At 43.5% G+C, this 69,703-nt stretch overlaps 5 protein-coding genes across 15 annotated transcripts in view; 2 read left to right on the forward strand and 3 right to left on the reverse strand.

Annotated features, from left to right (window-relative positions):
• Positions 1-5,824: 5,824 nt before the first annotated feature.
• On the reverse strand, positions 5,825-34,106 carry CDK20 (cyclin dependent kinase 20). 4 transcript variants are annotated; one of them, XM_081317935.1, is made up of 11 exons: positions 34,008-34,106; positions 33,086-33,208; positions 15,316-15,393; positions 14,189-14,278; positions 13,941-14,054; positions 11,001-11,189; positions 10,749-10,870; positions 10,352-10,414; positions 9,108-9,231; positions 8,832-8,987; positions 5,825-6,627 (listed from the first exon to the last, which is right to left on the reverse strand). In XM_081317935.1, the coding sequence occupies exons 4-11, from the start codon at positions 14,261-14,263 to the stop codon at positions 6,439-6,441; spliced, it is 1,032 nt and encodes a 343-aa protein (XP_081174061.1). In that variant the 5' UTR covers positions 14,264-14,278; positions 15,316-15,393; positions 33,086-33,208; positions 34,008-34,106; the 3' UTR covers positions 5,825-6,438. The 4 variants fall into 4 exon arrangements, with proteins under 4 accessions (XP_081174061.1, XP_081174062.1, XP_081174059.1 ...); XM_081317936.1 differs by lacking the exons at positions 33,086-33,208; positions 34,008-34,106 and adding an exon at positions 31,707-33,048; XM_081317933.1 differs by lacking the exons at positions 33,086-33,208; positions 34,008-34,106 and adding an exon at positions 16,986-17,637.
• A 190-nt stretch (positions 34,107-34,296) lies between these two features.
• Positions 34,297-42,366, forward strand: LOC308662300 (chemokine-like protein TAFA-1). 2 transcript variants are annotated; one of them, XR_014025161.1, is made up of 5 exons: positions 34,297-34,551; positions 35,062-35,202; positions 35,826-35,950; positions 36,146-36,219; positions 42,132-42,366. XR_014025161.1 is itself a non-coding variant. In XM_081317938.1 (4 exons), exons 1-4 carry the CDS (start codon positions 34,407-34,409, stop codon positions 36,161-36,163), a joined length of 429 nt encoding a protein of 142 aa, XP_081174064.1. In that variant the 5' UTR covers positions 34,297-34,406; the 3' UTR covers positions 36,164-36,271. The 2 variants fall into 2 exon arrangements, 1 of the variants encoding a protein (XP_081174064.1); XM_081317938.1 differs by lacking the exon at positions 42,132-42,366 and having other exon boundaries at positions 36,146-36,271.
• TIMM17B (translocase of inner mitochondrial membrane 17B) lies at positions 36,545-46,599 on the reverse strand. The gene is made up of 6 exons (XM_081317937.1): positions 46,518-46,599; positions 43,747-43,846; positions 42,707-42,770; positions 39,026-39,154; positions 38,818-38,928; positions 36,545-37,796 (listed from the first exon to the last, which is right to left on the reverse strand). Exons 1-6 carry the CDS (start codon positions 46,541-46,543, stop codon positions 37,708-37,710), a joined length of 519 nt encoding a protein of 172 aa, XP_081174063.1. The 5' UTR covers positions 46,544-46,599; the 3' UTR covers positions 36,545-37,707.
• Positions 46,600-47,110: 511 nt separating this feature from the next.
• PQBP1 (polyglutamine binding protein 1) lies at positions 47,111-56,340 on the forward strand. 7 transcript variants are annotated; one of them, XM_081316948.1, is made up of 7 exons: positions 47,111-47,200; positions 48,735-48,845; positions 49,067-49,178; positions 52,466-52,575; positions 53,924-54,034; positions 54,184-54,244; positions 54,934-56,340. In XM_081316948.1, the coding sequence occupies exons 2-7, from the start codon at positions 48,779-48,781 to the stop codon at positions 55,088-55,090; spliced, it is 618 nt and encodes a 205-aa protein (XP_081173074.1). In that variant the 5' UTR covers positions 47,111-47,200; positions 48,735-48,778; the 3' UTR covers positions 55,091-56,340. The 7 variants fall into 7 exon arrangements, 6 of the variants coding, with proteins under 6 accessions (XP_081173074.1, XP_081173075.1, XP_081173077.1 ...); XM_081316949.1 differs by having other exon boundaries at positions 47,140-47,262; positions 48,730-48,845; XM_081316951.1 differs by having other exon boundaries at positions 47,140-47,200; positions 48,730-48,845.
• A 5,197-nt stretch (positions 56,341-61,537) lies between these two features.
• SLC35A2 (solute carrier family 35 member A2) overlaps positions 61,538-69,703 on the reverse strand; it is a 16,465-nt gene continuing 8,299 nt past the window's right edge. The window contains exons 3-4 of the mRNA XM_081318821.1: positions 65,592-65,743; positions 61,538-64,456 (exon numbers count right to left, since the gene is read on the reverse strand). Of these exons, the coding sequence (XP_081174947.1) occupies positions 63,713-64,456; positions 65,592-65,743 (896 nt within the window). The 3' untranslated portion in view covers positions 61,538-63,712. The remainder of the gene's footprint in view (positions 64,457-65,591; positions 65,744-69,703) is intronic.

A 69,703-nucleotide genomic window follows, 5' to 3' on the forward strand; every position in this document is an offset into this window, starting at 1 on the left:
CATTCTTGAAAAGAGTGGAGATGCCAAATTCAGATGAGGTGTCCAAGCAACTCTCTGAATGTTGGCTTATCTCTGGAGCCACAGGAGAAGAGCATCACGAAGGCCAGTTCTGCACAACCCGTTTGCACAACAGGTACTCTAATCCCAACACTGAGACAGAATGTAACCAGGGCTACAATTATAATTTTAAGGCACTTAAAGGACAGGCCCCATTATCCACAGCATTAGCAATTTCACCAATTTCACCATGATGGATGAAATTATCTTTTATTCAGTCAACAATTTGCACAAAAATGTTTCATAAATTTTTTGTGTTCACTTTTTTGATTTACTCCCCACAATAGCTACCCATTGAAATAGGCTGGAATGAGAGTGACCAGTCAAAATTCATCTGGTATTTTTCCACGGCCAAGAATGGACTTAAAAGTTAGGACTTCGTAGGCCTGCTTCAGTAGTCTAGTTACTATATCGTTATATAAGATTCAAGCGATCCATTGATGGCCACTTCTCTTTAAGAGAGGGGTGGTCTTAAAATTGGTATCAGAAACTGGGAGATTGTGAGTTCTAGTCTCACTTTAAGCATCAAGCTGGCTGGAGGACCTGGAGCCTAGACTCTTGTTCAACCTGGATGCAGGCGATGGCAAACCACTTCTAAAATCTTGCCAAGGAACCTGCAAGGATTTGTCCAGACTAGCCCACCAAGGACGAGAGTCCAAAATCTCTTTTTCCTGGTGGGAGTGTCAATCAGGCAAAACTAAGAAAGAACAGATGGTTTCCTAAAAATGGCAGCCACAGATCTATTGAAAGAACTTGTTACTGGAGGCTTAGTAAGAGGGATTGGCAGAAACTCAATCCTGCGGATGATGAGATGCTATTTTGGAAATTCAAAAGAAATCTTTGCTAAGGCTGTTTGGGGACAAAATATTTATTTCGTGGTTTCAATGTCCCTTCCCTATCTTCACCTCAAAACCCTATTCAATGCATGAGAATATCTGGAGATGGAGATTAATGGAGTCTTACTTTTAAAAGAAAGTGATGGGGTGGGATTTTGGCAGAGCTAGTCTAGAGCATTACAGAGCATGATATGAGGAAATTGGGCATATTTATCTCTCTCTCTCTCTCTCTATCCAGGCACTTTGTAGAAAAATACCAGCTCTGGATGTTTCTGCCATCTCAGATGAGGTAGGAAGCTTCCAAAGAGAAGACTTTTTTCAATGGTGGCATATTTCTCTCGTCTGAAATTCTTAGCTAGCACAACTTCATGTGTGTCTATAGAGATTCTCACTCGTCCAGGTCATGGTTATCCCAAAGGTGTTTTTTTCCAAAAAGCAACTGGACTTTCTTGGGGGATTTTTTCCCTTTGAAAATGTTTCACTTCTCATCCAAGAAGCTTCTTTAGTTTAAAGAAAGGCTGGAAAGTTGCTTAAGAGGGCACATGTCACAGCCTTTCTTGTGTAAAAAGGCTATATACTCTGATGATACAGGTGAATGAGCTAATCCATGAGGCTGTTAAATGATCAAGTATACACACACACACACACACACACACGTGTGTGTGTGTGTGTGTGTGTGTGTGTGTGTGTGTGTGTGTAAATCCAACTCAAATGGGAGCAGAACTGTTGACCTACGCTTTTCACAAAATTGATATGGCTACTAAATTGCAACCTTTTAAAATTTATTTCATTTGTGGGATACCTCCCCGGTTCAGGCATTTCTTCATCCAAACCTAGTACCGAGAAAAAATATCTCCAGGACCAACACTTCCCCACCATCCACAACCTCCCCAATTACCTTGTTTGACCTTGTTTCAAGTCAGGTTTCAATTAAGAAACCTTAAAAGTAAGAGCTTCAGTCAGAAGTGCTCCACAGTGAGTATCACAATCGGTTTATCATCCGTATCTGGAAATGGAGCCGTATTGTTTTCTGATTGTATTTGGTTTGCCTTATCAGTTTAAGATTTTACAGTGCTGTCTACTATACAGCCAGTGGCAGGATTGGAAAATAGCATTATGAGGGACAGAGGTATATTTTTTTTATTTTTTTTATTTTTATTTTAATTCCATTTATATCCCGCCCTTCTCCGAAGACTCAGGGCGGCTTACAAGCTTAGCAGTAGCCTTCATTCTATGTATATGCCTGCTTATTAGGGCTTTCACACACCCCCAAGCGGCATTATTACAAAGTCAGCTTAATTGCCCCCAACAATCTGGGTCCTCATTTTACCTACCTCAGAAGGATGGAAGGCTGAGTCAACCTTGAGCCTGGTGGGATGCGAACCTGCACTAATTGCAGGCAGCTGGTGTTACTTAAGGAGGCATTAGCCCACTGCTCCACCAAGGCTCCTGTATTTGAGATATAGAGGGAATATTTGAGAATAGAGGGAATATTATGTTCCATATATTAGCCCTATGAAAGAGAATAATTCAATATTAATAATACATGTTAGTATTTGTAGAGCACCCTTTCTCTTCCTTTTAGTCTAGTGGTTTTAACCTCCCCACAACAGATGTTCCTTAGGAGGAGAGCACCTATTTTAAATTTCCAGAGGATGGTTCAGATGATCCTGGAATATGGACTTTACTCCTTCGAGTAAAATCTGATGTACAGCATATGCAGAGAGTTGTTTTTGAGATGGGGTATCTCTCTCTCCCACACTCTCTGGGCAAAGTTGAAGTATTAAGTCTCCCAATTCTGAAACAAGAAATGCCAGTAGAAGCAAAGCCCTTACGCAGAACTAATGAAAATGTAAAGCAAAGAAAAATTCTCCAAAAATGCTGCCTCTTTGCCCTTTAGGCACCCCAAGCTCCACCCATAGGCTGGAAACAGGCAACTAATCCATGATGCAGCAGGATAGACAAGTAGAGATAAAGCTATCTTGAGAGGCCAGACAGTGTGGTGAAAAGAAGCATCAGCCAGGATAATAACCAAGGAGTCCCAACGGAGTGTCAAGATCTTGGGGCCTGTCAGTTTACCCATCCTAGTCTATTCAACTCCACTCTCAGCAATAAAAAAGAATTTCCACCATGCCGATCCTAATCTGAAAGGGTTTTTCTGGTTCCTCACACAAGCTGTAAACTCTTTTCTATGAGACTACTGTATGTGGATACAACTGACATCACCAATATTCTTTAAAGAGGAAAAAACACTCCTCCTCCTCATGGTTGGGAAAACTTCATGGTAGTGAAGATATTGTTGAGACACTTCAGGGCAATTGCCATAATCTAAAAACAACTACTACACAAAGCACCAAGACTCAAATGTCTAGCTAGAGTAAGCCCAGGAACACTCAGTCCCATACTTTATCTAATCAATGATCCATAGCTAAATTGAGGACCGGATCATTCCCCATATATAGAGTATTTTTGAAAAAGAGAATAGAATGCATGGATGGAACTCTTTTATTGTGGAGTTCTTTGTAGCAATGGAGACCTACTGGGAATCTGATCATTACTGTGATGGAGTGTAGTAAGAAAGTGGATTCCCAACAGGGTGCATTGCAGAGGAATAAGAGTCAAGTCAGCCCAGATATTATAGGTGAAAGAGGGTGAAGGCAGCCCCTCCCTAATAGTTCACAGAATATATTCTAGATACAGATAGTAGAGTGCTCAATCTGGCAAGATTTTGCCTATAGGTGTGAAATAATAAAGACCTCATTTTGGAAGAATCAGCGTGTGTCTTTTTTGGTTTTGGGCCTGATAAGTTACTAAAGGTTCTGAGAGGCCCATAGAAAAACTTCTTATGAAGAGTACACATACTCAACTTACAACCGAGCCGCAAGTTTCTGTTTTTAAGCAAGGCAGATAAGTGAATTTTGTCCCGCTTTAAGACTTTTCAACAGTTTTTAAGCAAATTACTGCAGTTGTTAAGAGAATCATGTGATCATTAAATGGATTTGGCTTCCCCCATTGACTTTGCTGGTTGGTAGCCAGCTGGGGAAGGTTACAAATCATGATCACATGATCCCCAGGACAGTGCAACTGTCATAAATGTATGCCAGCGGCCAAGCGCCCGAATTTTGATCATGTGACCATGGGGATGCTGCAATGGTTTTAAGTGTGAGAACTGGTCATAAGTCAATTTTTTTCAGTGTTGTTGTAACATCAAACGAATGGTTGTAAGTCCAGGACTATCTGTATGGTTCTTCTCAGATGTGTGCCATCACTGCAATTATGATGCTTACTTTGCTTTTCTTCCTTCCTTTTATTAATTTTCATATCCCATTCTACAGTCAGACACAAAGCCCAACCAGATTTGTACAGAATCAACATCTCTGACAAATAGTTACTTTCACTAAGGGAAATTTATTTGCAAACTGCCAAAAATGATTGCTTTCTTAGATCAAATCATTAAACCGCATCCTTCGTGTAACTTGCATTATTTGTTTTCTGCCAAACATTTTGAAATAACGTTTGACGAAAGCTGGGTTTTCTCCCCCAGTAAAATTAGCTCCCTTAAGCTTTTGCAAGTGCAGCTGATAACTGAACAGCGGGAAAAAATGTTTGGAAACAATCTTAAAATCCTGGCCTGGTATCAAAAATGTGGGAAACAAAAAAGTTTGAACAGATAAAGGTGTCTGTTAAATGTCTGTTTTTTCTAGATCTTGCAAAATAAACAAATAAAAATCAAATAAATGAAATAAATAAAAAGTAGGTTTTGCTGATTCTGCAACTATTTATTTATTCTCTATATTATTTAGACTTCTTATGTAAGAACTGTTGCTTTGGGCTTTTAAAGGAATAAAACTTTAGTCAGTTTGAGGTCACAAGGCAGCCCAGCTGTTTCTTGGTAAAAATAACAATTCAATTTTTTTTTTAAAAAAAATCATACGGGAAAATGAAGACAAAAAAGTGTATTATGGGGGATAAGTTACTTCAATTGAGAGAGTGAAGGAGGATAAACTATTCAAATGGCCCTGGTTTAACAACTACATTTGCTTTTTAGCTGAGGCTAACTTTATACACAAACACATAGCCCAGTTCATTAAACAGAGCAATTGCCATGAGCCGCACGTAAACTAGCGGTTGTTTCTGCAGTCACGCAAAATTCAAAAATGAGTGATCATTTTACTTTTTCTTTTTAGGTAGGTCAGGATTTTGCATCAGTGATTGTCAACCTGAGGGACTGTTATTCTTTCTCTTTCTACCACAGCAACTATTTATTTATTCTCTTCCTTTTCCTCTTCCCCACAAAACCCCTGCTTCATCAAGCATCAGAGTAAATCTAGGGAGGTGATTTCTAAATCAGGCCAGGTCTTAAGCACACGATCTGGGGTAGCGGCAGCAATCCTCAGGAGTATTCTTAATGGTCAAAGAGATCCCAACAAGCCACTCCCATGCTCCTCAGAGTTCATCCCCCAAATCTGTAACCCAATAAAGAGCCTAGGAATTTAGTTGATTGCTTACCTGTTTAATTATCAACTGTTATAACAGCCACTGCATAAGAAGGGAGATTACAAAAAAGAAAAAAGGAGAGAGAGAGAGGGAGGGAGGGAGGGAGGGAGGGAGGGAGGGAGGGAGGAAGGAAGGAAGGAAGGAAGGAAGGAAGGAAGGAAGGAAGGAAGGAAGGAAGGAAGGAAGGAAGGCTTGAGGTAAGGCCTCAAAACTCGGTACAGGCCCTACCCTGTTTCAGAGGAACAGAGACCTTGTTTCCCCTGAATCCATCTAGCCCTTGTTCTGTTATCCCAAGGGGAAAAAATATGGCCAGGAGGAATATTAGGACAATTCTATGTGTACGCAGAAGATGGTAGAGGACAGGAAGGCCTGGAGGAACGTTGTCCATAGGGTCGCGATGGGTCGGACACGACTTCACAACTAACAACAACAAAATGTGTACGCATTGTGTTTTTTTTCCTTTTGCTTAAAGTTTGTATTTTAACTTTGTGAATAAAAAATAAATAAATCATTGGGAGGGAAAAAGAATTATCAGGAGAGAATTTTGTCACATGCCTCACTGGATGGGTTTTGTGAGTCTTTGGAGAGAACTCTTTCTCTTGGTCCTTCTACCAGCGTGGCAGCTCAGCATGCTCTCGGCTCCCTCTTTTGTCATCTGCTGCCACCAAATCACTCAACAAACGGGTTCCCTTGAAAATAAAAGGGGATGAATGCAGGCTGTACACGCCTCCTCCCCAGTATTTTTGTGCAGCCCCAGAAACTGGGCCACCAAATATCTGCCGGAAAATACTTAATTCAGCCATCCAATAGGCCCGTGCATGGTGGAAAAAAGTCGAAACACCTTTCTGCTTTTGAAAGTCCTGGATTCTTTTCACCCATCTGGGTGATATCACTGGGTTTCAGCCTTGCGTTTACCCACACATAGAGCCAATAAACGCCCAGCTCCTTCCCACAAGGATTTGAAGTGCCTTGGGATGAAGAACCAAACTTGCTTCATGAGATGGTATAAAAGCCAGACTTGAAAGGAGAACAAGAGCCGAATCTCTTTTTATACATCAATCACATATGGTGCCACCAGTTCCAGATCTACAACTGACCCTTCCAGGGGCTGCTCCACATGGAAATCACGGTGGTGCTGGAGCCCCTGACGAATCTTTTTGCTCCCACGCTGGGGAACTGGTAATTCCGAGTGGTGGGCCGGCAGAGGGGACGTGAAAAAATAGGGATGCAGAAGTGCCTAAGGAACAAGAAAGAAAGAAATCATCTGGCTGGCTCTGACCAAATCCCATAGGGTCTCCCACTATGGCCACGTGGAGAATCCCGGGCACTCTCAGAAAGCCTCCCTCCATTTTTTTGTGGGGGGAGGGAGGGAATTAGATTACAGTTCACAGATATCCTACGGGTTGAGCATTATGGGAAGTAAAGGTAGTCCTTGAGTTACAATTGTAATGAAGCCTGCCCATCACAGTTGTATGGTTGCAAAGTGGGCCAGTCACGTGACTGACTCAATTTTACAACCTTTTTTTTTTTGCAGCAGTCATTAAACGAATGCTGCAATTGTGAAGTAAGTCCATGGTTCGCTCTGGGTCAAAAGTAAATGCCAATTTTCAGCAAAACCCTTGTAAAACTGCGGGACGCTGCAAAGGGCCATAAATGCAATCCAACTGCTAAGCAACCAGAGTGTGTTCCTATAATTTCGGGGGGCGGGGGGGCAGAGGGGAGGGGTCCGAGAGTTGGAACTTCGAATCTGGGTCATAAGTACCCTCTGAGTAGGTCCGTTGGAGCTTTGAACAGTTCCTAAGCAACTGGTCACAAATCAAGGACTACCCACGTCAGCTAAGGAAGGCTGCTAACAGCACAAAGGGAATACAGGTAGTCCTCGACTTACGGCCACAATTGAGCCCAAGATTTCCATAGTGAAGTGAGACATTTGTTAAGTGAATATTGCCCCATTTTACGATCTTTCTTGCCACAGTTGTTAAGCGAATCAATGCAGTTGGTAAGTTAGTATCCTGGCTTCCCCATTGACTTTGCTCGTCAGAAGGTCGCAAAAAATGATCACATGACCCTGGGACGCTGCAACGGTCATAAGTATGAGCCAGATGCCAAGCAACTGAATCTTCATCACACGATCATGGGGATGCTGCAAAGGTTGTAACTGTGAAAAACCATCTTGAGTCACTTTTTCCAGTGCGGTTGTAACTTTGAACGGTCACTCAGGTAAGTCGAGAACTACCTATATGGGCCACTCATGCTGGGTGAACAAGGTTTGAACAAGCTTTTCTACCATGCAATCCCTCCGCCTCATTCACAGAATTTCACATGAGGTGGGGAATGTAATCCCCTTCTTTAAATCTTCTCATGTTTTCCCAACTAGTGCTTAGTATTTTTTTTCTTTATTTATTTAAGGTGGAATAGTGTTGCCTTTGAATTAGTACCACAAGTTGCTGATCACCTAGAGAAGCATCTTTAGGGAAACAGACATTCGTAGCTGTGCAAAAGGTGGCAAGACAAATAATGTCCACTGCAAAATAGCAAAGTGGGTTGGAGCGCCCTCTTTTGGTGGTTACAGAATGAACTTGGCTTTCTTCTCAATGAGCAAAATTTCTCAAGAAATTTCACAAGTGAACTGCTCCTAGGCTGATTTTCAATAAGCATCCCAAATAAGGATATCGTCTTTGCCGCTCTTAGGGAATTCCTAGACATAGCCTAGATCAGGCTCAAGGGCTATGCAAAAAGGCTTGTTAAAACCATTGCTTATTTTCTCAAGCTTCCTTGTTACAAGCTAAGTCTGGGGTAGGGAGTGGAAGATGCCCACAGGTGAGAAAATCTAAAGGATTTCCATGGCAAGAGACAATCCAATCTCACATCCGGACTGTACTCTTGCTTTCATTTGTAGTTTTGCAGCTGACATTCACCTCCAGAGGCAATTTTACTAAAGCGGGGTCACAATTTCAATCTATCAAAATTTGGCACCCATAAAAATTCCGTGTCCACTACTTTCTCTGAAGTGTGAAAAATGTGTTTTGTTAAGAAAACAGCCTGGGTTACTGAGCAGGTCATTGGGTTTAGAGTTAGACAGTCACAACTGGCTCAAAGTAGTTAATCTACATGTAGTAGTTTCAAAGACTCGTACATACTGGTTTCTGCCAATACAGGTACTCTTTGACTTAAGACCGCAATTGAGCCCCCCAAAAATTATGTTGCTAAGTGAGAAATGAGCTAAGTGAGCGCTGCCCCATTTTACGATTTTTTTTCTTGCCACGTCTGTTAAGTGAATCTCTGCAGTTGTTACATGAGTGACACGGTGGTGAAGTGAATCTGGCTTGCCTGTTGACTTTGCTTGTCAGAAGGTTGCAATCCCATAAAGCTCCTTGCCTTGGTCTTTACAGGATGCTGCACCATACTGACAGCCTTGTGGCTCCCCCTCCCCCAACTTACCTGGGCTGCTTGCATACGTTGCTTGGAAGGATAGACCAGAAACTCTTTCAGGAGCTGTACTGCTTGTGGAGAAGCATCAGGCACCACCTGCTCCAAAGGGATGGGCTGCTTCTCTTTGAAGGAGATTTTGTTGTAATCAGGCAACTCTGTAATCTCCTGTCCCAGCAAAAGAACAACAAGGGTGGGACTTGGCTATTGGTTTCTTCACTTTTAAAGGTCCTTGCTCCGCCCCTGGGCCCTAATCCCTGTGGGCAAGCTAATGGTTGTGGGACTCACCGGCCAGGTCTTGTGATTAGGTGTGCCAAGCACCCGGAGGACACAACACAGCTGCTCAATGTCATTTTCTCCAGGGAAAAGGGGAGAATTGTTGAGAAGTTCTGCAAAGATGCAGCCAACTGCCCTGGTTAAAGCGAGAAAAAGAGATAGCTGCATCCAGGAATAAGGGGGAACATCCCTGCCATCCAAACATTCAATCCCTTCCCTAACCAGTTTCCTGCTTTTTAATGCAGTGGAAAATCTTTGATTCTTGATTTCAATACGGTTTTTCTCCATGCAAACCGTTTCAACATTCCATATTGGAGACTTAACATTTCTTTTGTGTTGGGTTGCATGCATTTTTGTTTTCCTCACTTGGGAAAGGCTTCCCTTTTCTGAAAGAATATTCCTTTTCTTCAAGTTTCCTTAATACTGTTGATTAATCGGGATGATGGTAATAACGCTTTTCCCGATCTAGGAAATACATTTAAAGCTAAATGTTGATTATTGTGTTTGCAATTCTGCCATCTTCGGCTTGGTGTCTTGCCGAAATCCTGCCATCAAAAACTAGGGAGGAGGAAGCAAGTGTGGGGGGGGGGGGGAATGGGCAATAAACATGTATGGGGATATGATGGGAGATAGGGAAGGGGGATGACAGCTTGACGAAGACCAGGAACCAAAGAACCAGTTTGTCCCAGTATTCAAGGCCAGACACCCTGAAAATGGAATGTGGATTGCCCCAAACATCTCGGGTGATTCTCAAAACACTTATATGTGGCTCTCCATTGGCTGAAGACAAACTGATCAAGGGGGGGGAGAGTTAGGATGAGGGGGGAAAATTTGTAACCTGTCGCGTGGGAATCTTAGTTCTAGCCTGACTTTACTGCAACCAGCAACCTTTAGTAAAAGAGCCTATCATTTCACCTAAATGGAGCCGAGGGTCTTCCTTTCCTAAGGGACCTGATTGGGGCAGGTCTGGCAGTGATTCTGAGTAATGTCCAAGCACTTTGGACAAATTAGATTACTTCTGAACTTTACTTCACCATTTGCTTTATAATTTCCTCTCTTAAAAAGTATAATTATGTTGGATTCCCTTGGCAATTTTCCACTTAACCATGCCTGTCAATTATACCTTATGGCACTGTGGTCAAGGCTTACAGTCAGTTCAACAACTGCATCTCTAACTCTCCATGTTTGCCCTCTTAAAACAGCTCAGAGATAGAACAATCCAGATTCATTAAATGAAAGAGCTCAAAGCTGCTCACCACAGGTCTACACCTTCATCATACTTTCGAGCACCATACAGCAATTCGGGAGCCCGATACCACCTAATTGGGAAGAGTACACAAATCGTATTATACACAACTTTGTCCGTCTCACACAATGAAACTTAACTCCAATCTCCACAATTTTCAAGCCTGGTGCCAATAAGGCTCCAGAGCCTTCTTAACATTTAGGACTGATTTCAAGAGTCTTGGAATAAGGTCTGAAGAGGGAAGCTGGGACCCCTCAGAACGTCACCGAACTATCTCGTCCAACTTCCACCACCACTGAACATGTTAGCTGTGGCTACTACGAGTTGAAGATGGAAGCATCTTCCAGTTTGGTTCTCTCTTCCCTGGCTAAATGGTCAATCCATGCCCCGTGCCCACGGGTATTTACCTGGTGGCCACCTGATGACTATACAGTCTCTCTCCATCACTGGTGAACACCCGGGCCAAGCCGAAATCAGCAATTTTCAATTGCCCCGTGGAACTGATCAGCAAATTAGCTGGTTTCAGATCCTGAAAGAATTGGAAAACATCTTAGAAGCTAAGGAAGAATGGGCTGCACAGCCTCAATGGGTCAAATAACAAGGTCTGACCTTCCTGGGAGAAGAAAGCCATCCTATGGTCAAACTTAACCAAGCCTCACCCGGTGCATGATAGAGTTGGCATGGCAGAAAGCCACGCCCTTGAGCAGCATCATCATGTAGCCTTTCACTTGGGCTTCAGTAAGTGGCTGTTCAGAGTTGCGGATCACCTCGGATAAATCAGACAGCATGTACTCAAATACCAGCACAAACCCTGTGCCATGAGGGAAAACATCTTTCAGTTGCACCACCTAAAAGAGAGAAGTTACACAAATTGGATTCAATATTGGGTGGCCTGTCCCACAACTGATAACATGAAGAGTTGCCTATCCATCCTCAGTGTAGTGAGTTAAGTGACCGAGTGTCTGAAACAGCACAAGCCATCTGAAGGTGTTTACAAAGCCTTAAGTTATATTATTCCCCCCATCCCCAAAACCTATCTTTATGCTGGACACATTTCACTGAACTTCTTCAAGCTGGTCAGTTAATAAGTAATGATTGCACTGTTATCATTTGGCAAAATTCTCTTTTTGCATTTTGCAATGGGTTGAGATAGGGAGGTTGCGGTGGAAACAGGCCAGTTAGTGCTGAAAACTGTTAACTTGAGGACAGAGGCAGGCATCTTACAAGGCGAACCAGAAATAGAAAAGGCAAAAGTACTGGTGAAAGATTAAAATGCTACAGACGGTATTGCTACCAATATTGGTTATGATCACTTTATTGATGTTCTGTTTATTCCCCCATACAGGTAGTCCTCGGCTTACAATTGTTCACTTAGTGACCATTCGAAGGTACAACAGTGCTAAAAAAAGTGACTTATGACCATTGTTCGCACGAACGTTGCAACTTCCCCATGGTCGAGTGATCAAAATTCAGATGCTTGGCAACTGACTCATATTTATGACGGTTGCAGCGTCCCGGGGTCATGTGATCCCCTTTCACAACCTGACGAGCAAAGTCAATGGGGAAGCCAGATTCATTTAACAACCGTGTTACCAATTTAGCAACTGCAGTGACTGACTTAACAACTGTGGCAAGAAAAGTTGTGAGATGGGGCAAAACTCACTTAACAATTGTCTTGCTTATCGTCAGAAATTTGGGGGTCAATTGTAGTTGTAAGTCGAGGACTGCCTGTTTCTTGTTTTGTTTTCAAGTTAGGAAAAAGCTCTGAACTATTTGCATAATTGTTAGATTATTGTCAGCATTCAAAACTACTTTCAATCAAAGTGTCCAGCAACATAAGATAAGCTTTATTGTCATTTTTTTTACTGTGGGCACAATGGCACACATCAAAAATGAAATTTAGTTGCCCACTCTCAAAGTAGAACACATACATGACACACACCTAACCATATTATATACACATATGTATGGACCCACACCCCTATATATACATAACAAATAAATATTAAATACTGTCCATCTTGAATATATAACGGAAGGAGGAAGCTTGAGTGTTCACAAGGTTAATGCTATATGGAATGAAACTATGGCTGAAATGAAAAACTGACATGCAGTCGGTCCCATTAAGAGGCAGTCTTCCAAACTTGCAAGGGCTCTTCCTCCTGGCCTTGATTATGCTTGAGCAATGCTAAACAACTCGCAACATACTCTTATTTGCACTGCACTGGACTGGCATGCGGTTGCCCTGAAAAATGCATGGATATGTGACAGCAGATCAACTTCAATGGTTTAAGATAGCTCATTGCATTGCCATGGTTTAATTATGGTTTATTGAGAAAGCCATTCACCCCATGACTACCTCTCATACACCTCCAGGCATCTTTCCAGACCTAGGTCACCCAATACAGTAGACACATCTCTGGCGCATACCCACATATCTTTCCTAACCAACACAGCACCTCTACCACACTCCTTACTAACCATTCTTCGCCTGCACCCCTCATGCACCTCTTTGCTCCTTCCCTCATCTAGTAGCAGCCACTGGCCTTTGCCTGCTGGCCTTTGACTTGCAACTTCCAGCTGGCTTCCCCACTGACTTTCTCCCTGCAAGATCCCCACAAGCAGAGTAAATAGAGAAGCCAGCAAAAATTTGAGGGATGGAGAAAAGGAAAAAAAAGTCAGAACTGAAGAATGGAAGGAAGATAATGACAGGGAGGGAGGGAGGAAGAAAGGACAGAAAGAAGGAAGCATAGAAGGAAGGTGGACGGTAGGAAGGAAGGAAGGATTTCAATGCTCCTTACCTACTTCCTACAAGGAAACTACATAGGGAAGCTGGCAGGAAATTCCTTCCATTCCCACTGCTTTTTTGCCCATCTGTGGTCATTCTGCTTCTCTGTTTAAGTAAGGAAATATCTCTGAAACAATGACCCAGTGGGGCATGGGTTATCCAGTCATTTAGATTAAAATATAGTAATTATTATAGGCCGTTTTTATCTGTTTCTGGAAGATCAAGGGAGTGACAGCAAGATGTTTCGGTGGAGGGGAAAGTTATGGCAAAGTTAAATGGCTCAGTTTACCTGTAATCTTTAATTATTTATTTATTTATTTATTTATTTATTTATTTATTTATTTATTTATTTATTAAATTTTTATACCGCCCTTCTCCCGAAGGACTCAGGGCGGTGTACAGGGCAATAAATATCAAAATGTAAATACAAAAGTTAAAAAAGAGATTAAAAAGAATTCAATAATTATGCCCAATATAATACAATAATAAAAGTGTGTTAAAACTTTATCTGAATTCCCAACACTCTCTCCCAGGTTATTATGCCTTAGTGCAGGGGTAGGCAACCTCGGCTCTTTTATGACTCGTGGACTTCAACTCCCAGAATTCCTGAGCCAGCATGGCATGGCTGGCTCAGGAATTCTGGGAGTTGAAGTCCACGAGTCATAAAAGAGCCGAGGTTGCCTACCCCTGCCTTAGTGCAATACATAAACCAGGCTAATTTGTTCTGAAATATAAGTTTACCGGAGGCCTAGCCTGAGATGGAATTCGAAGGAAGCTGGTCCATGAATCGTCATTTCCACAAGCTACTCACGTGCTGGTTTTCCTCAATCTCCTGCAAAGCCTTGATCTCCCTCAGGGCTTGGTTGGGGATCCCATCCTCCAGCTTGCGGAGAGCCACTTTCTTCAGGGCCACAGTCTCCCCAGTCTGCCAGGTAAGAGAGCAAAATAAAAATTGGAAGCGGATGTTCATCCTGAGAACTTGAGAGAGAGAAAAACAAAAACAAAAAAACCCCAAAGCTGGCTACATTGGCCTCAGAGATCATGAGGAAATCCACTTACTTCTATATTCTTGGCTTTGAAAACAATGCCGTGGGCTCCTTCTCCAATACGGCCAAGAATGCTGTACTGATCCATGGCACCTTCTCAAAACTGAAACAGAAATGACAGCTCATCTGTTCCAGCCTGGGATTCCTACAACACTTATTGAATAATGTGTGAGTTGTCTTTCCTTTTTTCTTTGCTAAAAGTATGTCTCACATTTCTGTCTCAAGCTACATTAAATTGCTAACCTAACCCCCTCGGAAGTAAATACAACTTCAAGCAATTATAATTAGCTTTAAAATCAATATAAAACTACAAACAGTTCAAAAGGCTCAGTATAAAAGAGCTATGTTTGAAGACAAGCTTTCAAAACAGCAAAAAAAGCAGGCTCGCCTCTCATCTTGCCAGCTGCAGTTTTCTATCGGTATGGACTTGTGCTATTTATTTTTTGAAACTGGATTAACTAATTTGGCTTCCAACAAGGGAAATGTAAGTCACTGAAGAAATGCGATTTACAAAAAAAAAACATGTAATAGTCTTAATAGAATCAAAATTTCTAAATGGGGAAGCCAGTTTCTTAAATCAATTTTAAAAACATTCTATGAGTTACATTTTTGATACTTATATTTAAATTAATTCACTGAAATCACTGGGCATGTTTGTTTATACAGTATACTCATTCAGTTTCGATGTCCATCTCAACAAGTGACTCTTGGCAGCAAACAAAATGAATCAAAACAAATTGCCATTATAATAAACACATTAAAATGCACACAGCAGTTGAGGATTAGGATTATAAAGCCATGGAAAATTGTTCCCCCAGCCACTAGGACAGCTGGGAGTTGAGTTCAACACATACAGTATATGTATTTGGGGTGGGAGCATAATGTTATCTTAGTAGTATATAGTGTTTTTTTTATGTAGCTGTTGTTAGACAGCCAGGGTAATATTGTATAAGATGAGTAGCCTTATAAATCTTTTTAGTATTAAAAATAAATCTGAACGCTCTCTGCCCCAGCACATATACAGAGTGGCAAGACTTTTAAAAAGTCAGAATTCCTACATCTTCTTCGTGGTGTAAAAGAGAATTTCAGGCAAACAAAAGTAAACTTCCAAAATGCATCACAGGATATTAACTAGATTACCTTGTGGATTTCTCCAATGTTGATTTCAAGATTCTTTCACAAGATATTATAGTATTGAGGAAGCAAAGTCAGGGTGTTCTTTTAATTCGTTTGCCAGAAAAATAAAACATGAAACAATCCAATTTATAAATTTCTCAATACATTTAAATAAGAATACAGGTAGTCCTTGACTTACAACAGTTCATTTAGTGACCAAAGTTACAACGATACTGAAAACAGTGACTTATGACCATTTTTCATGCCTATGACCACTGCAGCATCCCCATGGTCACATGATCAAAATTCAGACGCTTGGCAACTGACTCATATTTATGACGGTCGAAGTATCCCAGGTCCTGTGATCAACTTTTGTGACCTTCTGAAAAGCAAAATCAATAGGGAAGCCAGATTCACTTAACAACTGTGTTACTAATTTAAATAACTGCAGTGATTCACTTAACATATGTGAGAAGAATGGTTATAAAAAGGGGCAAAACTCACTTAACAAATGTCTTTTTTACCAACAGAAATTTTGGGCTCAATTGTCGTCGTAAGTTGAGGACTACCTGTACACTGACTACAAACCATATTATATGGGATGGGAGTTGAAGTTCAACATCAATCAGAATATAACAAGCAATAATTAATTCCTCAGTAATATGTGATGATAAGCTTGTTTTTATTAAAAGATTCAGTAACTGGGACCTGATTGTTCTGAAATACAAATCTGGCATATATTTTAGAAAGAGAAATATGCATAAAACCTATCCTAGATATATAAGGACCAATTTCCCCAGAAGTCTGAGTTGAAATATTAGGAAAGTTGCTTTAAAGATGATAAATATCAAATTCCTTTCTACATGCTGAGGTGATCCCATCATCCACCCCAACTTCTTCCCAATTTTTAATCCAAACCACGAACATAGGAATCAGTTTTAATCAGAAATTAAATCATCAATTTTAACATTTCTTCTGGATTAGACCATGACCTATTACTGGTCCCTGGACAGATTGCAAACGGGATTTCACAGCAGCACCGCTCTCTCACTTCTCGACTGCCCCCAAACATATTCAGTGGTATACTACTGTTGAATATGGAGGTTCCTTGCTTTGTAAAATATTTAACGTATTAATTTTTCGCAAATATACCTAGGATCTTTTCAGAGGCATCAACGTTTAAGATATGGCCAGCGTAATATATTAACCAACGGGATGGATTCTAACTCTATGCTGCTACCGTCTACCGTACTGCCCAACTAACTGGGCAATTCCTCAAGGTCTAACTGCACGAAAGAAATACATACTTTCTCGTTAAGGTGTACGCGCATACTTAATATGCGAAAGAGGTAAATTGCCTTTTCCCCCTCTCTTACTCTAAGGCAGGGGTCTTCAAACTTGGCCCTTTTATGACTTGTGGACTTCAACTCCCAGAATTCCTCAGCCAGCTTTGCTGGCTGAGGAATTCTGGGAGTTGAAGTCCACAAGTCATAAAAGGGCCAAGTTTGAAGACCCCTTGCTCTAAGGCACCAGTGCACCGCTTTTCCTAATGCAGAACACCTCGGTGGTTGCGCCTTTTCAAGAAAAGTACGGAATTTGTTCTCCTAACCTCCACCAAGCTTTTAAAGATAATGACTCTGTAACAAAACAAAACAAAACCGTCTTATGCAAAACCCTCATCGACCCCTCCTTACCTCATTAAAGTAACCACGCAAAAAACGGATACTCGCCCTCCAGGAAGATAGGTTACAGGACTCAGGCATCCAGCCCGCTTTCTCCGACCGGAGACCGCTCAGCCAAAAAGGATCCCCGCCGATCGCTTCCCAGCATGCCGCGCGCTCCCGCAAGTGGCACCCTTCGCGGCATTTCGACGAGAGTTCGGGTTCTCCGTTGCAGGGCTTCCCTCAACACCAGCAACTTTAAGATGCGTGGACTTCAACTCCCACAATTCCACGCTGCCTAGGGATTTCTGGGAGTTGAAGTCTACGCTGCTCTATTGCGAGAAGTAGTCTAACTTCACATATGAGTCTTTTTTTTAAAAGGTGTGAGCTCTTTTTTGGCCGCTTGGGGTTTTTTTTGCAACCTCTGCTTCAAAAAAAAATATCACCAAACAAACTCGTATTTATTTACATATTTCGGGCAAACAAATCCTGCAAGTTACGGCAAAACCGAGGACTTTTCTGTCTTGCTAGGAACTCAGGCTATCCTAATGAAAGATTCATAAACTCTCCTTAGAAGGGAGGAGTATAGAATCGCAAAAAACCCCTTCATTTGGCATATAATCCAACATTTATCTTGGTATTTTATATTTCTAAACCGCCCATCTCCAGCACAGAGGAGCTCTGATGCAGAGCTTCGCACATCCTCTGCCTGCTATGTTGTTGTTAAAAACGGGAATGTAATTTACACATCTCCACGAATCACAGTGTTTGGCCAAAACTCCAAAGTACGGGCGTATTGCTTAAGGTTAATCAATTTTGCTTCCTCGGAATAAAGACAGTATAATATCTATCGCTACATATTTGAGGTAAATAAAAGGTTGCCACGCCTTAAGGCTGTAGGATGTCGAACTGGGATCGATAAACTGCAATTCGCTCCACGTGATGAACACACTGCCACAAAAAGATGTGCTGAATAAGTATTTAGGTTGGTTGCGTACTTTCCCATCCTTGCTTCAAGCGTGCAGGAGTCTAATTGGAACCGGAAAAGATGGCTGTATGACTGAGGATTTTCAATTTACCTCTTTGCCAGGCAGTGGTTTTGTGGAGGCTTATAGAGAAGGCACTGCGTTGCCCAGCAACCCGACTCCAACGGTTCCTTAAGGTCCCCTTTCTGAAAGCAAGGTGCTGCGAAAGAAGTTTGTGCGTGAAAGCTTTTGAGTTCTCTAGAAGTTTGAATAGCATAGTAGACAAAACGAGCATTGGAGGAACAAGAATTAGAACATAGTACACAATAGTACTCATTCATTTGGGGACTTTTCTGTTTTTCCCCATTTAAACTGAACAGAAAACCTGGAAAACGTACGTCCTTCCCTTATGTAACTGATCCTAATACATATTAACAGCCTTCGGTGGATTTTGGAAATTTCCACTTTCCTTTCCTAACGATGGCCATTCAGATGTTGCTGAACTACAAGTCTGGTGGCTATCTTCTTGCCGGCTGAAGTACTGGGAGCAAGATCAAGTGAGCAATGCCTTCCCACCATCCACTGCCAGTAAAAGTGTAGTAGATTGTAATTTTCATCATGGGGAAATTGCTTCTTTGTTCTTTTGCTTTGTTTGAAAACCAGGATCACCGGAAGTGATTCACTTGCCACCTGCTGCCATTTCAGCTATGCAGAATTCCAGTTCTACAGATGGGATTTTACCCTCTTGGTTGCCTGAAGTTCTCTTGCAGAAGGACAGTGTTGGAAGCCCCCTAGAGCATACGTTTTCAAGCTTTGTCAGGCCATGAAGAGATTAAGGAATATTCCCAAACTGCATGCTTCTAACTCCATGGAAGAATATGATTCCTTTCAAAATCTAATACAATCCACTTTTCAGGTTTGATTTCCAAACTTGTAATATTTCTACATTGTTCCACTTCAAGCTTTGGTTTCTTAGATCTCACCCATCTCAATATTGCCCTCAACTACCATACCAATTTCAACTGCATTCCTGGAACCTTTATACTGATAAAACCTCAATGTGCTTCTTCCAGGGATGTAAGTGTTGGCTATCATGGGGAACAAGATGAAATCCTGAGGCATCTCAATACACCATAGCAAAGATTATGGTGGTGGAATTCCCTGAGGCATACTCTGGCCTCATCTTTCTACATCACTTAGTGTGTGTGTCTTCCATTCAGTGTTTACTCCTGGCAACTCTGAACAAGTCCCTGCAAATTTCTTGGTAAAATTTCTGAAGTGGTTTGCCCTTCCAAGGCGGCCTGTTTCCTAGGACTGAGAAAGACTGGTCCAAGGTCCCCCCAAGTGATTTTGTGCCTAAGATGGGACTAGAACCCACAATCTTCCAGTTTTCAGCCTGAGGCCTTAACCACAACCCCAGACTAGCTCTCTGTTTATCACAAAGTCCCATCCCAAACTACAGATGAGAAAGGGTATTGCAATATTAAAATTCATCAAGAGATTGAGGTGAACCAACCAAATACATTTCCACCTCCATCCCCTTTCATAAGACAGGTACAAAGGCAAATCAATTAAGAGTATAGTAACAGTAAATCAGTGCACAGAAGCGTAATAGTAGAACTATAAAGTCAATTACGTAATCCAGGCAAACTCTTTGCCCATTGCAAGTACCCAAAATATAACATCTCTATCCATTTCTGTTTAGATGCATCCAGTTTCATTTTCTCTCAAGGCCACTAGTTTTTCCATGGAACAATTATTACTGTTAGGAAGAGTACTTGAGGTTGAGGATTGACTAACTTATGTAGTGAAAATATTGCTTGCATAATTTGAAAAGTACATTTCTTTTGAGGCAGCCTAAAATTGTATTTGCCTTTTTAGTAGCCACAATGCATGGCTGATTTATATATAGTTTCTAATCAAATACTGTCTAACATCAGTATTAGGGAAACCAGGTATCCCTAATCCCCGTCTCTTACCTGTTTCCAAAGTGAAGATCTTTGCATTTATTTATTATTATTTATTTATTTATTATTTAGACATATACTGCCCTTCTCCCGTAGGACCCAGGGCGGTTCACAAGGCGATTAAAACAATATAACAAAACAAAAGTTAATAACAAATTAAAATAAATTAAATTATCCTTAATTAAAATCTAAAAACCTTAACTCTAATTAAAAAACCCAATTACAATAGGTTAAAAATTAAAGTTCTCAGTCCTGGCCGGAAAGCTCAAAGAGCCAGGTCTTCAGGTCCCGGCGGAACGAACGAAAATCTGGGGCAGTCCTGAGCTCTACGGGTAACTGGTTCCAAAGGGCAGGCGCGCCCACAGAGAAGGCCCTCCCCCTGGGTGTCGCCCTCCAGCAATCCTTTGCCGGCGGCACCCTGAGAAGGCCCTTCCTGTGGGAGCGCACAGGACGAAGGGAACTTGATGCCAGCAGCAGGTGTTCCCTCAGATATCCCGGACCCAAGCCATTTAGGGCTTTATAGGTCATCACCAGCACCTTGAATCTCACCCGGAGGGCAACCGGAAGCCAATGCAGCTCGCGGAGCAGAGGTGTTACATGGGAGTATCGGGGAGCCCCCATCACAACTCGCACGGCTGCATTCTGCACCAGTTGAAGCCTCCGAGTGGTTCTCAAGGGCAGCCCCATGTAGAGAGTGGTTACAGTAGTCTAACCGGGAGGTCATGAGCACATGAGTGACTGTGCGCAAGGCATCTCGGTCCAGATAGGGTCGCAACTGGCGCACCAGGCAAACCTGGGCAAAAGCCCCCCTGGTCACGGCTCCTATATGATCTTCAAAACTGAGCCGCGAATCCATTTGTTCCTGTTAAAATTCATTCTAGTGCAGGGGTGTCAAACTCAATTTCATTGAGGGCCGCATCAGCATTGCGGTTGCCCTCAGGGGGCCGAGTGGGCGTGGCCTGGGTGGGCATGGCCTACTGGGTGGGCGTGGCTAGAGTGGGTATGGCCTACTGGGTGGGCATGGCCAGCTCTACATCGTTCGCATCAAGGGTGCCTAGGGGGGCCTGGGCAGGAGTGGGACAGATCTGAGGGTCTCTGGCAGGAGGAGGGTCTCTGGGCCAGGGCCAGGGCCAAGGCAGTGGGGGCCGTTCCCTCACTGTTTCCAGGATGGCTTCGCAGGCCACATGAAACCACTTCGCGGGCCGGATCTGGCCCCCGGGCCTTGTGTTTGACATGTCTGTTCTAGTGTTTTCAGACCATTTACCTTACATATTGATATTATTTTTAATTTAGGATTTAGCTACACTACCCAGTGTTATGTCAGACCTGATGGGTGCTTCATATATCTCTACATCCAAAGATTACTGAAAATGCTGTAAAAGGCCAATTATCATTTAGCTGTATGGTGCTAGGTTTCTCAGTGCTGCTGAGAAACATTCCACAAGTAGTGCTGGAGTCCGAGGAGGTCATTGAAAGGCAAATCAAAGGCACCTTACACTCAGTCTATGTAAGTATCAGACCTATCTAGTTTGCTAAGCAGAACATATTAGGGCACTTTTACCCCTCTTATTGGAATCACTATTATTATTACTCTGCTGCTTTGCATATACACCCAGAGTATATACGTACATTGGAGACAAATTCCTTGTGTGTTTAATCACACTTGGCCAATAAAGTATTTTATTCTATTTGTAAAAAAAAATGTTGACATCAAGACAAATGTCTATATTTTACTTATCAGACTTATCTTGCATAGCTCAGGAAAGTGACCTATTCAAAACATGAAATATAATATTGGCAAATCTTCTCCATGACAAATTCATGCTGATTTCTAGTAGTTAGCAAACTATTTTCAAGCAGTTTAGTTTTAAAGTTTGCTTCCAAATCTCCCCAGTTATTGATGTCAGATTCGCTTACAGTGTGCCAAATTTTCCAGGGGGCACGGGGGAAATAGGAATGTTTGCCATCCTCTACTCAGTGAAAAAGAGTAGATTCTCCAGATTTTTCAAGGATAAAAATATTTGAGGAGCCATCTTGCCCCCTCATAGGATTGGTCCGTCCCACTTGCTCCAGCAGAAGAGACCTGCTTCAGATCTCAGCTGTCAAAGAATTTCAGCTGGTGGTCCAGGAGAAGAACCTTTTCTGTTGGCCCCTGCCCTAATCTTCTGCTGGAGATGAGGTGTGCCCCACGCTTTTGGCCTTCCAGAAGAGCTTTAAAACCTAGCTTTCCCGGCTGGACTGGCACCCTGATGGAGGTGCTCTGTGCTTGGGGTGGCTGACAGGATAGAGAGAAGATCCCCACCCCTATGTTGCCTGTCTTCTTGGTTTTTAGTTTCTATTTAATCTTTCTTAATTTTAATTATTTTATTGTCAATTTTGAAAATGAGCATGGCTGCGGCCATCTTCCTTATTCATTTTTGGTTGACACATTGAAAGGAGGGGGGATTACCAGGTGCTTCGCTAGTCAAAATGATCTTTTGTCTCATGGGAACCAAGGGCATCAGCTGGGCGTTGTGTAAAAAGCCCACCAAGATGTATTGGGGAACGTAGTTGCTTGCATAGCCCTAGGGGTGGGATTTCTTAACTTTGTATTGGGGAATTGTTACGTGTATCTCCAGACTTGGTTTCACTTTTGAGGTGCCGATACTTTGTAATTAATAAACATGTTCTTGCAAGCTCGGAGTTCTGCTTTATTTGTTTCTCTCTTGTGGGAACCATGACATTTATATTATCTTTTCATCATTTTGTAAGCATCCCAGAGTTGTTCAACAATGATATAAGCAGCATCTAAAATTAATAAACAAATTTAATAAACAGCCAGGCAGACAGTGAAATTTGGCCAGCTTTCTTCAATAGCTTTGATGCAATCTATCTGGCTCTGAAAATCTGAATTCAGTCAAGATCAATAGATATTCCCTTTTTCTGTCAAGCTCATGTTGAAATTGTTTTTAACTGAAATTGTCTAGTAAAGTCAACTCTTTTTCTCAGTCTGACTTAAGAGGAACTGACTACTGTAACTTTTTTTCTTCTCTTCTGCATTCTTCACTGAACAATTAATAGTTTCTTTTGTTTTTAAGCATCGCCTCCTATGCAGACCTTTAGCTATTCTGAGCTTTTGTTTCCCTGACACCATCTCTGTCTCTGGTGAAATTTCCTATTCTCAATGAAAAGGTAGTCTGGATGTGCCCAAGATAACAATATCCCTTTAATAATGTATTGATGGGGAAAATGTAACTTAAATTACAGACAAACCAGTTTACCCCTGTGGGCTTTTTGAAATCCCAGTATTAGTCTACTACTGGTTGCTACACTAGCAAAGTTCTACTTTCAATACAGTACAAGATAGCCATCACAAAACCTCATTAAGCAACAAAACAGCTAGTCTATTCATATCTGGCCTCATTAATATATTGTGTATTACACCAACACACACACTTTGTCATTATTCTCACTTCAGTGATACTGGGTCAATAGCAAACTTAGATTTGTCTAAGAGGACATTTTATCACATTTCACTCCTCACACCCTCATTTTCAACTGACACCAGAGCTTACATTGACAATTACGATTTCTACCACATATTAGTGAAGATGGTATTTAACAGAGGAGGAATTTATCATCAATGCAGAATGAGGTTGAGGAAGTGCACAGGTATAGTATAGGAAATGCACAGGTATAGTATAGGTGGTACCTTGCTCAATAGTAGCAACTGTGAGAGAGATCTCAGAGTCCTAGTGGACAATCACTTCAATATGAGCCAGCAGTGTGCTGCAGCTGCCAAAAAAGCCAACACAGTGCTGCATTAACAGAGGGATAGAATCAAGATCACGTGAAGTGTTAATACCACTTTACAATGCCTTGATAAGGCCACACTTGGGAGTACTGCATCCAGTTTTGGTCACCACGATGTAAAAAAGATGTTGAGACTCTAGAAAGAGTACAGAGGAGAGCAACAAAGATGATTAGGGGACTGGAGGCTAAAACATATAGGGAATAGTTGCTGGAATTGGGTATGTGTAGTTTAACAAAGAGAAGGGTGAGGGGTGACATGATAGCAGTGTTCCAGTATCTCAGGGGCTGCCACAAAGAAGAGGGAGTCAAGCTATTCTCCAAAGCACCTGAAAGCAGGACAAGAAGCAACGAATGGAAACTAGGCAAGGAGAGAAGCAACCTAGAACTAAGGAGAAACTTCCTGAGTTAGAACAATTAACCAGTGGAACAACCTGCCTCCAGAAGCGGTGAATGCTCCAACACTGGAAGTTTTTAAGAAGAGACTGGCCAGCCACTTGTCTGAAATGGTATAGGGTTTCCTGCCTGAGCAGGGGGTTGGACTAGATGACCTCCAAGGTCCCTTCCAACTTCTTCTTCTTCTTCTTCTTCTTCTTCTTCTTCTTCTTATTATTATTATTATTATTATTATTATTATTATTATTATAGAAGGGGGGAAAGCATAACTGTATTCATAAGTCCAGTTAGAGACCAGAGGGATTCAGATACATTTTTCTACATGAGAGAAAGGACAAATCAGCATTCCCTCATTTCACCACCTGCTAGTTGAATCTTACTACAGTATTGACAATAGCACAAGCAGACATGTACGTTGTCTGTCAACCTCATCTCAGTTACTGTCTGTGGCTAATGATGGAATTGGTCCTGGGAAAAAGAAAACAATGGGATTTACTAGGACCCATCACTCTCCACCATTAATCTCTGCAATCTCAATCATACATATGTTAATTGTCTTTCAGATCTGCAAATTACAATGGGTAACTAACACTGAAAAGGAATAAGAAGAAAATATGCTAGTACCAGTCATGTAGTCCCAGGGTGGCGAAATTAAGATAAAGGCACTGAAATATTGGAAATTTCAGCTGTAGATTAATATCTACCACAGTATAACCACACCTTATTCCTGTGCAATTTTCATACACTGGAATACTGTCACGACGTCCTCTGCCAGGAAACAAAAGCACTTCAAAAGGAACGGGTAACAAGGTTTATTTCTTCTCCAAAGCAAACCGCGGTAAAGTCAGCGTTGAGGCACCTAGCCTCAACGCTCTTTTATCATGTTACCACACCCTAACCCCACCCCTTCAAAGCAAACCGGCATCCGCCCGCCTCCCCATAAACACCCCACCCATCACCGTGCATAGCCACCACCCATCGTGTGCACTGCTGCAGCCCGTCAAAGCCCCTCCCAGGTGAGTTCTGTCCTTCCGCTCCCTCGCGCGCCCCAGTCCGTGCTGGTGTTGCGGGCGTCAAACTCCCCCCGAGTCCAGTAACAGAGGGTGGCGAAATAGGCACAGCCACACCCCCCTCCACAGTCTGCTGGAGCGTGTCCAACGGTTCAGCCCATTGCTGCTCGGGCGCCATCCGCAGTCCAGCGTCGGCCAGCTGCTCGGCGGGAGTGCAGCGGCGCGCTCCGTGAAGTCCGGGCAAAGCCACGCCCCCTACATGGGCGTCCAGGGTCCGGGAAAGGTGCTGCCCGGGCGCGCCGATCAGCTGGGAAGCGGCTGGCCGCTCAGCGGGGCTGCGGCGGCATGCTGTGGCGGCAGACGAAGCCACGCCCGTCGATCGATTGCCCGGGGCCCGACGATCCGGAGTGGGTGCGCCGATCAGCTGGGCGCCGGCCAGCTGATCGGCGGAGCCGCGGCGCGCTCCGCGGTGCTCGGGCGAAGCCACGCCCATCTTCCCAGCGTCCAGCTGTTCGGCGGAGCCGCAGCGCGCCTCACAACGATCCGGAGGGGGTGCGGAGATCAGCTGGACGCCAGCCAGCTGATCGGCGGAGCTGCGGCGCGCTCCGCAATGTTTGGACGAGGCCACGCCCATTGCGGCAGGTTCCGGGGCCCGACGGTGGCAATGTCGAGGCCCGAGCGGGCGGCGGACCGGCGGGGCTTGACAGTCGGCTCCCCCTACCACCTGCCCTCCTGCAAGAGAAGAACAGCAAGACAGTTCACCGTGAAGACAAGCCGCCGAGCCCCCAGTGCTACCCCCCGGTTTGGACGGATGTGTTCGGTGAAAGGCCGTGACCAGACGATCTGCCTGGACATCCCCTTTCCACACCCATGAAGCGTCTGCCAACGGGTATCCTTTCCATAACACGAGATACTGTATCTGGCCCCTCCGTACCCGAGAGTCCAGGATTGCCTGTATCTCGTACCGATCCCCGTGAACAGGCCCCGGAGCGATCCCACTCGTCCTCCCTGTTATCTCCGTAGCGGGCTTTAGTAGGCTACTATGGAAGACGGGGTGGATCTTCCCTAGGAATGTGGGCAATCGTAAACGGACAGTCACGGGGTTGATTACCTGAACTACCTGGAAAGGGCCAAGGAACCTGGGACCTAGCTTCTTGCTCGGTACCCGTAAGCGCAAATATTTGGTGGACAGATACACCCACTCCCCGACCTTAGGGGTGGCGAAAGGCTCCCTTTTCCTGTCTGCCTGGTCCTTCACCCGTGCCTGAGCTTTCACCATCGCCTCCTTAGCAGTTTTCCAGACGGCCCCCATGTGGTGCATCCACTCCTCAGGCCCGGTGGGTGTCGCCGACCCCTGCCCACACTCCGGAACAGGGACAAAATCATATCCCGCCACCACCCGGTATGGTGTCAAACCCGTGCTGCTATGCACGGCGTTATTGTGGGCGACTTCCGCAAACACCAGGAGGTCTGCCCAGTCCGTTTGCTGGAACGACACATAGCTCCTGAGGAACCTTTCCACCGTGGCGTTGGCCCTTTCAGCGGCCCCGTTAGTGCTTGGGTGGTACCCGGAGCTGAGGCCCTGGGAGGAGCCGATGTGCCGTAGAAACTCTCGCCAGAACTGTGCTGTAAACTGGACCCCGCGGTCCGAAATAATCCGTCGGGGAACCCCGTGCAGCCGATAGACGTGAGTCATAAACAGTCGTGCCAACCGTTTGGCGGACGGCAGCCCCTTGCAGGGGACGAAGTGCGCCTGTCTGGAGAAAAGGTCGATGACCGTCCAGATTACCGAGTATCCTCTGCTGTCCGGCAACCCGACAATGAAGTCCATGGCGATGTCTTGCCATGGTCGTACGGGGTCTGAAACCGTCTGTAGCAGACCCAACGGCTTCCCGACACGGGGTTTTGCTGTGGCGCATACGTGGCATCCCCGGACGTGGTGTTCCATGTCCGCCTTCATGCACGGCCACCAAAATTGACGGCGTGCTAAGTGTAACGTTTTCAGGAAGCCGAAGTGACCGGCCTGCTTGGCGTCGTGACAACGGCGCAAAATGGCGGGGCGTAGTGCCTGAGGCACATACAGCTTATCCCCGTGCCAGGCCAAGCCATCGCGCATAGTCAGAAGTCCGGGATGCTCCTTCAGCCAGGTGTCTGTTGCTAAGGCCTCGCCCATGGCTCGGGACAAATCGTCCCCCACGCTGCAGACTGCCTGGGTCGCGCTCGGGGATGCACTAGGCGGGATGAGTTCTTGTATAACCGCTTCTCGTTTGGTGTCGTATTGCGGCAGCCGTGAGAGTGCGTCAGCAAGGAAGTTCCGCCCCCCCGGTACGTACTTCAGGACGAAATTAAAGCGCCGAAAAAAGAGAGCCCATCTGACGTGCTTGGGCGCCAGTTTCCTCGGGGACTGCAGCACCTCCAGGTTCTTGTGGTCTGTCCAGACCTCGAAGGGATGGACAGCCCCCTCCAGAAGATGTCGCCATGTCTCCAAGGCCGCGCGCACGGCGAACGCCTCCTTCTCCCAAATCGCCCATGAGCGTTCCGCCGAAGACAGTTTTTTGGAAGAGTAGGCACAGGGTTGCAGCACGCCCTCCGTGTTCCGTTGCAACAGCGCAGCCCCTACCGCGACATCACTGGCGTCGACTTGGACCACATACGGACGGTCGGGGTCGGGATGTACCAACACCGGCTCCTTAGCAAACAGGGCCTTCAACGTCTCAAACGCCCGTTGACACGTGGTGGTCCATGCCAGCTTCAACCCTGGACGTGGTTTCTCCCCGGAGTTCCGCGTCCGCAACAGGTCCGTCAGCGGCAGGGCTGTTGCTGCAAAACCTGGAATAAACTGGTGGTAAAAGTTCGCGAACCCCAGGAAACTCTGAAGCTGTCGCCGCGTCCGCGGCGCCTGCCATTGCAGGACGGCTTCCACTTTGCGAGGGTCCATTTCTATGCCGCTCGCCGACACGCGATACCCCAGATAATCCAGCCTCGTCTTGTGGAACTCGCACTTAGTGAGCTTCACATAGAGGCGGGCAGCCAGCAGCTTCCGAAGCACCTGGCGCATGAGGGCAACGTGCTCTTCCATAGTCTTAGTGTATATCAGAATGTCATCCAGGTACACTAACACCCCGCAGTACAGGTGCTTGTGAAGCACCTGGTTTATCATCTGCATAAAAACGGCTGGGGCCCCCTGGAGTCCGAACGGCATGACACGGAACTGGAAACTGCCCAGCGGACAGTTAAACGCCGTTTTCCACTCATCCCCAGCTCTGATCCGCACCCGGTAATACGCCTCCCGCAGGTCTAGCTTCGTGAAGATGCGTCCTGTCGACAGGTGTGCCAGAAGATCTTTCATGAGTGGCAGCGGATACAGATGTTCAACGCAGACCGCGTCGACGCCTCGGAAGTCAACACACAAGCGAAGCGTGCCATCCTTCTTCTCCCGAAACAGTATCGGCGCTGCTATCTTGGATAGGGCAGGTTGGATGAACCCCCTCGCGAGGTCTTTGTCGACGTAACGACGTAGCTCCTGCATCTCGCGAGGTGTTAGCGCGTACATGCGCGGTTTCGGCAGTTTTACGCCCGGCTCCAGCTCGATGGCACAATCCGTTGTTCGGTGGGGTGGCAGAGCGTCGCACTCTTTTTCGTCGAAAACCCCTGCTAGGTCGGCGTACACCTGTGGGAAGCAGGCTTCCGCCACCCCCTCTGCCCCTTGGACCCGCTCACCACCAGGCCGCTGCGCGAATGCAGGGGTAAGGCGGCCCGTGCCGCCTCCAAGATCGGCTATAAGGTGTTTCCGGTGCGATCAGCCGGGGCACCGAGTGGCCACTTGCCCCTTGCCGGCACCTCGTCCCGCCGCAGCAACCCCCGCCGGAAAAGGCCCTACCGCACGGAAGTCGCTGGAGCGAACAAGAGCAGCTCACCAGCTGGCATCCCTGATGACCATCCCTGATGACCACTGCAGCGATCGGCACAGAACCACCCGTGGCCAACGACCCAGAGCCCTACGAGAGCCTGGAGGAGGAGGAGGACCCTATGGTGAGTGACCCAGTGGTGCCCTTCACAGTACCGGTCGTACTCGTCAACCCACGTTCGGGACGTAGGGAGGCTTGCCCAGCACTGATCGACACAGGCAGCACCCGGTGCCTTATCAGCCAAGTGGTGGTTGCTCGACTGGAACAACGCTGACTTACTGTCACGACGTCCTCTGCCAGGAAACAAAAGCACTTCAAAAGGAACGGGTAACAAGGTTTATTTCTTCTCCAAAGCAAACCGCGGTAAAGTCAGCGTTGAGGCACCTAGCCTCAACGCTCTTTTATCATGTTACCACACCCTAACCCCACCCCTTCAAAGCAAACCGGCATCCGCCCGCCTCCCCATAAACACCCCACCCATCACCGTGCATAGCCACCACCCATCGTGTGCACTGCTGCAGCCCGTCAAAGCCCCTCCCAGGTGAGTTCTGTCCTTCCGCTCCCTCGCGCGCCCCAGTCCGTGCTGGTGTTGCGGGCGTCAAACTCCCCCCGAGTCCAGTAACAGAGGGTGGCGAAATAGGCACAGCCACACCCCCCTCCACAGTCTGCTGGAGCGTGTCCAACGGTTCAGCCCATTGCTGCTCGGGCGCCATCCGCAGTCCAGCGTCGGCCAGCTGCTCGGCGGGAGTGCAGCGGCGCGCTCCGTGAAGTCCGGGCAAAGCCACGCCCCCTACATGGGCGTCCGGGGTCCGGGAAAGGTGCTGCCCGGGCGCGCCGATCAGCTGGGAAGCGGCTGGCCGCTCAGCGGGGCTGCGGCGGCATGCTGTGGCGGCAGACGAAGCCACGCCCGTCGATCGATTGCCCGGGGCCCGACGATCCGGAGTGGGTGCGCCGATCAGCTGGGCGCCGGCCAGCTGATCGGCGGAGCCGCGGCGCGCTCCGCGGTGCTCGGGCGAAGCCACGCCCATCTTCCCAGCGTCCAGCTGTTCGGCGGAGCCGCGGCGCGCCTCACAACGATCCGGAGGGGGTGCGGAGATCAGCTGGACGCCAGCCAGCTGATCGGCGGAGCTGCGGCGCGCTCCGCAATGTTTGGACAAGGCCACGCCCATTGCGGCAGGTTCCGGGGCCCGACGGTGGCAATGTCGAGGCCCGAGCGGGCGGCGGACCGGCGGGGCTTGACAAATACACTTTAAAAAAAAACATAGCCCCTCATTGAACAGCAATAAAATATGTGTCACCAATCCTAGGACAGCAAAATAAGCATGACCCACCCTTCCTTCCTTCCTTCCTTCCTTGTCAAAGAGTTACAGAAATCTCTAGCTGCATCCTCTGTGGCTCCAACTTTTTTAACACTTCATCCCAAAGTGAGAAGCAGTGAAGGCAAAGAGAGAGAGACCATCAAAGCTGGCTCATATCCCAGCAAGAGCGGTGTCAGAAACAAAATCTGGAGGAGGCAACCAGGAGGGCTCTTTGGACAGAAAGCATAAAGGAGAAAAGCACAAAGAGGCCGTCTGGAGCTCTCCTACACAGACACATGTGTATACATATATCAGTCAAAGCAAAGCTGAAGAACAGGCAGACTCAAAATCTTGCACAGATACTGAGACATCTGCTGGGTTGCAGAAGGAGGGCTGGCAGCCAGAACTTTTGGTTCTGGCACCAAATCTGGCTAACAGAGCAGTGAATTACTAGATTGTAAGGAGGTTATGATCAGGGCAGATCAAAGCTGCCAGAACAGTGACTTTGTTTCCAGAACTCTGAGCACTCGGAACATTTTTCTCCATTTACAAAAAAACAACCACCAACAGAATTAATCTGAACAAAGAGGAGGATGCTTCCAGGCTCCATAGACCCTGCTGCCATGACTGGGACAGAGAGGTGAGAACCCTTCAGCACAAAGGGACAGGATTACAGGTAAGGAATAAGAATGGAGCCTGCGTGACTATTAAAGTTTGCTTAGGTAATGTTGTAGGTAATGATTTATGAGAGATGTGGCCACCAAATAATAAACTATCAATGTTTTATGGAATGAAATAGTCATTTTAAAAATGATTCAAATTCTCATGCAAAATTAAAAATCCATTTATCATTGTTCCTGACATAAACAGTAAAAGAATCCCACTTAAACTAAGTCTATAACATTTATCACTTACCTACTGTATTACATTATATGAAATTGCTCATTCTGTATTTCTGTCCACTTTTGCATTTCAACCCATCTAACGTGGGGGGGGGGGGTATTCGTGAGCACTGTGCGCAGAGTGTTTTGATGGACTGAAAAATTCAAACTGAATCTTTGGTATTCTCAATGCAGCGGGGCAAAGCTCCCAAATTAGGAATTAGTTCCTAATAGCAGGAGAAACACATTTTGAACTCTTTGGTATAAAATGTGTCACTAGCACATTTTAATCCCAAGAGTAACAAATCCAGGATTTTGATTTCATTTGCAAAGATGTACAAGGAGCCCTTCCTTTAAAAGTACTGCATTTCCATTTGATTAGGTGTTGCTTATTGTAACACTTGAAGTTACTAACCAATCAATACCTCTTTTTCTATTTTGGTATTCTAAATAATACAACCCATTATTAATATAGTCTCTTTTTTTAGCCTTTACTGTACAGCACACAGATGAGAGCGTAGAAGAGCTCAAAAAACTTACAGAAGATTATGAGAGCTAGATTACGAGAGCGGCAATTCTTGTTGTGTTAAACACTCGTCTCTGGAAGCAGATATTTTCTCTATACAGGCAGGTTTGAGAATTTGCTAATTAAGATACTGATTTAAATCAAACTGTGAAAGACGCTGTTCCCCTTCCCTTCTTGGTTTTTCCTTTGAAGAAAAGCAGTGTTCTCGTGACCTCCCAGTTCGATTCTTGCTCCAACAAGGGTACAAGAAAGCTCCATTGCAATAAAAGCAGCATAGATGTTATTCTTATTTACAGAGACTTTTAGCCACCATTTAGCAGAAAAATTTAAACATTTCTCTTAATATCATTTTACACAGCATGATGTTTTTATGGGTTAGGTTTAATACTACATCATTTGTAGTTCTAGGGACCAAGTATAATTCTTTGTCGGTAAATTTAAATTTAACACACAAATAGTCCGTCACAGAAGGGACTGCCTGTGAAGGCTCCTAGATTGGGGCTGAAAGGTGAAAGCGGAAGCGGTATGCTCCATCCCAGATTTGGGGTAGACCAGGTTGCCCTGATAGACCGGTCTCACCAGAAAACACTTGACCAAGTATAACATCATCCTTTCCTACTAGAGAGTTTTTGAACAGAGCTACCTTGGAGGACTCAACTGACTTAATGGCTACATTACACCATAAACCAGTCTTGGCATCTTAATCTACAGTGCTTTTCACAGTTAAGCTGTTTGACTTGATCAAATGTGAAGACATGCTTTTGGTAAGCAGCCTTCTCTTGTGAAATAACCAAGAATTACTTGGGCTGGGTCTAATAAAGATGGAATTATTAGACTGGAATTTATATTTCTATCTTAGATACTATTATATACATTGCTGAATTTTTCCAGGATTCAATTTCATTGGGTGATGTCTGGTTCTAGTATTTTGGGAAGGGGAAAATTGTTTCTCCTTTTTCACTTTTACCATGTATAGTTTTCTACACTTCTGTCATGTCCCCTCTTATTTGCCTTCTTTCTAGATTAAAAATCCCCCATTCTAGCCTTTCCTCATAATGGCTCCAGGCCTTGATCATCTTAATTGCCCTCCTCTGAAGCTTCTCCAGCTCCATTGTATCCTTTCTGAGGTGTGACAACAAAAATGCACACATTATTCCAGATTGTCACACAAATTATTTATGTAAGGACATTATATATTATTCCTAACATGCTATTGCTTTTTTTTTTCAGAAGCACAGTGTTGACATATTCATTGAACTATTTACCATTAACTCTCAAGATCTCTTTCATTATCAGTCAATGCTATGATCCCATTAGCGTGTACAAATTTTGATGTGTTCTAGATGGGGTTGAACTATTTTTTTAACATCTTATTCCCTCAAGGTGCACTTACTTGTGTTCTTCTGGAAGGCCAAGAGTGTGGGGTGAACCTCACCCCCAGCAGGAAAATAGGGCGTGAGCCAGCAGAAAACATGCTTCCTTGTTGCTTTTTCAAGAAATAGCACAGGTCATCTAGCTGGAAAAATGGGTTTTTTTATATTATGAGTAATCATGCGTTTAGATCAGGCCTCTAAGTTTGCAGTTCAACTTATGGAAACAAATTTGACGTAATTGGAAGGACAATTTCCTTCCCCCATAGGATGCCTGCTGAATAACTGGGAATTAATCATGTAGACCAGAAGACAATTCTAGATAAACTGGAGATCCACCTCTTAATAATTCCAAGTTACTGTACTATCAGATATCACTTTTCCAACAGAAAATCCCCAAAGCACAAGATCTGTAGATATGCTGAAAAATGAGAAGTCTTCTTCCTCAGTCATGCCACAGAATGAATGAATACATTAACATTGACCCATAGTGCATCACAAAACCATTTGCATCCAAACTCTTCACTAACAAATCATACCGGTAGTCGACTTACAACTTAGCGACTTAGTTTGAAGTTACAACTGCACTGAAGTGACTTATGACCATTTTTCACACTTACGATCACTGCAGCATCCCCCATGGTCACGTGATTTACATTTGGATACTTGACAACTGACTCACAATCATGACAGTTGCAGTGTCTCGGGGTCACGTGATCACCTTTTACAACCTTCTGACAAGCAGAGTCAGTGGGGAAACAAAGATTCACTTAACAGCTATGTTACTAATTTAACAAGAAAAGTCGTAAAACTCACTTAATACATTTCTCATTTAGCAACATAAATTTTGGGCTCAACTGCGGTTGTAAGTTGGACTACCTGTACTTTTATTTGTAAAAATCGACACCTGAATGTATCTGTTTCTCTTGTTGAAAATAAACTTACTCAACTGTTGTTGTAGTGGGGTTGTTCTGGTTTTCCAAATAGATTCTGCCCTCTTACATTCTAGGCTCGACAAACAACAAACTCCTTTGAAACAAGTGTTGCTGCTGGTTGAACCTGCTCAAGCGCTGACTCAAAACTAAGGTACTGATTCAGGTCAGTAAGGTAAATCCAAAGCAATATTTTGTTTGAACTTGCAGCATAGAAAGCAGAGTCAAATAGCCTTCAAGCAATTCCTGATCAGTACTGGGCTGCAAATTGTATGTTAGCATAACCTTTCAAAAGTGTGAAAGTCAAGGAATGTTAAAGCTAAGATTAAATAAGAAGTAGCAGGTAAAACAGGATTCCATTTTCCTTTCCCCGTCTCTCTATGCAATCTCATCCTTCTTTTGCAGATCTATCATGATGTGTCACCCCTTTCCAGCATTCCTAATGGTTTCCATCATTCTTACGCAGCCAGGATCTTTTGCTCAAGAGTTTCCCATTCAGAGTCAACATCATGATCAATATTGGTACCAGACAGCAGTAGATCAAATCCCAATGATCAGTGAGTTCCTTCTGTTCTGGGAAAGAGGAGGGGGTTGAGTATCCGAGCCTTCATTTTGGAAAACTTTTGAGTTTATTGTCTTTTCCCCAACTTATCTGATCGGATAATAGTTTTTGCATTTCCTGTTAACATCACTGTTTGAGCACCTCCAGTTGTTTCTACACCCAAATAGAATTACTGTATACTTCAGTTCTTAAAAGTGTGAAGGCGAGTCTTCCAGACAGCATAGTGCTCCCAAAGTATCACAGGACAAAGCCTCTCCATCCAAATGATACCAAATTTGGCAATGCAGATAACAACTTCAAGTAACTATCATCCAGATGCATTCCAATTTGCTTGCAGTTGTCACATCACAAGAGGTAAAGTAGTGGATATGTGTGCATCTGTAGAAGCTGACACCAGATTAGAACCTTTACTCTTCTATGTTAGAAAAAAAAAGGTGCAGCAGACAAAAAATCCTCAGTGCTGCTTCCTCCTCCAATCTTCCCTCTCAACTGCTCCCCACCGCAGATGGGGGCACCTGCAAAGTGATTGCTATCAAACGCTGCTGCAACCGCAACCATATTGAGGAACGGTCCCAAACTATCCAGTGCTCCTGTCTCCAAGGCAAAGTGGCTGGGACAACCCGTGGCAAACCTTCCTGTGTGGATAGTAAGTACTAGGAGCCAAGTTCTTTCTTCCTCCTACCTAACCCCAAGTGGCAGGAAAACCCAAGTGGATATAAGGAGAACCAAGAATCTAAGCAGTAAGAATCCTAGAAAGAGATTAAAACATGGATTCAAAATAAAGAAACCCCCCCCACACACACACACACACCAAACATGCATAAACGGACGTTGATGAGGATAGCTTGGCAAGTAGACTGAACTAGACAAGATGATTAAAGGGTTTGATAGTTGTAGCTTATTAGATCGACTGTATGCATGTTCTATATTGGCTCTTTCAAGCCAGATATAAGTAGGGGTTATGGCAGTCTTAAACTCCTCGGATAGCATTAGTAATTTATTGTGCTAAAACTTCCATGATAAAGCAGGCTATTTGATTCAAGCAGGGCAGAGACAAGTTAGCTTGCATTGCTTCAGCGTGGAATTCAAGTCCCATCTGTCCCTGCTCAATAACCTCTTGATGCCAAGAGGCCCAGAGAGACTAGAGGCACACTCTATCTTGACCACAAACCTACTGAATTGCCATATCCACACTGGGCAAGCTATGAACGTCAATAAAGACCATGGGCTTTAAAGAGGGATGGTAACAAATGTCTCTCTATTCTACAGCCTCCATTGTGACAGGGAAGTGGTGGTGTGATATGCAGCCCTGCCAGGCTGAAGAGGAGTGCAAAGCATTGCCTGACAACTCAGGCTGGATGTGCTCATTAGGAAACCGTGTTAAAACCACCAAGGTAAGGTCTCTCACAACCCTGGCAAAAGACGTGTCTACACAGGATGCCACGACTCTTCCAGTAAACGTCTATCTAGTCTTAAGTATTGCAAAGCTTTTCTCTTCCTTTCTCTTCCTTTCTTTCTTTAAAACCACTGTACAAGTAGTGGAGGAGATTTAATTTCCATTTAACAATTTATCCTGGCTTCTTTTTCAGATCCATCCCAGGAAATAAAGTCTGCTTTAATGAAAAACCCACCTCTGAAGAGGCCATGGCAGATTTCAAATACTGTAATTATCATCAACTTCATGATGAATGCTGGGGGTATGCAAACCTTTTGTCCACTGGGGAAGACAAAACATCATAATGCTGGCTCCGCTGTGACGTTGCAGGGGACACTGCTTCTCTTTATTAAAGGAAACAGAATCAAAGATATTTCCTTAAAAGAAGGAAGACTTAGCCCTATTTTTTTCTTAGAAAACAGTGGAGCAAGTTGGTTCAAATGTTTCTAAAGCTTCTTGTGCATGACTGCTGGGACATTTCCTATATAACTATCAGTTTTGTCAAACGGATAATTAAATTCTAGAAAACATGCAAAAAAGCCAGTTTTGTAATATAATACAGTCTTTCTTTACAATGATATTGAAATACAAATTGCCACACCATTAAGAGATCTTCAAGCTGGACAAAACGGACTACTAGGTATGTAAAACTTTGATCCTATCTTAATAGGCCTTTTGAATTCTGAACTGAGGTTCTTAGCCCACAAAGGCCAAATGTATAAAACTGGAACTAAAATTATATTGCCACGTTAGAGGTGGCTTGGCAGGGGAAGGAGGAGTAATGTCAATTTAGATACCCAAAGAGCTTTGGATTGTTTAGTATCTATAACTAGAGCACTATTTCAATATCCTAGATGGCTTTCTGGGCAACTAAGAGACTGAAGCACACTCTCTGTTCTGCCAGTCTGTCCTGGTATAGTTCTTCTGAAGATGGAACTGACACATTTTATTGGAATGAAACTTAATTCCAAGGGAGACCGACCCAGCCTTTTAAGGTGAATCAAGGCCACAAACCCTGCTTTGATCCACCATCATTCCCTCTTCATTGTTGTTGTTTTAAAACTTAAGCAACCAGCAACAACAGTATTATTAAATGAAAGGAAGGGGTGAAAATTCAAGGTAGCAGCATCTCTTATTCTGGCTCAACAGCACACGGGGATCCGACCTACAATGAAGAAACCTATCACAGGATATCATCACTGCTAGAGTGGCAGAGTTTCCCCTTGCTACAATAACTCTTTCATCCAAGGTCTGGGAAAACACATTGTTTGTTTACAGATTTTTAAAAGATAAAAGGAGTTCCCATCAAATAGAGAAAATTGGAGGAGTCCTTCCGTCAGAAAGTCAGGAAAACAGCCCTTTAAAATTTGCCATAGTCAATTAATTGTAATTGTGCACCCCAATTCTTCAGGCAAATATCATCCTAGGATTCCAAGTTCTCCTGATAAGCGTTGGTTCTGTCATTGTATGGAATTAATCCTTGGGCACCTCCTTTCAGCACTGCAAGCTTCTTAATCCCTCATAGAGGTAGATATTATACAGCTCAAACCCCCAACCATGTTTTCCTTGCCCCTCCCCTCCGCCAAACTTAAAAGTTAACTCTAAGAACCAAATCCCCTCCACGCTTTGCTTGCACTCTTGGGTGAATGCCTTATTTTCAAGGGGGAAAATCTTGCCCGATTCTAAAAATAGAAGTGATCCAGGTCCCACACTGGCTCACTGATATTGTCCGTAGCCTGCAAATCCTGTAGGTGGTGAACCCTCTTTGGGAGGCAGTTGACTAGGATCTTCTCCAAAGGGATTAGCTAAGAAGAAAAGAAGGACCCATTAGTGATACATGAAAATATAGGACTACTATTATTCATGATAAGGAGCAGCAGAGGAAAAGTTTCTGAAGCAGAAGTAACAACGGTGAAGCCAGGAGGAAAGAAGGCGAGCATTTAAGGGAGAAGTGATTCATTAAATTAAGTGAAAAATCTCAACTTTGACTATTAGAAAATTCAAGAGAGGTTGAAATGTCAATCTGTAAATAAAGAGGAGGAGGGTGCCAGACAGCATGGGAAGAAGTGTAACTCTGGAAAACATTTATAGAACCATTCGCAAACGCCATTGTCATAACAAATTGTGTTAAAATACAGGAGATGGAGGGGATAGGCATGTGGCATGCTTCCTGCCCATAGAGGCACCAAGACCTGAGATAAAAACAGGGAGAGATATGGAAATCAGGAAGAGACACTTCTTGCACTTTGGGTAACTGCAAAGAAACATTATCTTTTGAAGGGGGGGGGGACTAGAAAAACCAAAACCTCTTTCACCACAAAGTGGAACTGACTTCACCCACTTCCCCCAGCTTCTAGCGCCAACTGGTTCATAGGATTCTCACTAAATTGTATCGTTACAAGGTGACAGAGAAGGGCAAGCGCATTAATATCTAGCTCTTTGGATTTTGAACTACATTTCTCTCGCTATTGATAATGCTGGCTGAGGCTGCTGGGAATTTATTTTTCAAATTTATATAGCCACCCATTTCACTAATCAAGTGACTCTGGGAGGGAGGGCTGCAGGTCCTCTACGCATAAGTAGTAGTATGAAAAAGTATGAAAAGAAGTAGCATGAAAGAGTACTCCAAATATATTTCCCAGGATGTAATGGAGACTTCTAGCCCTCCAGATATTATTACATTTCAATTCCAGCATTCCTGGAATCAAGGGAAACAATGAAAAGGAACTAGGATTTTTCTTGCAACTACATTTGGAGGTCCACAGCTCCCCCAAATCTAAATCCCCCCTCCTTCTGGGACCTTTTATTCTCAGAATCATAACTTACGGTTTTGGAACTGCTGTGCTGTGTATCTTGTCAACAAAATCCCCACACCTTCTATCAGGGCAAGCAAGATGCCTCCCATCATAGCAGAGCCTACCATGGCCAATGGCCCACCTAAACGAAAAAGCAGTTAGTAAGCCCCAAGCAAGCAATCAGAGTGTGATGATAAATGGGTGGTGCATATTTGGCAGAGCTAAGAAACACCACTTACTGCGTGATGCTAATACAGCCCCAGTGAGTGCCCCACTGGTAATGGAATTCCAAGGATCTTCTTTACCTCGCATCTTCACCAGACCACAGTCAATGGTGGAAAAAAGCCCACCCCACACCGCAAAGCTCCCTGGGAAGAGAGAGAGAGAAAAAGCCTTTGGAATAATCAGTTGGATGCTGACTTGTTCATAACTTGCATCGGAAAAACCCATTGTCTGATACTAAGCAATTTTATTATAAATACTTGTTTGATGCACATGGAAACTGGATCAAAATACGCCAGAATCTTAAAAGTTATTGCCAAAGATACTGAGCTTCTCAAAACTGGGCAACAATTCAGATTCTACTTTCTGAGCAACTGATTTTCAAATTTATTACCTGAACCTTGAAAGAGAGAAACAACTCTTTGCCTTTTTAGAGCATCTGCAATCTCAAATGTTGTGTCAATTTCTTGAAAATAGAACTCTATGAATAAACAACTTAAGCAGGAAAGCCTAAAAAATTGAGATGACTTAGATTGATTTTTTATTCTGTTTACATTGGTATTTTTAAACATGTGATCTCATTCTACAAACTGCTACACAAGTATAGGATTCATGATAGCTTACTATAAGTAAGGACCCAGATTGTTGGGGGCAATAAGCTGACTTTGTAATAATGCCGCTTGGGGGGGGGGGGGGGGGCGAAAGCCCTAATAAGCAGGCATATACATAGAATGAAGGCTACTGCTAAGCACATTGATTTGTGCTTTAAATTGTAAGCCGCCCTGAGTCTTCGGAGAAGGGCGGGATATAAATGGGATTTTAAAAAAAGTAAATAGATCTCATAGCAGCTTACTGAAAGTAATGGTCTCATAGATGCAAGTAATCAAGTCGTGAGATTGCAATTTGGGTGCTTGGCAACCAGCTCAGATTTAAGACAGATTACAGTATCGTGCAGTCACATGATCACTTAACTCAGTAATTCACTAATAACCACCATAAACATTGTTGCAAAATAGGGTCCAACTTGACTTACAACCACAACGTATGACAGAAATTCCAGTCCTAATTGTGGTAGTTAGTGGAGGACTACCTGTAATATGAACTTAAAAATTACTATTACGGGTAATCCTCAAAGTAAAATGGATTGCTAAGCTTGTAAGCCGCCATGAGTCTTCGGAGAAGGGCGGGATATAAATGGAATTAAAAATAAAAAAAATAAAAAAATTGGGACCAAGGTTGCTATTGCAAAATGATGTGGTTGTAAAACATGATGTCAAGTGACCACATCACTTAGCAATGGCAATCCAGGCCAATCCCAGTTGTCATCATAGCCCCAAGACACATGGTCACTAAGTGAGAAGTTAAGGGAGCCCCAGGTAAGGAACGTGGGCTGGCACAGTGGGGTGGGGTGCCTTGGGAGGCTTGGCACAGGCAATGGATGAATTGGGAGGGGGTGTGTGTTGTAGTGCAGCACAAACTTATAAAGGCTAGGGAAAGAGGGTGTAAGGTATGTGCATGTGTGTGAGCACGGGGAGGGTGGGGAAGGAGAGTGATGGCGAGTACAAGCGAACAGAGGGCACGGTGGTTGGGGAGGGACTTATTTGAGCAACCTGTGACCTTCCCTGCCAGTTTCCCCATTGACTTTGTTTATAGGAAGCTGGCAGAGAAGGTCAGCAACAGTGGTCCCGTGACTGCAGAATGCTGTAACTTGTCATAAAGTGTGAAATGGTTGCCAAGCATGTAAATTTTGTTCATGTGACTATTGCAACAGCTGGAACTTCAATAATAATAATAACAACAACAATAATGAAGTAGTAGTAGTAGTAGTTGGAAGGGACCTTGGAGGTCATCTAGTCCAACCCCCTGCTCAGGCAGGAAACCCTATACCAGTGATGGCGAACCTTTTAGAGACCGAGTGCCCAAACTGCAACCCAAAACCCACTTATGTATTGTCGGGTGCTGGGTGGGCGTGGCCCATTGTGTGGGCGTGGCCCATTGTGTGGGCATGGCTGAGGTGGTAACGGCAAACTGGGTGTGACTAAAAAGTTCAATCAATTAATTCCAACTTTGCAAGATCTTTTTTTTCCCCGCGAGAAGTTGAAATTGATTGATTGAACCTTTTTTTGGTTTTTTGCACACGGCGGCGGAGGCCTAAAGAGAAAAGATTTTATAAAACTCAGCTGAAGGCCTAGGACTGGGGTGACGGCGCGCATGCCCATAGAGAGGGCTCTGCGTGCCACCTGTGGCACGCATGCCATAGGTTCACCACCACAGCCATATACCATTTCAGACAAATGGCTGTCCAGTCTCTTCTTAAAAACTTCCAGTGTTGTAGCATTCACAGCTTCTGGAGGCAGGTTGTTCCACTGGTAGGAAGTTTCTCCTTAGTTCTAGTTTGCTTCTCTCCTTGATTAGTTTCCATCTGTTGCTTCTTTTCCTGCCTTCGGGCGCTTTGGATAATAGTTTGCCTACCTCTTCCTTGTGGCAACCCATGAGATATATTCCTTTGGACAAAGGTATATTCCTTTGTCCAGTGCCATCGTAATTTCAAACAGTTGCAGAGTGAATAATCCTAACTCGAGGTCTATCGTTACTTGCTTTACTCAAATTATTTATAGGACTGCAGTGAAAGACCAGCCTTCCCCATTCTGATGCCTACCAGATACGCTGGATGTCCACATCCGATGTATCAAGCTAGTATAGCTATGCTAGAAATTCTACAAACTGGTCTAACACATCTGAAGGCCACCAAGCTGGAGAAGTTTTCAGCAAGTAAATATACTGCTCAAAAAAAATAAAGGGAACACTTAAACAACACAATGTACTGTATTTAATAGTAGGATGTCTTATCTTGTGTTCCCTTTATTTTTTTGAGCAGTATATTTTTCAATTAATTCCCACTTTCCACTCCTTGGAGTGTTTATTTTTAAAAATACATATCAGGATTGGGAAAGAACTCCAACCAAGCACTCCATTCTCTTCAGAATAATATGTAAGTTGTATAGGAGTTCAAACGCATCCAAACACATTCTGGGCTAAGTGAAGCCACCCATTCCCTGCCTGGTATCCTCTCTTTTCTCCGTCTTTTTGCCAACTTCTTCTTCTCTTTCTTCCTCATCATAGGCTGGGCAGACAAATCTTACATGATGGCTTGCTGAGACATATGAAACCAGGGTAATGGCTGAAGGACACCCCCCCCAAATTGGATTAACTGATTCCAAAATGCAAGGTCCATGCCTGTGACGTTTAATTTTTCTTCATCTGAACCATCAAAAAGTACTATGTCTGAAAGAGGTGATCCATGTCTAGAAGACTATGAAGTTCTTTATGCTGCAGAAGATTCACTTCCAGAAATGAATAAACCATTTCTCTCAAATTCTAAGATCAGCTTGTTATGAAGCACCAGAACATTCTGGAAATAGACTACACAATTTTGCATATCTCTATCCCAAATTTATATTCTCCCCTTTTTCCCCCAGACACTTAAATCTTACTGTAGGTCAAGCTGAAGCAGACTGATCCAATGTCACTCCTCTGTTTCAACTGTGTCAGAACTTGATTCTGGTTCTCCCTGATCTTTATTCAAAACATTAACCACTAACCAACCCCTCCTTGATAACAAACTCCTACTACTTTAATCTGCTGGCGTATGTATATCCTATGACACCCATTTCCCCCTGCCAAGCCCCTCATCTTACCTCCAATCTGTGGTGCTCTGACTCTGATAGCATTGATGCTGCCTCTGAATCGATGCCTGACACCCTGATTTTTTTTAAAAAAGAAGCAGAAACCCTTTTGGTTAACCAATTCCATACTTAAAGAGGGCTCATAATTCAAGCAATGCACACAGAACACACATTTTAGGATTTGGTACTTTGCAAAGAAAAATAAATATCTGAACTTCTCTCATTATAGTCAGACTAGTATCTTTCAGAAGTATTGAATACAAGTGCCATCATCCCGAAAACTCAGGCAGATGAGAATTGTAACCCCAATCCTGTAGAGCAGGGGTGTCAAACTCAATTTCATTGAGGGCCGCATCAGCATTGCGGGTGCCCTCAAGGGGCCGGGTGGGTATGGCCAGGGTGGGCGTGGCCTACTGGGTGGGTGTGGCTACAGTGCGTATGGCCTACTGGGTGGGCATGGCCAGCTCTACATCGTTCGCATCAAGGGTGCCTATGGGGGCCTGGGCAGGAGTAGGACAGATCTGAGGGTCTCTGGCAGAAGGAGGGTCTCTGGGCCAGGGCCAAGGCAGTGGGGGCCGTTCCCTCACTGTTTCCAGGGTAGCTTTGCGGGCCACATGAAACCACTTCGCGGGCCAGATCTGGCCCCCGGGCCTTGTGTTTGACATGTCTGCTGTAGAGGGTATCAAGCTGAGAAAAATAATACTATATTTATGAAACAGGTTTACCAATAATCAAACAATAACAACTGAAATTAAGAATGGATGATCAGAGAAATTCCATGCTCAATCAATAATAAGTAACAAGAGTGCAGAGCAGTAAAGAGGCATATGGATGCAAACAATAGCCATTTTTTCATATTGTTAAATCATAAAGCAAAATATTATAAATTAAATCCCAGCGCTGCCTCTAAATTTATTGTAGCAAATGTCATTGAAACAAGATTTTTGACTCCACACTCCATTTCCTCATTACAATACTTGCTTCTTAAAGGGAGCAAAACATAATAAAATAAAATGAAATAAAAGATTAAAAATAAAATATGTAGAACTCACCACTGGAGCATTGCGAAAGCCTTTGACTGCTTGAAAAACACCCCCGCCAATCATTCCCATCGTAAACGCGCCACCACAGTCATCCACAATCCGCCAGGGGCTGTCAGATAGAAACAAGTTAGTGTAGGCTCTTCACATAGGAAGCTCTGTTATGCTAAGAATTTGTGTTTAATTACATACTAAAAGTATTTAAATTTAATTTTTCTGAAGTATTGTACTACCTCAATGTGATTCTGGTATGTATTACTGATGCTTTAATGTAACTAATGAAAATTGTTGAGACTGGCAGCCAATAATTGAGCTCCTTTTCAAAGCACATATACATGCACAAACAAGTTATCAACAATTTACCAGCCTACGTGTAGACACATACACCAGCTTGGGAAAAAGTATAGAATAGTTGCAACAGAATATCACATACATAGAGAGCCCAGATGCTAGTGTATTAAGCTGCTGCCCATACAGTAGTAGTTCCCTCTCAAAAACCTCACTCCCTTGACATCCAATTCATGTGAATTCTCTACTTTTATTTATATTTACAAATATCCATGCATTACATTTCATCTCAAATGTATTAAAATACATTTTTACTTATTTGTTTACATGTAGTTTCTAAAATAAAACTATCACAGACAAAAATATTTCAAACAAGTTTTAATCGTAAGGATTGCAGAAATTACAGGAGGCTGAAAGCACTCTACACGTGATAGTTACCTGATAGAGATATTGACCCACACAAGTGTTTCCTAAACATTTCAGTATATGTTGAAATGCAGCCACAAACATAAAATGTCTCTCTGAATAAAAGACAACTGGGTTGTTAACAACACCAAATACAGGTGGTCCTCGACTTACGACAATTGAGCCCAAAATTTCTGTTGTTAAGTGAGACATTTGTTAAAAGCCAATGTTGCCCCATTTTAGGACCCTTCATGCCACAGTTGTTAAGTGAATCACTGCAATTAGGTTAGTAACACTGTTAAGTGCATCTGGCTTCCCCATTGATTTTGCTCATTGGAAAGTTGCAATTACATGATCCAGGGACACTGCAACAGTCATAAATATGAGTCAATTGCCAAGTGTCTGAATTTTGATCATGTGACCATGGGGATGCTGCAATGGTTCTCAATGTGAGAAACGGTCATAAGTCACTTTTTTCAATGCTGTTGTAACTCCAGAACTACCTGTATAGTTATAACAGCATCCACTTAATCTGCACGTTCCTAATTGACTGATTACATAGACATGTGGGCAGTGGTGGGATGCAAATATGTGAACAACCGTTTCTCTGTGTGGATGCCCCTTCTGGAAGTCCATTCTGGGCCTGGGCAACAAAACATTAGCTACCGGTTTTGCCGAAGTGGTGCGAACTGGCTAAATCCCACCACTGCACGTGGGCTAATAAGTGAAGATGCTCAAGCAGTTTTTGGCAGCGGTTTGCTCTCCAAACTTGCTTCTTTCAATTTAGTTTCTGAACATTACACGACCAGATTAGGTAACATCATCAGCAGGATATTCTTGTCCCATTTTCCTTAGCTTATAGGAAAATAGAAGAAAATCCTGCTGATGATGTTACCAAGTCCGGTAACGAAACATTCGAAACTAAATCGAAAGAAACAAGCTTGGAGGAGCAAACCACTGCCGTCTAAAAGGCGAGCTACAAATATTTTCTATTCTTTCAAAATGCTCCAGTAGTACCCCAACAGCCATCCCACAGCACTCCACACCCGAAGACAGCAATAAAATAAAAAGAGAGCGGGCGGAGAGATGGGTCATGGGGCAAGGAAACCCGAGGATACACATGCCCACTGTTCGATAACATTCACTGGGTGACCCTTGGAGCTATTCCTCCTGCCCAAGAGTTGTGCTAAAACCTGAAAAAGCCGGCTGGTTCCTCTGTGACTTTTTACGCGACGCTTCCGAAAGCGGCGTTCTGCCCTTGCTTGCTTTTGTGACTTTCTAGGAGAGGGGAGCAAGAAGAGGGGAGCAAGCATATTCTAAGTATATCAATATAAATAAGCCTGTAAGTCAGACATGTCAAACACAAGGCCTGGGGGCCGGATCCGGCCCACGAAGTGGTTTCATGCGGCCCGCGAAGCCATCCTGGAAACAGTGAGGGAACGGCCCCCACTGCCTTGGCCCTGGCCCAGAGACCCTCCTTCTGCCAGAGACCCCCAGATCTGTCCCACTCCTGACCAGGACCCCATAGGCACCCTTGATGTGAACGATGTAGAGCTGGCCATGCCCACCCAGTAGGCCATACGCACTCTAGCCACGCCCACCCAGCAGGCCACGCCCACCCGGCCCCCTGAGGGCAACCGCAGTGCTGACGCGGCCCTCAATGAAATTGAGTTTGACACCCCTGCTGTAAGTGCTACGGCTATTCTAGCAAAAGCCAAGGTGGCGAGCGAGGCGCCAGTACAGGCTTTGGGCTGCAGGGTTAAATTCCGTCTGAAAAATTAATTCCCTGCACGGAGATGGGAGGGAATCCGATGGTTTTCTCCGCTGACCTTGAGCTACCTCACAGGGCTGTTGTGAGGGATACAAAATGGGACCGGGAAAGGAGCAGCTGAGGAACAAGAAGAAGAAGAAGAAAGGAGGGGCGAACTGAAAGGAGCCCCGAACTACGGCCGGCTGGGAGGGCCTCCCTCCCCAAACGTCGTTTTTCACCCGCGGCCTCGAAGGAGCTGAAGCCCGCCAGCAAAAGGTGCCACACGCTCGCTCGCTTACGAAGCCGCCCCCGCCGAGGCAGCCCCCACCCCCTCGGTTACCAAGGTTCCCGGGCATATTCCTCCATTGCTCCCGGTCTTCAGCTCGACGGCTCACGCGAAAAGGAAAGACGCCTCCGAGCGATATCACGTGACCAACGCCTATTGGCCGGCCGGGTGCACGTGGCGAAGAGTCGAACGCATTCGGGCTTCGGAAAAAATAACCGAAAGTAGCCTACGTCACTCGCTCCTTGGTCCCAGAAGTGGGAAAGCGGGGGGGGGGGGGTCGAAGGGGGCGTGGTTTTCAAATGCTCTGATTGACACCTAATTAACCCAAGAGAGGGAGGAGTTACATCACAGAGCCGAGCTAACGAACGATCGCGTTGAGGTGCCGCTCTTATTAAACCGTAGCTTCCCGCCTTCGTGTTTGTCTCCTCGGCCGATGAAGAGACGAAGGGCGGGGTCAAACGATGCGGTCGGTCTGTATTTCGTCACTACCGGAGGAACAAGCCGGCTCTAATAGGCTAAGAGGGCGCCGACGAGGGTGGGCCCAAAAAAAATCGCCTGGGATTGGTTGGTTGGTTTTCATTGAACGATGACGTTGGAGGAGGCGGGGAAAAGCTTAGCGGGGGTGGTGAGAGGAATTCTGTTCGGGCCGCGGATTGGTGGAAGTCTGTCACGTGCAGGTGGTTCCAGGAGCAACAGGAGCGGCTGTGGATCCGGTAACGTGAAGGTCTGTTTGCGAGGTAAGCGGGGTTTTTCTTGAGCGCGCGCGGGCGTGCGCGTGGCTCTCTGGGGCGTTAAGAAGGTGAGAGTGACGAAAATGTAGAAGAGTAAACTGGGAACTGGCCGCCCATGAGCATTAATACTGCCTGAGCTAAGGCGTTGTTTCAAGGATCACTTCTTACACAGAAACGACGGTAATAAATACAGCCCTCGTTGTGCACAGGTTCTAAGGCAGGGGATAGGCAACCTTGGCTCTTTTAGGACTCGTGGACCTCAACTCCCAGAATTCCTGAGCCAGCCATGCTGAGGGGAAAGGGAGAGGTTTCCAAGCTGAGCCATGCTGGCTCAGGAATTCTGGGAGTTGAAGTCCACCAGTCATAAAAGAGCCAAGGTTGCCTACCCCTGTTAAGGTCTTGGAATTTTAAAAGTGGGATAAAATATGTTAAAGATGGAAAGAACTCTCGTGTTTGTGTTCTTCAATTATACTGCTAAGCTTGTAAGCCGCCCTGAGTCTTCGGAGAAGGGCGGGATATAAATGGAATTAAAATAAATAAAATTAATAATAAATATGCGGACAGGATGTAACTTTTTTTAAAAAAAATCACGGTTAGAATAAATATATAGGGACGCGGTGGCTCAGTGGGTTAGGACGCTGAGCTTGTCAATCAGAAGGTCGGCAGTTTGGCCGGTCGAATCCCGAGTGCCGCGTAGCAGAGTGAGCGCCTGTTACTCGTCCCAGCTTCTGCCAACCTAGCAGTTCGAAAGCACGTAAAAAATGCAAGTAGAAAAATAGGGACCACTACGGTGGGAAGGTAACAGCATTCCGTGCGCCTTTGGCGTCTAGTCATGCCGTCCACATGACCACGGAGACGTCCTCAGACAAGCGCTGGCTCTTCGGCTTTGAAACAGAGATGAGCACCGGCCCCTAGAGTCGGAAACGACTAGCACGCATGTGCGGGGGAGCCTTTACCTTTACTAGAATAAATATGATCATTTTATATGAAAAACTGAGCCAGCTAGATAGACCTGAGCAATTCTTCCTCGTGAGAATTCTATATAATGAGCATTTTGGTTTGTACGCAGTCCTGGCTGTAGTCTTAATATGGCGTGGCTGCAATTTTATCAGCTTGGTAAGAATTAGATCAGAGCATTCCTAAGGTACAGATTAAACTTGCAAGATTCTGTTACAATTACCTAATCTCAATAAAATAATTTTAGCCTTAGCCTAGTCCGTTCATTGGGGGGGAGGGGGGGGGCTTGCCACTAAGCTATCCACTTGATGTCATTCTAAATTCTGATTAAGTTGGTGTAAGGGAGTCAAATACACTTTTAAAGACTTTACTTGATTCCTAGGGGAAAGCATGTAGACAGGAAAAAGAGAAAGTGGTGCTCTGATGGATTATATCTATCCTCATCCATAAAAGTTGAATCCCATATATTCCAAAAAATAGTATTAAATAATTCTGGTATGAAAACTTATGGAGTAGTGTGCATGTTCTGAAAAGAGCAGTGATAAGTGCTAAATGTAATGTGTGACATTTCTCTCAAGTACAGAAAACTGATTGGAAAAGCAACATTTGCACATCTGCTCCAATCTGATGCCTCTGCCAGTGGCATTGCAGTCCCGCCTGGCCAGGCGAGGCCTGCTGAAGCATGTAGAACCTGGTAAGTACAAAAAAAAAAAAAAATAGGAGGAAGATAACTCGTATAGACTGGCTACAAACCAAGGATGAGCATCTGGGATAGTACCGAGGAAATAGAGCTGGTTAGTTCCGAAGTCGTTCTTTTGGATCTCTAAAATTGGTACCCATTATGGATTGTGTAATTTTACCACCTGTTGACCCCATCTTTTTTTCCAAGCCTGATCCTGTTTCTTTCCACATAAGAGCCAGAAGAGGAAATAATTGCAGAAGATTATGATGATGATCACATTGATTATGAAGCCACAAGAATGGAGAACCTGCCACCAAACTGGTACAAAGTCATCGACCCTGTTTGGTAAGTGTATAGTGAGTGCTCAGTATGCCCTGCTAATGATTTCTATCAAAGTGTTTTTAGTCTGTGCTCGCAAGACTGGTACCAGTATTCATCAGTGCCTGATCAGGGACATGTTTCTGGTTCTGTTAGCTGATCTCTGAAACGTGAAGGAGGAAAAATGTGCTGTCTATAGCCATCACTGAGTTGGCAAACCTTTTATTATTTTTCATATCTCTGATCCAGCAGAATATTATTACTACATATACACTTCCATATCTAGAGGCTTTGGGGTACATACAGTATTAATAGGATTCAAAAGTAAAAAATCAATATAATGTGGAAGTCACTAGATGCTTTTCTGAAAAGTTAAGCTGTTATGGCTGTCTGAGAACACTGAGAAAAGAAGGGGTGGTCCAGTCCATATTAGTGAGTAAGCTGTTTGTCATGGAATAGAATAGAATTAAAATGAGAATTAGAATAGAACAGAACCTTGGAGGTCTTCTAGTCCAGCCCCCCCGCTCAAGCAGGAGAACCTATACCATCTCAGACAAGTGACTGTCCAGTCTCTTCTTAAAAACCTCCAGTGATGGAGCGCCCACGATTTCTGAAGGATACTCTGAAAGTTTACATGATAAATGGCATTTATTAGGTTGGGAGGAATCTTCTGTGCCTGAAAATTTTGATTATGTTACCTACATTGGAGTCAGAATATTATGCAAACCCGTGAATTGTGTTAACCGATGATGATGATGGGTCATGAAGTTGGTGTTGACTCTTAGTGATCACATACCGTAGATTCCGCGTATAAGACTACTTTTTAACCCATGAAAATCTTCTCAAAAGTCAGGGGTCGTCTTATACGCTGGGTGCTGAAACTTTAGGGACCGGGCTGGCTGGAAAACCTGGAGCGGATCTTCCGTTTAGTCTGTGCAGGGAAAGCGGGACCAATTGGAGTAGAAGCTGCAGTCTGTGATTTTTTACAGGCTGGGGTCTGGGCGTCTTTCCTTCTAAAGTTGAAGAGCAGCTGTAGGCAGGTGGGGAATGCAAGAGCAACTTGAAAGGCAGGTGGGGAATGCTGTAGCCAGAGCAGCTCCTTAGCTCTAAGGACACATTTGACTCAGGAACTGGGCGGGCTGGCTGGAAAACCTGGAGCGGATCTCCCATTTGGTCTTTTTTTAAAATCCCATTTATATCCCGCCCTTCTCCGAAGACTCAGGGCAGCTTACAATTTAAAGCACAAATCAATGTGCTTAGCAATAGCCTTCATTCTATGTATATGCCTGCTTATTAGAGCTTTCACCCCCCCCAAGCAGCATTATTACAAAGTCAGCTTATTGCTCCCAACAATCTGAGTCCTCATTTTACCTACCTCGGAAGGATGGAAGGCTGACTCAACCTTGAGCCTGGTGGGATGAGAACCTGCACTAATTGCAGGCAGCTGGGGTTACTTAAGGCTCTGCGCGGGGAAAGCTTTAGAGTGAATTAGGAAAAGTGAAAAAGTGAATTAGGAAAATAGGAAAAGGGTTGCTGGAATTGGGTACGTGTAGTTTAACGAAGAGAAGGGTGAGGGGTGACACGATAGCAGTGATCCAATATCTCAGGGGCTGCCACAAAGAAGAGGGAGCCAAGCTATTCTCCAGAGCACCTGAAAGCAGGACAAGAAGCAATGGATGGAAACTAGTCAAGGAGAGAAGCAACCTAGAACTAAGGAGAAACTTCCTGACAGTTAGAACAATTAACCAGTGGAACAACCTGCCTCCAGAAGTGGTGAATGCTCCAACACTGGAAGTTTTTAAGAAGAGACTGGACAGCCATTTGTCTGAAATGGTATAGGGCACAGGTCTGCAACCCGCGGCTCCGGAGCCGCATGCGGCTCTTTCAGCTGTCTCCTGCGGCTCCCAGTCCTCTGAAATGTGCAGTCCAAAAAACAAAAAAGTGGGACTAAAAAAGTTCAACCAATCAATTCAAATATGCAGGGTAGGTGCATGTCTCGCCTTGGCTCCACTCTTCAGTCAAACCCTGTTCTGCGCATGCGCGCAGGTACGCGCATGTGCACACATTTTTTGCGGCTCCCAGTTTTTCCTTTTGTGAGGGAACCGGTTCCGAGTGGCTCTTTCACTGTTTCAGGTTGCTGACCCCTGGTATAGGGTTTCCTGCCTGCGCAGGGGGTTGGACTAGATGACCTCCAAGGTCCCTTCCAACTTATTATTATTATTATTATTATTATTATTATTATTATTATTATTATTATTATTATGTTTAATCCACTTGCACTGTTTTATGTTTACATGTTTGATGACAAACAGCCTTATGTTTATAAGTGACAGTTTTCCTACTAAGTACCTGCATGTCATAAGCATTTGAATTAAAATTACCATATTAAAATCAAATCTGATGTTTTTTAATTTTTATTTGGTGTGCGTTGGAAGAGGGGTAGTCTTATACGGCGAGTATAGCCCAAACCCTATAATTTAACAGGAAATGTAGGGGGTCGTCTTATACGTCCAGTCGTCTTATACGCCGGAAAATACGGTAAATAGGTTTTCTCTAGGATAATGTTTTGCCAGCTTAGTCCTTCAGGTCTTCCTGAATGAATGGTGAATATGTACCCATTACTGCTGTAATTGAGTCCATTCAGCTTGCTGCTGATCATTCTCTGCTTTCCTCTACCTTTTCAAGACAGCTAGGTATTTGCATAAAGTGTCTAAAATATGACCATTTGTGCCTTAAGTGACAACTCTGAATTGATATGTTACTTGATCCATATGTTTGTTTTCTTAACTACCTTAAGCTGTCTATCCTGCTTCTTAAAAGTCCGACCGTTGCTTTCATAACATGTCACAGGGAAATCATTGCTTGTATGATTTTGATCTTGGTATATATATATATAAACACATCTCAGCATCTGAATATCTTCACGGCTATTCTACCAAGTGCTAGGTAGGCTGCAGCTTATTTCTTGACTGCTTGATAGTAGTAGATAGTTAATCCTAAAAGCAAGACCCAAGTTTACATCCCTCAGCCATGAAGCTCACTGGGTGACTTTGGACTAGTTACCCTGCAGTCTTGGGTTTGGTTTTTTCTTTTCTTTTCAGGGAGGACTATTGTGAGCAGGGAACTGGGGGGAAAAACAGTGGGATATCAGTCTAAAATAAACTCAGGTTTTTTGAAATCCCAAAGTCCCAATGGCTTTTGACAAAAAGTGTTGAGAATATATTTCATTATTTCTGGAGAATGGGGAAATTTGGGGTTTGGAACTATTGCTATTGGCTCTAGAGGTTGCAAATATGATTCTGTTCTGCTTGTAGCTGCCTGCCTTATTATTGGAACATAGAAAGTGATCTGGTTTCATGGCTCTCGCCTAATGATCCCAACTCGGTGATGACCAAAGCAGCCAAAAAACTGAAGAACAACTTAGGTAAGAATGTTTTGTTTGATATACGGTGTTTGGGGTGAGTAGGTCATAGTAGGGAAACTGTAAACTGTTCTTAAGTGAAAACGGGAATTAATCTCCAGAAGCACAGAAAATTTGATCTGGCCTCTGGTGAGAATGTCTGCCTAAGCCTACAGAGTGAGGATGGATAACCTATGGCCTCTGGACACCCCTTCTGCACTGGCTTTTTTTTTTTTGGCTGTTCTTAAACAAAAATGTACATAGGTAGCCAGCATATACAGGCAGTCCTCAGAGACCACAATGGGAACCAGCAACTCAGTTAAAGTGGTCACTAAGTTAAACCATGACTGTTGGTATGATCCTACTCTATTTTTAAAGGAAAAAGAAATTCTAGAACCCTTTGAGTGGTGCATCTTTCCATCATTTTGAGGCGGGAAAACATGCAGCTGTAATGTGAGAAGTAAAAAAACAGCCATCTAAAATCTTGAAACATGCCAGATTCTCCTACTGCATTTGTTGCCAGCCCGGTGAACCACAGGCATGGCCACAGTTTTTACATCTCTCTCCCTTCCCTCTCTGTCTTTCTCCCCCCCCCCCCGCCAATAAGGGGGGGGCATACAGGAAATATATGCAGTCATGAAGAGAAGTGGAATGGAATGGAAGTGTGGGGTTAATTACTAGCGATTTGATCTGGAGTCATTTAACAGATAATACTTGATTTTATGAGAAAGGATGGCGTCATCTATTCTCTGCCACAGTTCCTTGTTGCATCACAATAAATAGCGGGCAATCTTATAAGAGAGGGAATAGATGGTTGTACTCGCAGTGTTCATCAGCAATGAAAGGCTATTAAAACTGCATCAATGACCACCTCTCCCTCTTTCACAAGGAGCCGTGCATGCTGCTGTTTTGATGGTTAACTGGTTATGGAGGTGTTAAGGTGGTGTTAGGTGGCCACTGATTATGCTGCTTAGGTGCAGTTCAGTTTTCACAAGATTTCCAAAGCAGAGGAAATAACAATCTACTTACAGGTTGTCCTCATTTAGTGACTACCTTATTTAGCCACAGCGATGAAAAAGGAACTTTATCGCCAACACTAGGGTTTACAACCTTCACAGGTTGGTAAAAAAGCAAAGGAAAGCTGAAGTAAGGTCATACGAAAAGTCGCGGTTTCATGTAGTGACCACTTAAGCTGTTGGTTCCAACTGTAGTTCTCTAGCCAAAGACTACCTGTGTGTGCGGGGTCTACTTAAATACATCGTTGTTTAAGAACAGCCAAAAGAAGAAGAAAAAATGACAGTGCAAGAAGGGAAGGCCTTCAGAAGTGGTCGGCTTTCAGAAAACTAATGCAAAAAATATTCGTCTCCTTTAGATGCCGAAAGCAAGGCAGAACGCTTCCACGATAAGGTAGAGCGTGAAGAGGTGAAGGAACGTCGCTATCACCGGCGGGAAGAATTGGCCCCCTATCCTAAGAGCAAAAAGGGTAACAAGCAGTTTCCCTACCTTGAGCTCCCCAAGGTCTTTCAGCTAGAGGCACACGGTGTCTCCTCCTGGAGGACTGGGTTTCTCTTAACCCCATAAAGGAGAGTGATTATCAAAGTCTGGCACCCCTCTTGCCTTTCTTCTCTCTAGCAAGCCGAAAGGATGAAGAACTTGATCCCATGGACCCCAGCGCTTACTCCGACGCTCCTCGGTGAGTCTGCTCGGTAGAAAGCTCCACTTACTGCTTCAAGCCTTCTGCTGAAGCTGAGTATCATGGCGGAAAAACGGCTGCTTGGCAGATCAAAAGTAGGCACTGGGAAGAGGGCAAATGTTTCCAGTTTCAGGATTGAAAGAGACAACAGGAAGTGGGTGTTTTTTTTTTAAAAAATGTGAGTAGCTCCCTGCTGGATCTTAAAAGAGGTTTTTCACTAATCAGAAATAATGATTGGACTGTATTGGTCATTGCTCGGATTTGCTATTGTGACAGTTTCGTGTATTCCAGTTGCCTGCTGGAATTATCAGTGAGATGCATTCAGGCATTTTAAATTATCCATTCTACATTTTAGCAGACTTTGATCTCTTGGGACTGGAAGCCTGCTTTTTCCATGAAAATGTGGGGTCATAAGGAAATGAAATTCTATCTCTCTAACTACATTATTTCATTTTCTCAAACTACTACCAATCAGATGCTCAAGCGTTCATGTCTGACGGTGCTCGTGGCATTTTAAAAGTCCCCAAGCACTTCAGGCTGTTTTAGGAGCCGAGAAGTGGGAGAGTGGAGGCAGCTGGGTAGGACCAAGGCTAGATGAGGTTAGAAAACAGAGGCAAAGTGCCAGCGACAGTCTTGGAGAGGAGCCGGCGATGCCAACTTTGTTTCTGCGTTATTTTCTACACCTCAAGGGGAACCTGGTCCACGGGGCTGCCCAAGCGGAATGAAGCCAAGACTGGTGCAGATACCACAGCCGCCGGCCCACTCTTCCAGCAGCGCCCTTACCCAAGCCCTGGGGCCGTCTTGCGTGCGAATGCAGAAGCTTCTCGAGCCAAGCAGCAGGACTGAGATGACCACTGCTCCTTTCATTCTTGAATGTATTTGATCATTACGTTCTGAAAGGCCTGCTGCAAGAGCAGGACTCCCTCCGGACTGCAGACCGGGCCAGTGGTAGTTTTTCCAAATCTTTACTACAAATCTGGCGTGTCGGTGGTAAGAGATGCTGGGGTTTTTATATATATATATATAGTTCAGAGGCAAGTTCCCAACATCTCTGAGGTTTTGGAGAGGCGGTGTCTCCCTGCGGAAGAGGTTTTACAGTGATCGACCTGCTGACTTCTGCAGGGAACAGTCTCGTGGATCTCCATCTCCTCCTCCTCCCATCCCACTTTGAACATCTATAAAAAGTTGAGAGAAAACATGCTTTGTTCCCCCCCCCCCCCCCGTATAACAATATTGATCAGCTTACAATATTTGCATAGCATAAAGAAAATGTTTGCAAACAGGTTTGTAGAGCCTGGCTAGTAAGGACCAGCCAAGGCAAGGAGATGGAAGCCAGCACACCTTCCCGCTCCCCCCACTCCTCCTCCCCCCTCCCCCAAGCTCAGAGTAGCTAAGACACGCAGCTGTTTGATTCTGCTTAATAAATGATCAGTTGAGACCTGGTTTGCTTGCTTTAGCAATCTGTATTATGTTTTATAAGAATAAATAAAATACACAAAGCTGCATAGTAGTATTTAAAATATAACACATTAGTTCCATTATAATCTCAACACTGTCTTTGTAACGCAATTAATACTTGATACAAGGCTACAGTTCTGCACTAATGTATGGCTGGAGTGGGGGGGGGGAGCCATAGGGAGTAAAAAAGAAACACACTCTCCCTTTGTGCAGGGGAGGGAAAGGCTCAGTGCACAAAGAGAAACAGAAATGGAAAGCGACGAGTTAATAGGTTGTCGTCTTTTTGGTCTCCAAAATCTGGATTTGCCCAGGCCAGACTTTTGCCAGCTCAGCTGCGGAAAGCAACGCAGAGCGAAGCCGTGGAATTTAGACTTGGTTGGTCTCTGCCACAGATTCTCAGGTGGGAGAAGAGCAAAGCCGTAGTAGAGAAGTTACAACTGTTCTCATAACGTCTGTCATTCGGAACAGAGCGGTTGTTTGGAATCGATCTCGGTGCACAAGAATCAGGGGCCAAGGGTGGTTTGCGCATGATTATTTCCTTTCTGAACTCGCTCCTACTGCCACATAGGACCATTCTATAATTAGTATTAATAGCACAAAAGATATGAGCAAGTTTTTGAACTTACAAAATTTCTTCCCCGCCCCCCCCCCCTCCTCCTCCAATCCCAACTGCATTGTAAACAAAACAGAATCGGGGAAGGAGAAAGAATTGGTCCTCAGTGTTTTGCAGTTTGTAAGAGACTCCTGGCAGAATTTGGCAAACACAAGGAACAAACCTTAGAATTCAAATTGCACACCGTGTTACTGAGACAATCAATTAAGGGTATCGCATCATTTTAAATATATATATATATATATATATATATATATATATATATATATATATATATATATATATATATATATATATATATATATATATATATATATATATATATATATATATATATATATATATATATATATATATGTATATATCACAGCTCTAATAGTTCCTTTACTCCTCTGGGATGATATGACTGATCATCTAAATGGACCGTTCATTGCTACTGGAACCCCTCTGGTTCAGTCCTGTATGTGAGGCAGGTCTTAACGAGAGACCAGCTTGATAAAAGCGCATCGGGCAACCAAAAGGCACGTCTGAGAAAATTAGTCCCGCCTTTCCTGCACACCCAGTGCCATGAATTGTTCTGCATCCCGTAAGCGTTGGCAGGAGGTTTCATTAATCCAGGAAAGCATCGCAGCTGAAACGGTGCTGAAGTCTTCTGTGTGTGTTTTCTTTGCTGCTTTAAGAACCTTTTTCTTTAGCTGAGACCCTGGGGGGGTGGGGGGGAAAAAAGCAGAAGAATGGTTGAGCTCAGTCGGGGACAGGACCTGGCGAGTTGTCAGCTCTTAGGATATTCCATCTGCCTCTAAACAAATGAGTTACTCGCTTTCCCCAATCTGGAAACTGATTCACTAATCTAGATGGTCCAGGGGAAGAAGGGTGATCGCACGTATTTTTCTTCCTCTGCAATCTTATTCCTTGCCAAAGTCAGGAATTTAGATAAAAGAATCCTCATTACTATCCTAGCCTTGGTTACTGAAACCTATTGACTTAATCACGTGCTCTACCAAAAAACAAGCATGAATAATATGGAACAACGTCCCTTGGTGTTTTATAATTCTTTCATTACAGTATGCAGTAGCCTGACTATAGCTTTCTGAGAAGGCCCTTCACTTTGATAATGGGATTTGGTGCTCAGACAAAACCAGAAAATCACATATATATTATGTGATCGTGGTTGGCGGCCCTGAGTTGAAGAGTCTGGCCCTTTCAGAATTGCAGTTTTCCAAAAAATTTCAAAACAGCAGGCTTCTAGCCCTTATGCTTAAGTGGGTGGTTTGCAATAATGGCTGGGTTCGCGTGCTGCAATTAAACCATGATGATTTTGGTTTACTGTGTTCTCTGAACACAATCATGGTTTGTGAACAATTTATAACAATGTATTGCAGCAAATCCCACCATGGATAATAACGAACTCTGTCGGACCTTGCTATTACCAATTGAAATTTAATCAAGTAAGCCCTTTTTCCTAGTCTGCAGGAATCAAAAACATTCTGCCACAGAATGAAATAACAGCTATGAAGCCCTTGGTGAGCTCTGAGCTTGCTGGCTTTCCTGAAGACGTTTCATGACCAAATTAAGTAACTTTTATCAGCGCTAGGAATAACAAAAACACATTTCCACTTTGGATATATTAGAAAATGAATTTTGCCTATAAAGGAAGAGACAACCATAGCAGAAGCATATAACTCCCACGATTTCTTGTTTTTGTTTTTTATATTTGACTGTTACAGTTTTCCCAAGTTTTTTATACTCACGAGGGATTCAAGGCTTCAAAGACATTCAACTGGGGTACTGGGGGTGGGAGTGGGGGTGTTAAGAGGCAAACTGGCAGGCCCAACTGGGAGGATCAAAGCCCTGCCCTGTCTTAGGTTCATGTAGAAAGACTCAGTTGCGCTCCCATTTTTACACATGTTGACACTTCTTGTGGATATCCCTAGAAAAATATCTCTTTGATGGTTAATTAAGCCATCTAGCAGGGTTGAAGAGCACGTCATGGGTTTTCTCTGACCTGAGACTTTTGAGTTCAGCTCAGACTTCTTAGGTTGTTGTGATAGCTTTGCTAAGCAAGGTACCCTTAGATCAACATGGCAAATTGCCAGAATGGGTAATCTGTGGCCTTTCAAATAGCAGTGAACTACAACTCCCAGCATCCTTTATTACTACCCAAGCTGGCTGGGAATATTGGAGTGTTGGTTTGGTAACATCTAGAATACAATATGGGATCAACTCCATTCCTGATAGTACCGTACTGCATTTGGATCAGGGAAGGGAACATCAAAGCTCTGTTTATTGGAGAGTTGTCCCCTTCTAGCTAGAGCCACCTAAAGTGGTTGGAGTGACGGAGCAAATAATATGTTTGAATGCTTTCTGTGGGAAGATCAAAATTTAGTAATTATTCCATTAGTCCACTTAATAGATCATCATATAGATTAGGGCAAAGGGCGCCCATTTGGCAAAGAGGAATTATATGCACAGATTCCATGTAATATAAGCAATGGCATGTTTTTTTAAGCACATTACAAAGGCTTGCTGTGTTTCAATTACATGCTCAGCCAATTATCCCAACCAATGGTTTACGCAGTTTACCCAGTTTCCTGGGTTTGCAGGATGCAATGAATTATAAATGAACTGCTCTATCAGAGTTGACACCATAAGCAAGGCTAAAATGTTTACTGGTTTGTGGCACATTGTGTTCTTATTTTAACAAGGTTGTTAACGACAATATTGTCACAGTATCTAGGACACTGACCTATTTAGTACTTCTTCCTTTTACTCCTTGAGCCAGATCTGTAAATACAGCTGGAATAAGTCATGCCAACAAGCAATGTAGTTTGAGCCAAAAAAAAAACAAAAAACCAACCAACCCAAGATGGGGGAATATTATTTTGAGTTCTTTCATGCAACAAACTCCCAATTAGAAATTAAACATTAGAAGGAAAAGGCCTGAATTAGCTGCAGTTTTAGGAAAGAGTAAAAGAAAAAAAGAAAAAAAAACATTCAAAAATATACATATAACTCATTCCAGGCAGTGTAGAATGGCTTCAGAATAAGCATACCATTGAAAAGAAGAACAGGCTCTTGCGAGGTCCTCTATGACACTACGCTATACTATATTTCAGCTGCAAAATCAACACTATGCACAAACAAACTATCTGTATTTTCCTTTCTCTGCAACTCACAAAACTCTGGATTTTCCTGGCAACCTTTTTTTTTAAAGAGCAATAATTATCTCTCATATTTAGCAAAGGAAAAAAAAGTAAAGTGGCAAAGCAGGACTTATCTCCACAGCCGTTGTGCGGAGCAAGCAAATATCTCAACTTGCATTTGAAATGGGCCCCCAAATTGAACCTACATATTGTGCTAAGGCGTAATTGAAACCTACAAATCGAACCTACATATTGTGGCTTTCTTAGTTGGTTAGCATGTTGAGTGAATCAAATCAGTTTCGGTTAATTGATATTTATTAGTTCATTATTAGTCCAACCATGGCTCAGCACTTTGTGCAAAACTAGGTGTTTATTCAGTAAACTCATAGCTAAGCATATGTGAACCATGACCACTATTTCTGCCTGGGAGTAACCACAGAACTCACAATATTAACAACATTATGTAGAAGATAACAGCAAAGAACTGCTGGTGGTTCTAATCTTATCAAACATGAATCTCCAAAGCAGCAAAAATTTATCAGTTTGGTTACAAATCCAGAATGGAGAAGTAGTAAGATCCACAGGTGATGAAAATTAGTAGTTCCAAGAGGGGCCCAGGGCTTTCCAAGAGAGATGCAGTAGTCTAATCAATTGGAGCCACCCAGAAAACGGGCTGTAGTAAATTCATCTAACTGGAACCTGCAGAGCAGAATCAATGCTGAAGACACTCTAGCTGGCTTCTAGAAATTCCTCTGGTCCGATTTAGCTCAGCAATTCCTACCTGTTCATTCACAGCTCACATCAAATATTTTACCTTATCCTACGACTTCTTTTTTTTTTTTTGTTTAAAAAAAAGTCAATGTTCTGAAAGCAGTGGTTTAGATCTTCCAAGATTTATCAGTTAAGCAAAATGTCCATAATGTTGCTTACTTTTAAATCTCTTATTAATCCTGATAAGTTACCAGTCTTCTTGTGAGATAAGGAAACATTGGATGGCACAGAAAATCCGCTCGATGAATCTTTGAAAATGCCATTTAATCCTGTTTTATTGGCCACTAAAATTTGACCCAGTCCCAGGCTACTTACCAATTGCTCTTCCCCATGGAAACCAAGGTTTAAGTCTTTGCCCTTCCTATCTTGGTCATGGGGAGGGGGGCTCAGTTCAAGCAAGCAAATCTGTCATCTGCAGTCTGAGGTGGTGCATCAGATCTGGCAGAATGCTACATTGGGCCCCAGAGGTCATTCTCATTGAGCCTCGAGGAGAATGCAACGTGACCCATCTTCACGTGCTCCAGAGCTGGTTCCTTGGAATAAATCATGGATCAAATAAGAGGAGTAATTATCTATGTTACTACACTGCGCCCACTATAATTGGAATTTCTTTTCCTAGGAAGGGTTTATTTCCCTCCCCCCTCCCCCGATTTTTACAGTATGCATAACAGGAAATTGCATCTCTCCTGTTTGACTGGGAGGGAATCCTACAGTTCTAGAGACCTGAAGTTCAGATGCCTCATCCAAATGCTCAAGGTGGAGAGCTTCTTTAGGAGGAGGCGGGTAGAATTCTGAGGAAAGAATTTGCACGAGCCATTTTATTCCCACTTGTGGAAGGCAATATTGGATCGTAATGCATGTGGACTTTATAAGTAGACACGCTTTAGATCAATCTGAACTGCAAAGTGCAACATCAGTTCCCGGCCCTTGAGTATCACGTAATTCTAATTTTAACATATTTAACTGTTGGTAAGGTCAAGCCCAACTTTGATAATTAGAGAGTGCTGTTTATTCTGAAGCAAATGGAAGAGTTAGGCTATGGCTGTTCCTTCTGATAGGTATCTGAAGCCTCGAAGCTGTCAGTGGCCGTTTAAAAACTTGAGTGTGGCACCCAAGAACCCTTTTAAAAGCTGCCACCAAATTGCAACGTTTTATGTGACAAGACAAGTCAATGGCTTTCTGCATTTCAATATGTATTGCGTGCGTGTATTGTTTCAGATACTATTAGCTGCTGCTTCAGTCATTACATTCCAACTGACTCACAGGCATGTGAAAAACGAATACCCTATGCCAGCCTTTCTCATTTGGATGTCCCCAAATCTCAAGTGAAGCTGACCCCAATCTCAAGTGAAAAGGCTGTCCCATCCTTGCCCCAGCCATCTCCCAGTGTTAATAGGGTTAGACATGCAGCATGAGACAGATCTGCCCTTTTCAAGGCTTCCTCAATCATTAAGCAGGAAGGCTAAATAAATACACGCTCTTTATTCATCTGTAATTTATGTACAGTGACAAACAGTACAGGCTTTCTTTGATTGTTTTCCTTAAAAAAGCAGAAATTCATTAAAAAAATGATTAGCAATGTAAAAAAAAACTTGTACATACACACACACACATCACGTTGACTTGTGTTTATCCTCCCCATTTCAAAAGCAAACAAAATTCACCCAACAATCTCCCACCCGCTTCACACACACTCCAGGGTTAATGTACTCCCCCTCAACCAACAGACCTAGTCCCTATTAAATGCATAAGGATTAGGGAGGCAGTTTACAACCCAAAAAGCCTCATGTATTAACATAAAAGGGAAACTGCGGCAGAGAAGGGCCTTAACGTCTCAGAATCCCAGCCTCTCTTACCCTTCTGTTGCTTTTAGGTTCAAAATGTACACAACATGTGAACTATCAAGCTGCGCCTATACAGATGGTTTCCTGGAAGTGCAGATCAAAGGGAGACCTCTGTTTGGGGGTGGGCGAAGAGGGAGGACACTCACTTGAAATGGGCTTAGACGTTCACTAAGAACCCTGTTTTCATTTAATCACCTCTCCTCCTTGCAAAGTACAAAAGAAATGAATGGCACTCAGATTCTTAGCCTCTGCTCCATAGACTTCCCTGTGGTTGTCCTGGAGTTCCAGAAGGCCTATTTTGGCGCTCTAATAGCCACAGCACCAGCAGATGGTTGTCCTTTTCATCTCTGGCTGGGACAAATTTCTCTTCCCATACCACATATATACATTATATGCCCGTATCTGGTGGCTCTAACCTTTACCCTGAGATTCTTCTTACTTCGAGCCAAGTGTCCCTTATGTGAAATGAGACAAATCTGTTCCAGTCCATCTTCTCTGTCCATAACAAAACCTTAATTAATTACTAATGATTCAACATTTGCCCAGTAACTCCCAAACATTTAATATTCTAAATATACACTGAAGGAAGGAAAGAATTAACTACACCTTAAACTCAGTTCCCTTTCCACGATGATCCAACAGCATTTGCTAAATAACCAGAGTTGGAGAAGGAACAACAGCAGAATGCCAAGCAACTCAAATACCCAACACCTTCGTTTCATTGGCCTGGTACTGCTACATGCACGCACCCATTCACAACATTTCTTATTCAGTTTTCATCTGCTTACAGTAGATAAATTTGACAATTTCAGAGCAAACAGCTGTAAACAAGCTAATTCCTATTACTTTCGTATATCTGGCAGTTAAGAAACCGTTTGTATGCTCCAAAGGGCAAATGACGTTTTTTTCTTCACATTTCTCTCTTTATGTGCTGTTACATATCCCCCTCTCAATCCTTCGTGTGATTATTTCTTGTGACTGTGTACTTTTATTAAAAGTACACTTCTTTATAAAAATTTCTCCCTGCTGACCACACATAAGGAAGTTCTGGGGAAAGGATATTCCCGTAACAGTTCTGCCCCAAGTTGCTTTTCAGGAGGCAATGTCGCCAAAGGTGGGACAGTGGAGAAACGGATAGGAAAGTTAGAAGTCAAAGAGAAGGTGAACAATTTCAAGCCAACAACGGCAGATAGCCAGCTGAAGTATGGGGAGAATTATACACAATTGGCTAAAATAACAATTCATGGGTCTATAAAACGGGCAGCTGAATAACTTGGGAAGCAGACGAGAGAAAAAGCGGAAGAATATGAGCAGCACACAGGTTAAGAACATAAAGACCAAGGCAAAGGGGGGGAGGAGATGAAAGAGCAGAGAAGACCTAGGGCAGGGGTAGGCAACCTCGGCTCTTTTATGACTCATGGACTTCAACTCCCAGAATTCCTGACTCAGGAATTCTGGGAGTTGAAGTCCATGAGTCATAAAAGAGCCGAGCTTGCCTACCCCTGACCTAGGGAAAGAGAGTGAAAAGTGAAAAAGATGGACGTTGCAAAAAAAAAAAAAAAGGTGGGGGGAGGGTCCAGGTTTTGTGAACCTTCACAAGAAACCAGTGACAGGTAATGCAGGAGGTGTTCTGTTCTTCTCAACTGATCAGTACTGACTTGGTCAGGAAGCCATCTGTAGTCACGGAAGGAAGTTCCTTGCTTTGTGCTCCGTGGCCCTGCTGCTGCTGGATAGCTGCCCCCACCAGGGATCGACTGGACAATGGTCCCTTGGGCAAGCTGTATAGATAGACAGCCCCTATGACCAGGCCTGCTCCTAGAGCAAACAGTAGGTTGAGGTGGAAGTCAAAGAGGTAGATAGAAGCCACGGTGGACACCACAATGGAGAAGGAGGTGGCAAAGCCTTTGAGGATGTTGTCGGCGTATTTCACCACCACTGCCACCAAGAGGCCACCAAAAGCCTGATTCAGGATCACTCCCCACACCAGTGGGGTGTAGCCAAAGAAGAATCCATGCTGAGCTACGGCTGCCCCCTCAGTGGACCACAGCCCCAACAGCCCTAGCAAGGTCCCGAAGATGCCCAGTTGGACGTTACGTAGCCAAACGGAGGCTGTGCTGCCCTTGAGGATCTTTTCAAAATAGACCCCAGCAAAGCCGGATGAGAGGCAGGACACCACCACGGCCACAAGTCCCACCATGTAGCTTTGTTGCATCCCCTGGCCCTTGGGAGCTGGCTTGCCCCCTGCCTGTTGCTGCTCCACTTGGACAATGGCTACACCGGCAAAAAGAAGCATGAGGGACAGCCACTGAAGACGGGACAGGCTCTTGCGGAGCATCAGCACCGAGAAGACAGCTGTGGTGAGGATCTTCAGCTGGTAGGTGACCTGGGAAAGGCAGGGAAGTTTAGTAGCCACCCCAATATGCCATGAATCAGGAAGCTGCCTACCAGCCAGAGGCCTAAAAATTATGTAGTTCTCCTTAGTCCCAGACTCTAAATTATGCAAGAAGTCTCCCGACTCATTGGACCGCAATCCCCAGAATTCCCAGCAACTTGGGGGAGTTGCAGCTCCACTCATCCAGAAGATATCTGGTTAGGGAAAGTTAATCCAAATGACTAAAGAGATCCAGATCCCTCTTCAGTTCTTATTCTCCATTTGCAAAAAGAGACCAAAATCTCAAAATGCTACCGCAGTGATTTAATCCACCTTAAGTCAACAATCTTACTGAAACAAACAAGGTTACCGAAAACCATAGTGGTTCAGAATCAAATATCAGATATCCACGATTGTGTTTGTACCCGTATTTAATCCCTTAAAAGTGGATTAAAAAGTGGAGCTTGCAACAATTTGGACATTTTAACACCCCATTAGTGTTCGCTTTCATTTTTAAAGAGAGAGGAATTCTCTACTGTTTATGGTAGTGTGACTATTTGTTTTGAGAATAACAAGAATACCTGCTAAGATTTCAGAACCTTGTAATTCAGCATGTTCCCCCCCCCCACCAACTGATTGTCAGAAGTGAAGTATATTAGACCAAATCATAAAAATATTCAAAATTGCACAGGGCAAGAGATTTGCTTAAGTTCCACAATTTACATAAACATCATTCAGCTTTTTTTCTGAAAACAGAAAACAGGCTGCCTTTCCATATATCCAGGGAGATATGGTTTTGAAATAATGTGACATTGAGAGTCCTTTCCATCCAGACAGCTAGCTACAGACCCCATTTCTGTGGTGAACAAACCCTAATGCCACCTGGATAAAGAGTGTACTTATAATGAAATCAAATAATAACACGGGGAAACACACTGTATTTCCAGATACGCGCCTGGGATTTCAATAAGCACTGTCCAAGAGACTGAAAGGAACATGACTCGGGATCCCCATCCTCAATTACTCTGATGTGGGGAAGAGGGACATAAAGTAGATGAAACTGAAGGACATTCTCCTTCGGAAAGATGCTTCTAACATTTCCCGAGAGCACTTTAGAGTGGAAATGAAAGGAGGAGGAGCATCTCACCTGGAAGGTAGCTGCTGGCAGGTTGGAGATGGCCACGTACTGCAGATTGTTTTGGAGGGTGTAAATGAGAGAAGGCACTGCTAGCTTGAGAGTGTCCATATACTGTACCAAAATGGAATCGTACAAAGAGGCAGCAAACTGTCTCAGATTACCTGAAAAAAGGATACAGACAGGAAACTGTTTCTTATACATATCAAGTCACAACGGGTTATTTTTTTTTCAGGGTGGTTTTTTTTTTTGCTTTGACATGAATAACAATTGCAAAAGGGAGAGATCCCCAGTTATTAGACATTGCAAATATTTGTTCCTATCCTTTGAAAATACTCAGGACAAGCACAGAGAGGGTGAACAGACAGGACCAGAAATACTAGTCTCCCTGGGGACGTGGCGTGCAATAATCCTTTTTTCAGTGGTCGGGCATAAGAAAAGGTCCAATACAGGCATTTATAATAAAGAGGAGAATGACTTCCGGGTGGCGCTTCAGCGTTGAGGACAGTCGGGATCGACCACCAGCCTTCCGATTTTGTTAAAGCCGCGGAACAGCCGACGATCAGCTGTTCCGCAGCTTAAAACCCTTCCCCTCGGGCGAAGAGGGGAAGGGGAGTCTCTGGGTAGGGGTAGAGCTCCCCTAGAGCCCCAGAATGTTTATTCTGGGGCTTGAAAGGTGAGAGCCCCCCTGAAGCCTGGAAACACTCCAGGTCGGAGGATTTTTCTGCTTTTAAGCAGAACAAGACACTGAATCCACTCCTGCTGGATTTGTTTGTTTTTTGGAGTAATTGATGCAGGCGGAGCGGATGCGGGAGCAATATAAACAGCAAGTATAAGACTTTAACTCTGGAACTTTAACTTTTTTCCTGTTTCAATTTTAAAAAGGACGGAAAGATGGCGCCTGAGTGATTCTTTGTAACAAGCATTGAAAGTGTCTTTTCTTTTTTTTTCTCTTCTCAAAGTGAAAGTGATTGTTTGGATACTGAGGAGGAATATCTAAAGTGGATTTTCAGAACTTTAAGATTTTGTTAAATTTTGGAGCTGTTTAAAAGTGACTAGAAGACTTGGATATTTAACATTTAAATTACAATTGCAAGAGGGCGGAAAAGTGAAAGTGTGTAAAGAAAGTTAATTAGGTGTTAAAATGGCCTCCAAACTGCCTAGAATTCCTGTTTCTAAAAGTCCAGGGGCATCACCTGTTCAGCAATCTGGAATTCAATCTTTGATGTTATCTGCTGCAGCTGCTGCACCTCCACTGACTTTAAAAGACTTACAAGATTCTTTAAAAGATGCTTTAAAACTTCAGTCTGAAAAAATATCTGAGCAGGTGGCAAAACGTATTGAAGAAAAAAATAAGGAAATACGGGAGGACATTTTGATGGCATTTCAAGGGCTCTCAGGTTGTATTGAGAGTCTGGATGAATGTGTGGAAGAAGTGAAACAGAATAATTTGATGCTGGAGGCTAAAATGTCTGATGTTGAGAATAAAATAGAGAAAATGGATGATGATGTGGTTATGACACAATATAGAGACATGGAGTTTGCCCTGAGGATTAGAGGCTTAAGAGAAAATCCACAGGAAAATCTGGAAGAGATGTTGGTGGATGCTCTGGCGCCTATTTTGGGAATTCAACTGGAAGATTTTTTTGTGGAGATGGATAAAGTATTCCGTGTTAATTCTTGGATTGCTAGGCAAAGGAAACTGCCAAGAGATGTGGTTGTGTACTTTACAAAGAGAAAGATCAGAAATCAGATCATTCAAGCTTTTTACAACAATAGATTTAAAGTGGCTAATCAGGAGGTTTTGATTCTGAAAGAGATTCCCCCAAGAATTTTGAGAAAAAGGAATGTTTTTGTTTTTTTGGCAGATGAATTAAAAAAAACAGCAGCTTCAGTTCAGATGGGAGATACCAATGGGGATTGTGGTGAATTATGCTGGAGTAAGATATCGTCTTAATACAGTCCTGAAGGCACGTGATTTTTATTCTAATGTTTTGAAAGCAGGTTCACCACCATCTTCAGAAGTTAAAGGAGAAAAAGAAGAAGTTAAAGGAGGAAAAGAAGTAGAAGAGTGACAGATACAAGAAGTACAGCAAATCTCGGAAATTGTGCAACCCATGACTTTAATGGAAGAATCTAAGACCCAAAGAGTGACATGGGCTGCATCTAGACGTAAGGAACAACAACAACAGCAACAGTGTTCAATAACTACAAGTCAGGAACCCATTTCTAGTGAAGCAGTGGGAGGAGCTAGGCCAAAGAGGCAGATGTCTGTGGATCTGCAAGAAATACTCCGAAAGCTTCAAATTGCAAAAGATGGCGACAAAGTTTCTAACTTGGAATGTTAATGGATTAAATTCACCACAAAAGAAAAAGAAAGTATTTCAGTACTTGAAACAATTTAAAAATGATGTTGTATGTTTGCAAGAAATGCATATTCGCGCATCTGATCAAAAATATTTGATAAATTCTAGACTGGGTATACAGTTTATTGCATCTGCTCCAGAGAAGAAAAATGGGTTAGTTATTTATGTAAAGAAAGACATAACAGCTAATTTAATTGAAGCAGATAAACAAGGAAGATATATCATAATTGAACTATTAATAGAAGGGAAGAAAACACTTTTAACTGGAGTATATGCACCTAATCAACAGCAAGGAGAATTTTACAAACTGTTACATGATAAAATAATTCAATGGGATTATAAATCGTACATTTTGATGGGAGATTGGAATGGAGTGCTGGACACTCAGAAAGATAAAAAAGGGTTTTTTAAAAATACTCCAAGCCACGCCAGATTACCAAAATCTTTTTTTGATTTGAAAGATGACTTGGAATTGCGAGATGTCTGGAGAGAACGAAATTTGGAAGAAAAGGATTTTACTTTTTTTTCTGATAGACATCAATCTTTTTCTAGGATTGATTTTGTATTAATTTCTAATGATTTTTTTTCTAGGATTAAGAAGATTAAGATATGTTCAAGAACTCTATCAGATCATAGTCCAGTCTGGATGGAATTGGATAAGGGCAAGGGGGAAAGAAGATCATGGAGGCTAAATGAAAATTTATTTAGATATGAAGAGAATGTGGAAGAATGTAAAAAGCAGATGAGAGAATTCTTTATTATGAATATGCATAAGGATACTCCCATTGAAATGGTTTGGGATGCAAGTAAAGCTTATATGAGTGTTAATATATTTGAATAATAAACATAGACATAGAATGGAATATAAGCGTAAAGAAATAGAGGAGGAAATAAAGATGAAAGAGAAAGCCCTTATTTTGAACCCATCTGACAAGAGGTTGACAGAAGTAATTAATCTGCTAAGAGGACAGTTTGATATGTTAATGGCAGATCAAGTAGCAACTAATTTACGATATGCCAAACATAATACTTTTAACAATGCTAATAAGCCGGGTAGGTGGTTAGCTTACTTATTAAGGGAAAAACAAAGATCACGTAATATAGATAAGATATAATATAAGGGCAAAGAGGTGTTTCAGCAAGATCTCATTTTGTTGAATTTTATTCTAAATTATATGCTAGGGATATAAAGCAGGGTTTAGATATGGATAGTTATTTACAGGATGTGAATATCCCAATACTTACGCAAGAGCAACGGGAAGGGATGAATCAATTGATAACTGCTGAATAAATTATTTTAGCAAATAAACAATTAAAACTGGGTAAGGCACCCGGAACAGGTGGTTTATCAGCTATTTATTATAAAAATTTACAATCAGAAATGGTGGAGCCTTTAAAAGAGTTATTTAGAACAATACAATCTGGAGAAGTGCCTCCATCATGGAAAACAGCATTTATAACTTTGATTCCGAAGGAAGATCAAGATCTTGTTCAACTTAAAAATTTTAGGCCTATATCGCTTTTAAATAATGATTATAAAATATTTGCAAAGATTTTAGCAAATAGATTAATGGGGGTTATGCAGCAAATGATTTATTCTGATCAAACAGGTTTTATAAGTGGTAGGCAAATGAAAAATAATGTGAGACATATTGTAAATTTATTAGAATATTTGGAAAGAAAGAAATAATCAAGTCCCTGCAGCGCTGATTTTTCTGGATGCTGAAAAAGCGTTTGATCAATTAAATTGGCAATTTT

Source organism: Vipera berus (genome assembly GCF_964194415.1).
Source record: "Vipera berus genome assembly, chromosome: 2".
Lineage (NCBI taxonomy): Eukaryota > Metazoa > Chordata > Lepidosauria > Squamata > Viperidae > Vipera > Vipera berus.

What these genes read in the sequence shown, in the direction of transcription:
- CDK20 (XM_081317935.1), bottom strand. Translation starts at nt 14,263, where the DNA reads ATGGATCAGTACAGCATTCTTGGCCGTATTGGAGAAGGAGCCCACGGC. An exon ending in AGATTGAGGAAAACCAGCAC is followed by an intron (nt 11,190 to 13,940) that starts GTGAGTAGCTTG and finishes TCTCTCTTTTAG; the next exon opens with GTGGTGCAACTGAAAGATGT. An exon ending in GATGAAGGTGTAGACCTGTG is followed by an intron (nt 9,232 to 10,351) that starts GTGAGCAGCTTT and finishes CGCTTTAACCAG; the next exon opens with GGCAGTTGGCTGCATCTTTG.
- LOC308662300 (XM_081317938.1), top strand. Translation starts at nt 34,407, where the DNA reads ATGATGTGTCACCCCTTTCCAGCATTCCTAATGGTTTCCATCATTCTT. An exon ending in AGATCAAATCCCAATGATCA is followed by an intron (nt 34,552 to 35,061) that starts GTGAGTTCCTTC and finishes TCCCCACCGCAG; the next exon opens with ATGGGGGCACCTGCAAAGTG. An exon ending in CAAACCTTCCTGTGTGGATA is followed by an intron (nt 35,203 to 35,825) that starts GTAAGTACTAGG and finishes TCTATTCTACAG; the next exon opens with CCTCCATTGTGACAGGGAAG.
- TIMM17B (XM_081317937.1), bottom strand. Translation starts at nt 46,543, where the DNA reads ATGGAGGAATATGCCCGGGAACCTTG. An exon ending in CAGAGCACCACAGATTGGAG is followed by an intron (nt 39,155 to 42,706) that starts GTAAGATGAGGG and finishes CTCTCTTCCCAG; the next exon opens with GGAGCTTTGCGGTGTGGGGT. An exon ending in GGCTGTATTAGCATCACGCA is followed by an intron (nt 38,929 to 39,025) that starts GTAAGTGGTGTT and finishes TTTTTCGTTTAG; the next exon opens with GTGGGCCATTGGCCATGGTA.
- PQBP1 (XM_081316948.1), top strand. Translation starts at nt 48,779, where the DNA reads ATGCCTCTGCCAGTGGCATTGCAGTCCCGCCTGGCCAGGCGAGGCCTG. An exon ending in AAAGTCATCGACCCTGTTTG is followed by an intron (nt 49,179 to 52,465) that starts GTAAGTGTATAG and finishes TTCTGCTTGTAG; the next exon opens with CTGCCTGCCTTATTATTGGA. An exon ending in AAAACTGAAGAACAACTTAG is followed by an intron (nt 52,576 to 53,923) that starts GTAAGAATGTTT and finishes CGTCTCCTTTAG; the next exon opens with ATGCCGAAAGCAAGGCAGAA.